Source organism: Hoplias malabaricus, chromosome 13 (genome assembly GCF_029633855.1).
Source record: "Hoplias malabaricus isolate fHopMal1 chromosome 13, fHopMal1.hap1, whole genome shotgun sequence".
Classification (NCBI taxonomy): Eukaryota; Metazoa; Chordata; class Actinopteri; order Characiformes; family Erythrinidae; genus Hoplias; species Hoplias malabaricus.
This window is the reverse complement of record NC_089812.1, coordinates 30,576,471-30,637,660: the sequence shown is the minus strand read 5'-3', so window position 1 is coordinate 30,637,660 and position 61,190 is coordinate 30,576,471. Positions and strand designations below refer to the sequence as shown.

General features: G+C 37.3%; 2 protein-coding genes across 3 annotated transcripts in view; both read right to left on the bottom strand.

Annotated features, from left to right (window-relative positions):
- Positions 1 to 5,677: 5,677 nt before the first annotated feature.
- On the bottom strand, positions 5,678 to 47,750 carry LOC136665167 (insulin-like growth factor 2 mRNA-binding protein 1). The gene is made up of 15 exons (XM_066642755.1): positions 47,108 to 47,750; positions 45,832 to 45,892; positions 16,500 to 16,548; positions 14,233 to 14,284; positions 13,583 to 13,646; positions 12,765 to 13,055; positions 12,320 to 12,454; positions 11,513 to 11,635; positions 11,267 to 11,402; positions 11,019 to 11,141; positions 10,530 to 10,646; positions 9,131 to 9,205; positions 8,645 to 8,776; positions 8,184 to 8,297; positions 5,678 to 7,582 (listed from the first exon to the last, which is right to left on the bottom strand). The coding sequence occupies exons 1-15, from the start codon at positions 47,280 to 47,282 to the stop codon at positions 7,436 to 7,438; spliced, it is 1,794 nt and encodes a 597-aa protein (XP_066498852.1). The 5' UTR covers positions 47,283 to 47,750; the 3' UTR covers positions 5,678 to 7,435.
- A 10,572-nt stretch (positions 47,751 to 58,322) lies between these two features.
- Positions 58,323 to 61,190, bottom strand: part of LOC136665278 (ubiquitin-conjugating enzyme E2 Z) — a 19,693-nt gene continuing 16,825 nt past the window's right edge. The window contains exons 7-8 of one of the 2 annotated variants that reach the window (XR_010795220.1): positions 61,162 to 61,190; positions 58,323 to 61,042 (exon numbers count right to left, since the gene is read on the bottom strand). The exon at positions 61,162 to 61,190 is cut by the window's right edge and continues 278 nt beyond it. The gene's annotated coding sequence lies outside the window, so the exon portion shown is untranslated. The other variant, XM_066642836.1, reaches the window with a different exon arrangement.

The window sequence follows — 61,190 nt, the reverse complement described above, 5'->3', positions numbered from 1 at the left end:
AATTTTCATACATTTCACAAAGAATATATTGTACACTGCAAAAAAAATTATTGTAAATTTTACAGTAAAATACTGGCAGCAGAGTTCCCAGGCATTTACTGTATTTTTACAGGAACACTACTGTATTACAAATTTACAGCATATTACTGTAATTGAATAATACAATAATTTACTGTAAATACTGTGATTTTACAGTAAAATAGTGTAGCAGACCCGCTGTAAATTTATAGCAATTTTTTTTACAGTGTATGTTTGAAATATTTTAATGGTATGTGAAGCATATTTTGTGATGTATGTTTGGATTATGGAAATCTTTGTATTCTCAACTGCAGTGTAACAATACATTACTATTAAAAAAATAATAATAAATTGAAACACAGTCCTCAATAAAGAAACAACTAAGACACATGTAGTAACCGGTTTTCTCATCTTTTAATAACACATTCATATCTATGCTCTGTATTGTTTACAAGGAGTTCAAAACAAATGTGGATGAGAACTAAAGAAAAATCGGGCAGGCAGAAGGTGAAAGTCCAGATAGTGTCCATGGCACCTACAATAATAGGGGGTTGGGGGCTCGGGGGGGATGGGGGCTAGATGTGATCATTTACTCTCCTCTTGTCCTCCTCCTAAACTGTGCCCTAGTCAGCTAAATAGGTCCTTACTTGCCTGTTGCATCAATACAGATAAAAAAAAAAATTAAAAAAAAAGAAATTTCATTATCATGCTGCTCTGCAATGCATCATTGAGTACTATGTTGCAGTTCACAGAGAGAGAGAGAGAGAGAGAGAGAGAGAGAATTCTAATGCATCCAAACACAAGAGATACAATCCTATGTCATTTTAAAAAGCAATCAGAAAAATAAATCAAATAAAATGATGAAGAATTGCAAGGTTAAGAACGTAAGTCAATCTAATGAGGAATGAAAAAAAAAAATCTAATAATGAAACTGATATTTTCCTTTATTTTTCCCCTCCCCCTTTTCCATTTATTTCCATTTTTCAGAATCCTTTCTTAACAATGTCTAAACAATGGAGAAATCAAAAATCATCTTTGGAAGTAAAAGTATTCTTCTTTATTTAATATACTATCCACTACAGTATATGGAAATGCTGCTACCCAGTTGCTTAAGTCATTTATTAATTACTTATTTTTAATTTTATAATTTTCAAAAACTTTTAAACTTTTTTTGTGATGTTTTTTTTTTTTTCATTTTACTTTTTGTCCTATTTATTTATTTGTTCTCTAAGAGGTAGATCAACAAAAGAGAAAGAAAATTACATGGTTAAAGGTAACGTGCCCCTTGATTGAACTAACAAAAGGGGGGTTGTGGGGTGGGTAGAGAGCTGAGTGTGAGGGACTCGAGGTTGTAGCTTTGCTTCATTGTTGATCTAGGACTCCCTAGGTCAAACTCTATTCAATCCCAATGCCACTCCTTACACAAGAAACAATAAATGGTCTGAGATCAGTGCCAAAGGGTAGAATATTCTAGATCTAGCCATGCTCACAGTTACTGTTGCTGCAGCTGAACAAGCTTCACAGAATGCTGAAAGATATCCAATGGAACCAAACAAACAAAACAAAACAAAAAAGAAAATTAAATTTGTATCATATTTGATAGGTCACACTGTTAGGACTGACTGGCTCTTTGTTGCTGTGTAATCATACTAATGTTAATGTGGTAGCAAAAGCATTATATCCAATATGTAGTGCTTGTCCAACCTGACAACAGTTGCCAGAAATTTTGTGGGCAAAACATAGCTTAATTGTGTGGCTGTACACAGGGTCCATTTTGTGAAGCAGGAGGTCAAGGCTGCAAAGTGAGGAGGTAGCACGGTGTGTTTGAGGGGAAGGAGGATATCAAGCATGGTGAAATAGGCACACAGTATGCATCATCTATTGATGGATCAGCAGAATCCATTAGTCTCAGCAAACCTTTTCTTCCATAACAGGTATTCACAAGTCAATAGAACTGTTAAACCCTGCCCTAGTTCAGATAACCACTCTTTTGTTCAATTAGGACAGAAGAGCTTTCAACATCTGGTCCTAGATCAGCAATCTGGGGCTCTGGGAATAGGACAAAACTATGTGAATGAGTGAAACGGCCATCTTGCATTTAATAAACAAACTGAGGCGGGTGGGTCCGGTTCTGCTCCTGAAGAGACAGAGCCCAGGACAGTTAAGTCACTGCCTCCTACGTAGTCCAAGTAAAAATCTGGGTTCCACGAAAATGTACAATTTCATAATTCCATCAAATTAATCTGCACTAACACACTGCAATCGTGATAAGTCATTCAAAATACAGAAACACACTGGGCCTGAACAAAACGTATTCATGTCTGTTAGATCGTATGACTGCCTTGATGCATTAAAAGAGTAACAGAACACACAACGAAACATGTAATAATTGGTAAAAAGGCTCATTTGCATATCAGGATTGTGAAGGCTAGTCTTGCACTGAATTTTTAACAAACATTGTGCAGCCCTAGCTAGCAAATATAAGACAAATAAGGGTTAATAAGGGAGTCTGAGCAGGGATGTCACTAAACTGTGCTGGACTCTGACCCTCCCAGGCCAGAAATGGGCATCCAAGAACTAAGCATTTCTCATGTTGTCCAACTCTTTACGCCACCTCCTTTTATCCACTAACCAAAGCCACCTAATCTCAAACAACCCATGTAAACTCCATCTGTCCTTCAGTCCAAACTCAGCTTGGCCCATTCACCAAAGCCCCCACCTCTAAGCTGAGGAGGTCAATTTTAAAACCAAAACGAAAGAAAACAATAGTAATAAATTAAAGAAATTAAAGTGAAAAAGCAACATGCACTTTTGCTCTTGTCTGGTTGATAATAACAATCTTATGGCTAAGTCTTGAGGTAGCGTTTCCTAGTTATGTGAGGTTTAATTCGTCATTAGCACCCAAATATTTCTCTTTGAGCAAAGGCCAGAAACTAGCACTATGAGATACAACTGTGGTGTGCATCTATTGATGGCTACACCTAAATTAGTCTGAGGTTGGATCTGTTGTCTAAGTGTAAATCTGTGCACTGCAAAGGGTAGGCTTATTGTTTTTATCATCCTTAGGTGGTTTCCCAAGTATTTTAACAGTCCTTGTGACTAAAGACAGCCAGTAAATGTGACTCGTCACACAATTGCATAAGTAAAGAACATGCAGTCACGCTTTTTTTGAAGCTAAACTGTTTGTTTAGAATTTGAGTCCTTGTCACAGACAGCTTAGAGTGGGAGGATTTTTGTCTTGCAACACAGAGCGAGTGCTGAAGAGACCTTTCAGGGTTCAATCTTAACACTACACCAATACAGTCAGTGAACAATTTGTATTGGGTCTTATCATAAAACATAAAAAAAAATAATAAAAAATAAAAGAAATTCTGTTTGGCACAGTTGTTACTTGCATCGTGAGTAACTGGTTAGTAATTCAAATGATCTAGTAGCAGTGTAAGAGATCTCTGTGCTTTTCTAAAAGGAACCTGATCGAGAAAGAGAAAAAAAAAATAACTATGATCGAATCAAAAAGATATTGAGGGGGGAAAAACTGAAAATAAGCATCAAACGTCCGAACAGAACTGAGAAAACAGACACAAACAAGGCCAGCGTAAGAGAGGGTGAATATGTCTACTCCAAATCTTGGAAAAAAAAAATAAAAAAATAAAAAAAATAAGTACTCGCAAATAATGCAAACAAAGTCAACAGACTAAAAAAAAAAAGATATATAAATAAAAATAAATGTTTTGATGAAGGGAGTGAACTGTGTACAGGGATGAACAGAGAAATGGAGGAAGAAACCCAGAGAAAAGTGAGAGTGAGGTGATGAGTATCATTTAGTATACAATTAACAGCACTACACGAGCACTGAGTATAGTGACCTGGTACAAAGATCCAGCCAAAAAAAACAAAAAATAATTTAAAACATTTCAAACAAAAAAAGAGAAAATAAAGCAAATCATCTGAGTGTTAGCTTTGAAAGGATAGGTTTCTTAAAATATATTTGGCCCATCCCCTCTCATCTCTTTTACACTATTCCTTCCTTCATATTTTAACATTTATTTTTTATTTTTATTTTTTACAGTTTTCTTATTTCCTGGAGATTTTCAGTTGTTTCATTTTTTGTTTCTAAACATTTTTTTCTAAAACTGATGAAACAGTATGTAACCAGATGTCATGTCCAAATAAAGCTTGCTGTTAAACAAAAGAGAATTAAAGAAATAACAAAACAAAACAAATAAAAGAAAAAAACCACACACAAAATGGCTGCAGTCTGAAGAAAAAATTGCAAGTGTCTCGGTGTTTGACAGAAATCGCACATCAGTGACGGGTTTGATACTAGAAGGCTGCCGTCTACTGAGAAAAAGGGAAGCATAAAAAACAAAGACTCTGTGGATGAAGCCAAGCACACACACAGAGCGTTAGCTAACTGATAACCTGCTAAATCCTCTGCAGGTTTTTGTGTACTTATCCTTGTTGTAAAGGATTTCTGGCAGTATCCATCCATCATCCGCTTTTAAACTGCTGTGTATTACACATCCTTATCCAATTGTTTTTGTTTTTATTCGAAAAAATACAAAAATCTGTTCAGTTGCTTCATCTTATATACAGCTGAAATCTGGTTTGTGTGATGAACAATTTTTTTTGCTCCCGTTTTCCAAAGTTTATCATATATTATTGTTCAGTTAAAAAAGAAAAAAAAAGAAAATCATTTTAACTGAGCCCATACGATAGGATGTCTATTTTTCTGCCTTTTCTTAAAACACCCAAACCACTCTCCCCCCAACAAAAGACTATACAGGTTTTTTTCTTTTTTTAGGGAACAAAAAAAAAGCACCTCAGTGCGCACACACACGACAATGGAGAAGGACTAGATTCAAACCTAAACAAAGAGGTGCCAGATATTTCACATTCAATGTATATGAAGCTCAAAGTAGGTATTGAGGTGAAGCTAACGCTGCTGGGCTACAGCAGTCTAGGCCTAGTCAAGTAAACAATCAGCCAATAAAATTCTCATGGCATTGCACATGGTGCATAACACAGCCTTGGCAAAAGAAGACCCAAGCTAGGCCTTCGGCACATATCGTTCATGGAAACCAACGACATTGGGCCAGGTAGAGGCACAAAATACGTCCTTTAGTGCCACAGTCAGCTTTCTACAGTTAAAATGAACAAACGAAAGCTTGTATGACAAACAAATGTAATTGTCTCATTCAGAGTTATTAGTCGTATTGTCTAAAGGACCATTGTGTAGCAATGACCGTGATGCACCACTAAGCAATGGCATGATGTGTCTCAATTCCCATTGGCCAGTGATTTCAAGTTCAGCCCAGTATAGATCCAAAGGCAGCTGGGAAAAAAAGTCTGTCAGTAAAACCACCAAAACAGTCGTGCCTTTTGCCTGTGGACCATTTTGAGCTACAGTGAAGGGGGGGGGGGGGAAATAAAAAAATAAAATACACACTCACGCACACTACTAAGAAAAATATTGAAGGGGGACATTGACAATAACTAAAAAATATTTCTTCCTTAAAAAAATAAAACATTCAGAACTATCAGCTTTTCATATAAAACACCAGCAAGCAAAAAAGAAAAAAAAAAAAAAAGAAAAAAGGAAAATAATCAAAAGAAGCTGTTAGGAATACTGAGGTAACAATACCCTGAGGTAGGTTTCTTTATTTTTTTTTTTCTTAATTTCATCTTATCTAATCTGTTCTAGGATCAGGGAGGACAGCCAGAGTCCTGGCGACCTCATCGGCATACGACGGACAGAGCAGGAAGGAGAGAGCGCAGAAGCCGTTTTTGGCCTAGCTTGATGTTGACCTTTGATCTAAATGGCAGGTTAGAGCACTGTACCCTGAGGGAAATCTATCATTCACATGATTCTAAACCATGACCCATCAAGACCTAGGATGGGCTTCTATATAAAAATCACAAAATTATGTTCCACACATCATGACAATCATTATGTGCCTCATAGTAGAAACTCAGAAAACAATTCAGTTTTAACGTCTTAGTCAGGCTTATATCTATAGGATGAAATCTCAGGAATCACCAAATTAATTTCAGATTTCCCCCTCATATGGTGTCTTATATTTCATCAGTCCCCCGAAGAAAAAAATGCATCTCTACATAGTAAATTTATAGAAAGGGGAAATAACTGTAAATTTCAATGTAAATGACAGTAAACCAAAAATTGAGATACATGATATTCTTTGGACAATTTGCTTCTTGAGGTGTAATATGAGATCAATCTAACATTAAGGATCATGCAGATTTAGATATTTGATCATTAAATGTCACATGCATGTCCCCCCCACCCTCCTAGGACATGATCTGCCAATGGTTTAAATCATCACAGGCTCCCTTTATGTATCATACTACCCTGCCTTTACATTCTTTCCTCTGAGGGGCCAGGTTAACTCACATATCATATATATATAATATATATAAAATATGCCATTTGGGCGTGGGCCGCGCACCAACGAGCATCGTGGGCGTGGTTTAGGGCTGGTGGTGGGGTTTGCGTCTCGGAGCTGAGCCGCTGCAATAGAACTGCAGGGTCCGCCTCGGCCCGCCCACTTACTGTATCCTTACTGCACACACTGCCGGCCAATCAGCACTCAGCCTAAGAGTGACGCCCAGGTTAAAAGCTCAGCTACACTCAATTGTCATCAGCAGCATGGACGCGTCATGGCCGAGCAGTCGGCAGTATTTAAATACATATTTATGAAGATTATATTTACAACCACATTTTTTCTTCTTTTTGCTTTTTTCCTCACCCCAACAGTTTACTGCAAGGGACTTAAAGAGCAGTGTTAACAGCTATGACCCCTCCCTTTGTTTCCGACAGGCTAAGTTTGAGTCTCCTGACTCGTTTTGGGTTCTCCGCTCTCCCTCTCCTATGTCCGCTTCACTGCATTTCATTAATAATACCTCTGAATAAACATTTCTATACATATATCTCTATCTTTAAAAAAAACACCCTTAAAATACTAAAGTGACTGGTGATGGCTGAGGACCCCCCTTAAAGTGTGTTATCATTCTCAGGAGTGCTAAACTTCTTAGAACTTTCTTTCAGGACCCAGTTAAGCAGTCGTTTAAGAAGTTACTTCGTAAGCTCTCACTAGAGGTCACATTTTTGCATTCCCCCCACCATCCTCAGTCACTCGACCTGGTCTGGCATCTGGTCTCTGTTTTTAGTTCTCTCTCTATTTTTTTTCCTTTTTATTATTTTAAATCACTCGTTTTTCTAGTTTCATCTCTAAACATTTTGTCCTCTCTCAGGCATTTTTTTTCCTTTTTATTCCCTCTCAGTTTGACGCTCATTCCTCCCTGTCTACCGCTGGGTCTGTGTCGCTCTGTCTCAGTCAGTCCGCTGTCTCCTCCATCTGTCTGTCCGTCCATCCGTCTAGTAAGGATGTGGGCCCCTTTACTTCCTCCTGGGCTCCTGGGGCATTCCCTGGTGGGGCCCCAGCTCTGACAGGTTCTGTGGATGTGGTCCAGGTGGGCCCCCCATCCCTCCTTTCTGCTGCTGTTTAACCTGTGTCAGAATGTCCCTGATTTTTCTCTGTGCCAACTAAAAGAAAGAAAAATGTGTTAATTTCTGTAAACTTGCACATAGAAATACAGCTTTTCATTTTAAACGCTAGAGAACTGTAACTGTTCCCAAAAGAAGCTGCAAACATTTAAGTTACCCAAAGTAATCCTAAGAAAAATGTTTTTTCATCTAATAAATATCTCAGATAAAGAAATGCTGAATTTGTACTAATTGTAATAAATAAGTCGAATCTGGGGACACCATGGTCTAAATATTAGAGAAAAAAGAGCTAGGGTAAATAGGTAGTTTTACCCCTTCAACTTCAACTGGAAAAATGGGGTCTGGGGGCATAAAGCACCTTCTCTGCCCCCTACTTTCATAGCTGATGTGACACCCCCTTTCCATTACTTTACTTTCTTTAAATACCCTTTTCTGTTATATTACTTGGTGAGTATCTAATGACTTAATAAGAAAGAGGTAAAATTCAGAGTGACATTGTATTTTAAATCAAACCATTATCAGATTCCAAAAGAAGAAAATAAAAAAGCAAAAAAGAAAACCCAACTATTCGTTTGTTTGTTAGGTGGTCTGCGTATTATTTTAAAACAAAAGATGACATCTATTAAATCTTCAAACACACCTGACTTGCGTAAAAGTGGCCGATGATTTTGACTATAACCTGGTCCTGTTCATCAGGGGTCTGCTCTCTGGGAACCACTACTTCAGCTGCAGTCAGGTTCTGTAGCTCATTCACCTAATGTGGAACCAGTTCATAATTGTAATCATCATATAATCTCAAATCAGACACATAACGAAACAATTCAGCACCTTGCTTTGGACAACAACAAAAAAAATTAAGTGATTTCATTTCTGCAAACATGAACCACATAGCCATCAGAATAATTTTGCTACTGGAGATACACAGAATGAAACGCCACTCATTCCAAATTGCATTGGAGTTTCATTCATGCTTTAATTCTGCTCATATGATTTGACACTGTCAGGTGGGTTTTCTGCTAGAACAATCTTTAGAGAACATTTCTTAGAAACTAAATGGAAGTTTGTGTTAATATATTGTTAAATATATTATAAATTGCTCACCGTTTTTCCACCCTTTCCGATAACTCTTCCAGCAGCTGCTGCTGCCACTTTGATGTGCGTCTCCAGCTTTACCTCCTCCTTAGGCCCAAAGAAATTCTCCTCCTTCAGCTTGCCATATATTCTGCCCTGAGCCTAAAGCAGAGCAGAAAGATGCTTTCACAACCTGCATATAACTCTTTGTAATCTACTGTGAAAATAAGCATATAAATGTGATACTCATAAAGCAGACAACAGATTACTGTGAAATTAAACACTGCTAAACAAGACAAACCAAAACAAACAAACAAAAATATGCCATTAAAACTGAATAGAACTGAAAGGTAAAACAGTAGGCTGATTTTCACTTTAATACTGGCATTATACAGACATAGGACATTGGAAAAGAACATTGCATACATTAATTCCTACAAATGTTACCATCATTTATTACTGCAGATATTTTAGAAGCAGTCCTAAAGAATGCCTATCCAGGAGTCATAATCATACCTTAAACTGGGCCTCAGGTGGACCAGTAACAATGACCATACGCATTTTTGAGTCAGGTGTTTCTGCAGGGGCAATCTGAAAAGGTGATTAACCAATGATTAGCATTAGTATTTTTTAAAAACACATACTGGTGTATTTTAAAATTATATTCATACTAGAAAATAATTCCATTCGATAAGAGTATTATAATTTTATAAATCTTTGTTGATAATCACAAAACATGTGTAAGATGTAACCATAAATAATATTTATATCACCCAAGATTTGGATTATTTCAATCTCCAGTTGTAATTGTAATACTGTCATGAAAGCACTTTTTACAATTTCCAATCCTTTTCATACGCTGATGGATAATTCTCACTTATTTTTACTTTGGTGGTGTACATATTTGAAGGCTAAGCACCAGCTCTATGAAAGTGTCAAACAAATAAATACAGTGGAATCCGAGTTCCTAACTTGTGTTTATTGATAGTCAGAAAACATGTTATTTCTTACTAATTCAAGGAATAAGGTTTAAAAGACCGTTGGCCGTAGATGGTGGACAACAACTCTGGAAGTTGCACTTAATTTAATGCAAAATGACGAAAAGGTGTGTTGTTTTTGGCTGCAATCATTCAATGTACAGTGGGACAGCTGTGCACAAAAGGCCCAAAGATCCCAAAATATCCAGAAAATGGACTAAATTTGTCAACTTTAAACGGACACTTTGTAAAGGACCATCCGCTCACTCCGTTATCTGTAGCTCATTTCACTGGCGCTTTTCCAACAATATGGGCATGTAAGGACACCAACGAAAGGTGTTCAAGAGCCTCTGTAACATGGAGGTAAACAGGGTAAGGACACTCACTTCGCCTGTTTTAGTTGGTGTTAGTTAACGTTAGCTTGACTTGCTAAACTCGGTGGCTCAGATTATACTCGGCTACGTAGCTGCATTACGGATGTTTATAGTGTCGGATGAATTCGAGTTCGACTTCGATCACATTTACAAGAATAACGGTACCTCTACATTTGAGTTTAGCTTATTGCTAGGCTATTGTCATGAATATGTTGGTTATTTAGCTAGATACTGTCATAACAGTCAGTCATAACGGTGTTTTACCGCGGCGTTGTTCAGCTGTTGTCCACCAGTGACGTCACGGTTGCATTCAAGAATTTCCGTAGCGAGCTCGGGTTTTTCCGTCAATTTAATAAAATTGTCAGTTTTAAAGCAAATTAAGCTGCTATTTTCATTTTAATTCATACTTATATATGTCAGTAACTAAAATAATGTGAAATATTCATGGAGGTCCATTAAGTGGTGCTTAGCCTTTAAGCCCCTTACATTTAACACTACTGTATTAATTTATTCATTTTATTTTGTTTGTTTGTGTGTGTGTTTATATGTCAGCAGTCCCTCAACCTTAATGGATGCCCCAGCGAAGCGGCTCAGCTGTTTAATATGCTGCCCCTTCTTCCCGATAATGGCTCCCACTGCTTGTGCTGGGATGTACACATGGACGGTCTCCTGCTCAGGGGCCTGCAAAAGTACATGCTCATTTAGTTAAAGAATTTAACCAACGAAATGCACTTTCTTGCAACTCATAAAACAAGTTGAGACTTGATGTTAAAAATGCTGATTCTAAACTCAGTACCACTTTTGTTTTTAGTTGTTGTTGTGGCTTAAATAAGTTAATTTAATTTCATTCACTGAAACATGAAAAACAAAAATGTAAAAAAGGTAATCTCACCGTGTAGATGGAAAACAAATCAAATAACCATGAAATGTAACTGGTTATAACATCTTAAATTACCTTTCAATGTAAATCAGCCTAAACTGACAATGAATATAACTCTTTACCACAGCTACTACCTCACTACCATGTATCTTACACCAAGCAATGTATCTTACCCCAAAGGATCCATATGGAGCACCAACCCCTGCATTTCCAGGAGGAGGAGGGGGCAAGGAGGAGGATGGAGGGAAAAGTCCTAGAGCTCCAAGGTTCAGTCCAGGGATGAGATGAGTCTGTTGCTGGAAAGGAACAGAAACTTTAAGCACAGGATATACACTATCCTGAGTCAACTAGCAGCTGTTGACCCAATAAAATACAGCTCAGTCTCAGCTTCTATATCTCACCCCCTCTTCCACACACTTACGTTCATGGCAGCAATGTCATTATCATAGGCTTCTCGCACTTTCTTCATGATCTCCTGCTCCGCCAGACAGCAGGCCTCAATGGCACCTTTCACTGTGATGGTCCTCTCAGGGTTATAGAGTGTCAAGTCCTGCAGTCTGCACAGAGCAATGAAATCGCAGCTTAAGACTCAATGCTTTAAAGTCTTTTGAAATATAATAGTTTAGTTATTAACAGGTAAATGTTGTGATTTGAATATCTTGCTCACGGTGAGATGGTGATCTTGGTGTCTGTATCTTGTTCGACTTTCTTCAGGTTCCGTCCCTCTTTGCCAATCAGGCGGCCTACAAAGTTGTTGTGGGCCAGGATCTTCAGAGGCACCTCATCAGCACTGACGGAAGTGAAAGTAATCAGTAACAGTGATCCGAATAGAGTGCACCTCTGTCTCCTAACAGCCATTTATTTATAACCACTTTCATATTGTAAAATTAAAACAAGCAAGCTTTAATGTCAATGCATTGACCTTCTTTATAGGATCCTTGAATTTAAATATTAACCTCTTAATGATTCAAGAGCAATTCCAGTCCTCGATAAATGGAAAAGAAAGCCTATTATTAGGCAATTAAATTATTTTTCCTCAGACAGTAAACACTAGACGTCTATTGATTTCAAGGTTACATTTCTGCTGAATTAATTCTCCCCTCTTAATTAGTTGTTCAGTTCTTCTTAATCATTCTTCAAAATCATTGTGACACTTCACTGAGGTGTAATAGGGAGAATAGAGCCTCTGTGGTTGCTAGTCTGGGCTACCACTCACTATGTAACCTTTAGAGGAGGGTACACCACAGCCATCCCTCCCCTCCCCCTCCCTCTTGATTTCAGTACAGCGCTGTAAAGAAATGAATTACAACGAACTGAAGAAAAAAAAAAAAAAAAAAAATTCTTACCTAGTGTTCCTTTAATGAATCACTTATGTAGTCGTAGCTACTTTGGAAGCTCTAATGCTAATGTTATTAGCCTGCTTGTTAGGTGGTAGTTAAGAAGCATTAACTACTGGTACATTGGAGTTACTCACGTCTTGGTGTCTTTGGCCTCTTGATGCATGATTTCCAAAATCATACGGCAGGCTGATGAGCAGCCCTCTGGAGTTGAGTGGATGCTGATGGGCTTTTCAGCTGCTCCAGCATTCTCCTTACGGTGCACATCAATCCTGAGGGAGAAATGGAATCAGCCAAACAAGATGAATTGAATCTAACTGATTTAAAGAAAAGAAAAAGGGAAAAAAAGTTTACAAATTTTATTTATGGAATTATATATATATATATATATATATTGTTCTTTTTTCACCAGTTACATTAGCTTTATTTGATTCTTTACATTAGCATTGTAATTCCATTGCAAACTTAGCACATCAAACATTCCTTGGATGATGAATCGGTGCTTTAATGCATTTCAAAATACTTTCCCCATGACAAACTTTACCATCACAAATGTAATCATCATCATCATCAGGCACTCACTTGCTCTGGGTCTGCTTGGTGATATTGCGGATAGTAGCACCCTCTTTGCCAATAATGGCGCCCACGTACTGGGTGGGCACAAGCAGGCGAAGGGGGATATCAGCGTGCTGGTGTTTGGAGGGGATTCCTGCACCAGGGGAACCCTGTCGAGCATTGACACGGGGACCATATCCAGGACGACGGCCATTTTCTGGACCTCGCTGGGGGTCTGAATCTGAGTTCTCATCAGGTATGTAGGATACACGCAGAGCATTGTTCTCAAACTGGTACCCATTCAGTTTCTGGATCGCTCTGAAAGATTCAAAAGACACCTTTAGAACACTATGTAACGGTTTCTTCACATACGGTTAAGGGGCTAGTTTTATAAAGCACTGAACCATCAACCTTACGGATTATGTCCACACCAACAACAGATCCATTATATGGATCACTGCATGATTCATTAGGCAGAAACTGGAGCATGAGTTTCATCCATATTGAGCATGACTGTTGTCTGATTTAAAAGGTGACAGCTCAAGTTTAGGATTAATGAACCATCAAATAGAGAGGCGTATCTTATATTGCAGTATGGTTAATACACCACTAGGTGTCAGAGTTGTGCTACAAAACACAAAAACTCTGACGATGTGCTGAAGGTGTATGAAGACAGCACAGGTGAACTAGGGAGTGGGGAGTGTCTCTAGGTCCCACTTCAAACCTTCATTATCGATAAACTTGCTATTACTATTATTTCGGAATGGGACTTTGGAATCATACACAAACAAGATCCACAACAGCAATAATGGTGGGGGTTAGTTTAGATAATATATATTCCTTACTGTCTGGCCTGCTCCCGAGTAGCATAAGTGACATTGACTACAGCAGTCTCACTTTCCGTGTTAACTAGAACAACAGAGAATATGAATATGAATATGAGAGAGAGAGAGAGAGAGAGAGAGAGAGAGAGAGAGAGAGAGTGGTGGGGGGACAGGGGGGCAGAGAGACAGAGTGAACATATGAATTTGACAAATGTTAAAACTTCATGACACTAATAAATCAAAACCTTGCATTTTTTTTTTAAACACAGTTAACACATTAACTTTAGTGTTAAATCTAAGAAACTAGTTCTGTCACTCATCATGATAAAGTTGGCAGCTCCCATTTTCACATGGTGTAAAAATGGAATAATAAGAGGAGAGTCATGCTTTAAATATTGCCCAGACCCTTTATTAACTGCTGGAACAATACCTGAAATTCCAAAAAATCATAACTTTACACGAGAAAAAAAACATCCCCAAATTGTAATGACTGTTTTTCCAAATACTTCTTGACCATTTCTACTGGTCCACAGATCACAACGTTTTAGCACAATTTAAAAGGCCACTGGAGTTGTCACATACTGACAACTGGAGTTTTAATATATTCGCAGTGTGCAACACTATTAGGGACACAATTATGAAGATGATGTACAGGTATTTTTTGTATTTACCTTGCTCACAGTTCTCAACAGTTCCATACTGGGCAAGCAGACCATCAAGCACCTGCAGAGGATAAAGGGAAGGCAGAATGAGACAAGAATGTACAATTTATTCATTCATTCATTCATTATCTGTAACCGCTTATCCAGTTCAGGTTCGTGGTGGGTCCAGAGCCTACCTGGAATCATTGGGCGCAAGGCGGGAATACACCCTGGAGGAGCACCAGTCCTTCACAGGGCCACACACACACACACACATTCACACCTACAGACACTTTTGAGTCCCCAATCCACCTAACAACGTGTGTTTTTGGACTGTGGGAGGAAACCCACGCGGACACAGGGAGAACACACCAACTCCTCACAGACAGTCATCTGGAGCGGGAATTGAACCCACAATCTCCAGGCCCCTGGAGCTGTGTGACTGCGACACTACCTGCTGCGCCACCGTGCCGCCCCTGTACAATTTATTTAACCACAAATTTTGCCACAAGCGATGTTTAGATAGCAGTCATTTCTACTTTCTAATTAGGTCCTCACTAAACTCAGTGTGAAATCTGCTTAATGCACCAGCACTAGTTTTGAGCAAATTTTAACAATGCTTAAACACATAACTCTTCTGTCCATTAGTGGGTGTTCAAGTGACTTTGAGCAAGAAATCAAACTGTGATCAAACACCAACAAATTCAGAACCCTAGCACAAAACAAAAAGAATTTTACTGTCACTTCAAATGTGACTCTAATTGGTAGGAAGTGTTTCTTTTTTCAAGTGTGTTTATCTGCAGATTATAGTGAACGAATTCCTGCAAATCTAAATATTGATAGTTATCTCAACGACGTGCTGAAAAGCAGGCTGCTGCCCTCCTGTGGACGATGGAGAATGTAGAGGCTGGCAAGCAGCGTGGCCCAATGGAGGCTGGCCAAGCCAAGGGAGACCCGCCCTGCCCAAGCTGCAGCCTGTCACCACAGCAGCCATTAAAGACAATGTGCTCTGTGCCACGCCCCACACTTAAACACCTATTACACGTACTGCCTGTCAGAGACTCTCAGATGCTTAGATTTCTGACATCTTTTCACTAGAAATGAGCTTTCTTTCCTTGTCAAATTTAGTAAGATCCTGCCAAGGGGCATTTCACAAAAGTGCTGGGAATATGTATTTTATCTCATTGTTCTGATATCGATTCTCCTCAGCACTCAAACTTTTCAACTGTTTAAACGCCCTTGCTCCAAAGATTTGTGCTGTTTATAAAAGTTTAGGAAAAAACGCCTGCCAGTTCGTTACTTTGGTAAAACACTGATGAACTTTGATATGTTCATCGAAGCAATTAATTACAGATCCTGAGACTTCAAGTGTCTCCTCAGCTACTCATTTAATTCATAACAGCACAGATTTTCCTTCAAATATGTACTATGTACAATCAATAGCGCTGATACTGTAGACTTCATGAACAAAACAATGCAAATTTAAGAGCAAGATTACAATAAAAACTTTAAATGTTGATAAACAACTTTAGAAACGGTATAAACTCAAACAGCACCTCAACCACTAAAAATGTTGAAAGACACTCGTTCTACAAGAAAGGAACGAGATGTTGACTATTTGTTGGATATGTGACATAAAAATGTGTTCTCCCAATGTCACTTTTATTTTATTTATATATTTTTTTGTTTTTTAACCAAAGTACATTTATTCATTGCGCTCCTTGGCTTTCTTTAAATGTCTCAAAAGTTAAGATGGCAGCCAAACAAATAATACATTTTATTGTAAAGTTATTTCCTGACATTTCTGTTATGTATTTGCTGCATGTCTTAAATTATTTTATAATTTATTCAATCAAAGATAATTAATAGAGATGACATCACAATACAGAGATAACGAACCATGGGGTCTGTCACTAACTTCAGTGTTTCTGGTTAATTCAGTTACGCTGGTATGTTATTACAGACTGTAAAAATTCAATTATTTGTAATTTAACCTGTAAAAAAAAGAAAAAAAAAAGCCTTCCCAAACTGATGGGCAGCTTAGTTTAATGCACTGACTACATCCCGAACAGCAGCTATGTTTGCTCAGCTAGGACCTGTTGAAGGACTCGAGTGACTCTTCTGGCACCAGATTTCGTTTTATAAGAAATATTAAAATACATTTTATGTTTCCAAAGGCTTCAGTTTAAAATCTTAATTTAGGTCAATTCTGAGTGGTAGTGCTAGGAATCTTTTGTATCTAAAATATTTCCATTTTAGGGATGGAGAAGAAATTTTTAGAGACTTAAATAACTCACCTCCCACTGTAAATGGGGTGGAATGTTTCTAATCTGAAGTTTTCTGGTCCTGTAAGGAATACATGAGAGAGAGAGAGAGAGAGAGAGAGAGAGATTAGTATATCATCAAAACTCATCTAAGGGGAGAAAACAAATAAAAATAAATCAACAGGTGACAAAATGCTCTTTCTTAGTCACCAGCAAAACATTTTCAATAACAAGTTCAATAGCATCTTGTCTGAAATACAGACAACCCTTATTCAAAATAACTAAGTGATAGGTCATTATTTTGCTTTGATAGAATTGGTTTAATTCAGGTTTATTCGTCTAGTTTATTCAGAAAGAACCAGTTTCAAATAACTGTGGTTTTGAACACAAATGTAATTTGTAACTAATGAATCTTATATAACAAATATTCAAATGGAATTGATAAATAGTACGATCCTCTTTAATTAAATCTCACCATTTAACAGCACTGAACTTAACCCATACCATTAGTTTATTTGAACATAACTGTCAATAAAATGTTATCGATTTTCTTTTTAAAACCACTTTACAAAAACTTTCCCAAACAAACCTTGAGTAAGATAGAGGGAACAACTAATGCTGATAAAGTACCAATAAATAAATAAACAAATAATATAAATAAAAGGTTCTAAACTGTTTGATTTGTCTGTGCACATACAATTTTTCCCACAAACAGCTTAACAAATACTTGTTAGTTTAGTCGAATAAAACCGATAAAGAAAAATCTAAAATATACACTATAAGCTAAAAGGCACACATGACCACCGACCAAGTGGCTAATATAGTGAAATATGTTGAAGAAGTGGAGGAACACTGGCAGGGTGTGTGCGAATGCTGCCAACTTGCAGAGCCTGCTGCCTGTGGCTAGCATGAGCAGGGTGGGAGAGCGCAGTGAGTGGAGATTGAATGGGTATATTGAAACCGGACACTGACGACTGTAGTACACTGCCAGCTGCCCTGGAACCCACCCAGCACATGGGCTAACAGGGGGAGGGGGAGACAGAGAGGGAGTAATAAAAGAGGAAGAGACTGAGACAGATGCAAGAGGGGGGGGGGGATGAAGCAAAAGAGACAGAGAGATGGAGAGTGAATTACCTTTCCAAACCTGTGGAAAACAATAAGCTGATGGAAGCAAAAAGTAACGGCATGCGCCAAGTGTCCACAGCACCATGATGTCCCAACACAATGCCCATGAGGTAGCAAAGGGCAGTGGGACAATAACAAGATGGGATAAAGGCTTGTTACATTTGTGGTCTTTTATTTAAACCTTGAGCACTGTAAGCCAAGTATGCAATCTTTGCCTTTGCTTATTGGAGCCTCTAGAGGGAGTCTTTGATCTGAGGGAATAGAGAAGGCATGCAGAAGAAATGAGGAAGTTAGTTCACGCCAGGGGTCATGAGGGAGGAGCTCCACCTCTACACTACAAACTCTGTAGCGTCTGGGAAAGGGTTAAGAGAAGAATCTTTAACGACCTTTGAACCCTGGAGGTCACACCCACTGGTTGAAGAATGAGGAGTAAGGCGCTCCCACCCTCCGCCCCTTGCTCTCCCAGGCACCATGGAAATGGTGGGTAAAGGAGCCAATCAGGTCACAAAAGCTGTACCCAAGGCAGTTTCCATCAAAGAGATTAGCAGTGCAAGCAGAGCCAAAATTACCCAATTTGGGCCGCTACACCCTGAAATTGTGACCCAATTGAAGGTTCCGATGTGCAAAACCAATCAAGACATTTAGGAGTTGAGCACCACTCTGATCTAGGATCAGCCCTTCAAAGGTGGTTTCAAACAAGATGTCCGAGTTGGTGTCGGCCATTTTGTTAGCTCCCATGTATCTATCTCACAAGCCGTGATGTAGTCAATCGGTTCACTAATGAAGGGACTGCACTTTTTGTCTCCCACAGACAAGTTTCTAGATTCTGGTGGTAGAAACAAGATATACGTTAGATGACCTCAACACAAGTATGAAGTTAACCATCATTCACTTTGCATGTCTCCGCTTTAGCGCTGATCAATGGCTCCAGGCTACCTTCTCCCAACCCCCACTTTTGACGCCCCAACACACACACAAAGGCCCCTCCATCCCCTCAACTGCCAACAAACATCCCCCTCCTGCCACACACGAGCCCTTGTGAACCCTTCACATCATGGGCCATCAGACGCAAAACATTTCGGTTGCTTTAATGCCTTAGTAGTGTTGTGACAAAGAAAATAAAATTTAAAAAAAATGGATGTAGCTTGAGACATGGAAGAGGACACTTTTTTGTGTGTCTCCCTATTGTTTAGGGGATAGGGGGCCACCCTTAATTAAAATTTCAAAGCTAGATCTGCATACTGCTGCTATTGAGGAGCCCATTATTACTGTGGGCCTAACATGCAACCATTGCACATGCATTACACCATGAGCTTTAATGGAACCTGTTGTTCACAGCAGTATCTTATGGATCAAAAACTACTGAAAAACATACAAGTTATGTGAGGTTAAGAGATGAGTAGCTCACTGTATTCAGGTACTATCAAAGTAAGGAGTTACATTACGGGATCTTATTTAATAATCAGAATAGCGTTGTAGAATCAGAGCCTGATACAGTAAGGTTACACCAAATCAAATATACCTTAAACAATGCTCTTCAGACAACAAATGAAGAAAGCATACATTAGTTTGAGTTGTATGATTGTTTGTTTTTTCACTTAACGTGGCCAAATTTTCTTATTTTTTTCCACTAGTATCGTTTTCTTTGCTTGCTTCCTGTTGTGTTTTTGCTACAGGTGAATTTTACATTGCTACTAACATATCTCATGGGCTGCAAATACTAAAAGGCTTGTGCTGATATTTAGATACAATTTCTTCTTTTGAAGGAAGTAACATTCAGTGGTTTGCCAGCTCCATAAACAAAAATGTTCCATTCCACCTTAAATTATTGATTGGAAATTGTAACCGTAAAAATACGAGAAAAATGGAGGCAACGTCAATCTTGTAAGCACTTTAGGGGACAAATTCATTAAAAAATCTACCATTAACAGTGGATGTTGATTAGAATCAAATTGTTCAAGACTGCAATGTTCATTTGGCTTTATGCTCTTCCATGTAGAACTACAGCTATTCATAAGTGCCATGAAAAATCATCAGGAATTACGGATGGTTAATGTGTTTCCTCTTGCAGAAGAAAAAGCAATTAGGATAGTAGATGAATGTAAACGAGTAAAAACACATTTGTTGCCTCTCAAATGTACTTAAGATTAGTATTATTTGAAAAAATAACTATTCTTGCGAGTACATTATGTCAAAAAGTACTAAAGTAAATGTAACTAAATAAATGTAGTATGTTATTTTCCAAATCTGGTGAAATGGAGAGTTAGGAGAATGGGTATAAAAACAATGACCAACGTGGTAGACATTTTAGCACAGCAAAAGGTCTGAGGTGTAGTCGTGTTAATTACAACAAAATAACACACGCACACACACTAAAAGCAGACCACGGATGACTGACATAAAGAAGAACAAATATAATATAAAGACTCGTCCGAAATCCCTGGAGTAAGAGAGTGAAGCTCATTCTATGGGGGCTGGGGTCATTTTATGGCATTGTCCTATAGCTGGGGGCAGGGTCAAGCAGCGCATTTCAAAATAATGCCCTATTCCTGAAGGGACTAATCAGTTCTTAAATATTTCTTAGTAAAACCCAACAGAGATACTCTGCTAAAAAGAGACACACCAACTACAGAGCAACCTAGATATTCAAAATTTGTTCAACACAAATTGGTATATATTTTTTATATATAACATTTAACACTTGACAAAAAGAAGTATTTAGTCTACAAATGTGTACTTTACGTTTAGGGAATTGTATTATCTTAAATTCCCCAAAACACATCTCCAAAATTTTATGCACAAGTATTATTTTTCACAATAGATTACTGAAAAATTTGTAAAAATGTATAATTGATATTGATGATACTTAAAAACCCAGTTACCATATGAATGTTTGACTAAAACTAAAAGTTTGCTCAGTTTAACTGTATTTAGTGCAGTGAAGAATGTGAAATATCCATGACATTCTTCTGTTGTTTTATAGTCATTTTTACTTTTATTTTGGCCTGGTCCAACTGGTCAAATCTGACATAAACACCATGTAATATCCATCACCCATAAGCATTACAATAACTGCAAATATTTTTGACCACCAAACCTATATGCCACGTGTAGGCAACGCACAAGCTCATACTGGAAGAAATGCTTGTGTGTGCACATCTTATGATCATGCCACAAGTTCTGACAGCCTTTTCTTTCACCTTAAGAGCAAAAAAAAAAAAAGCGGGAAAAAAAACCTTTGTCATTGCAAAGAACATTTGATTCCTCCACATGCATTGCAGGCGTGCACATTTTTTCCATGTTACAAGTCACATCCCGTTCATCTGTGCATGCATGAACACACCCACTCTCAACATATATAAAATGTGGCTCGCCTATACACTTTCACATACATACACAATGAATACACACACACACACACACACAAAGCAGGTGCATCTCCAAGCAGCCGTTACAGCGGCCGGCTCCCCTGGAGGCCCCTCTGTTGCTGAACATGCAAGCGAGCTCCCGCATGGCCTGGTGCATGATGGGCCGGTCTCAGCTGCTCTGGAGGACTCAGCAGTCTCCCCCCCACCCCCCCCTTCAGAGCCACAGACAATGAGACACATTCCATCGTTCATAATTATAAACACACTTTCAAATGCTACCACTGTGCAAAGCACAAACACACCCACACAGTTCAACACATGGGCAATTTCTGTATTACAATGATTCATTTCATATTGAGCTTTTATTTATCTATATAACAAAAAGGCATTACAGTTTTAGTATATATATATATATATATATATATATATATATATATATATATATATATATATATATAAAACCATTGCAGTATTACGAGGATTGCGCAATGACATACATATAGGTATTTGTTTCTAAAAAATGTTTAGGTGTGGCTGAGCTATTCTAATAAAATAAAATTCTATTCTCTATTCTGCAATGTGGTTTCTAGTACAAAATTATAGTAGATCTTCTAAATGTCCAAGTTATAGCTTCAGCAGTACAACTAATAATGGCCTCAGTCGCCACATCGGTGCATTACCAAATCTAACCAAATTTAAGACGAGTGATGATACACAAACTCTTCTATTCTGTTATAAAAGTACAATGTTAAAATCAAAGTTATAAATTAAATTTTGTACTCTTACAGCCCTTAATCACTAATCAAAAACTAACATGCCAGTCACAATGCACTAATATATTGTGATACACTAGCGTCATTTAGGAAACTATATTTTCTAATTTTACATCTACATCATCCTTATAACCACCACGAGAACAAAAAACTATAACCACAGAACCACTGCAGTACAAACAACGTAGCCAAATATAAGAAATACACCTACAGCACATCTGAATTTGCCAAACCGACAAGTCTCAAAGTCAGCACGTCAACCCTGACGCTCCTTCACAAACAAACACTGAGCATTTGAACTCCCGGCCCGTATACAAAGAATGTGTGCAAATGCTTCACACTTCAAAACAACACAAACACACGCCTACACAACTGACACTACAGGGCCATGGCCACATTGTTCTTAACAATGACTAAAATTTTCATGCCAGAATTGGCTAGGATTTTAGTGTTTTGGTAAAAAAAAAAAAAAAAAAAAAAAAACCCTGCAAACAGAAGACAACATTTTTCCCTTGAAGCACTCAAAAGGATTCCTAAATGTATTTCCAAAAATGGAAACTGCACAGCTGTTGGAGCTCAAACTGGTGTAATGTATGGTGTTATGCTTTACAAGTGTAAGGTGCAACCATACAGCCAAATGTAGTTCAGTTTAATAGACAGCAGCAAACTTTTTTTTTTAACAAGTATTTCACGTTAGCGCAAAACATGAGGATGAGCTTGTGAGGCTCATTTTCACACCACTCTCATTCAACTTCACACGTCCTTCAGATTTTCTCTACTTTTTTTTTTTAAAGAAAGAATATTTTCCCGGATAAATTGGGAAAAGTATTAAGCACTAAATCCTCGGACACCAAAGCAAATAGCAGGAGGCAAAAGGTCTGTGCACACTTCCAGGTCAAGGAATTCATCAACAACAGTTCAGAACTGAAATTTGGCCTAGAGTCTTCATCATTTAAATTTATTAATATATAATATTATTTATATATTACATTTACTCACTTCTTTTCAACACATCTAACAGAAAAATGGGCTAAGCCATGCCATATTTCTTTTAACAACTTATGTATTACCTAGACTGGAATATTAACTGACTTATTTGTAAAGTGATGTAACATGTTTTGCAAGCCTGTAGTGACAATTTATATACTTATTATGGGTATAGATTGTCATTTGTAGACATAATTAGAACAGTTTTTGGAACCAGTGAGATATACTCATATGACTAAAATAGAGTTGATTGAAAGAAAGAAAAAAAAAAAAAAAACCCACAACAGCAATTCAAACATTTTAGATCTCATTGTAGACTTCAGGGTAGGCCTTTAGGGCTGGGATGATATGAACAATACTTATGAAGCATAAAGTACTCATTATGCATAATTAAAAAAAGATAAACATTAACGGGATTAATATAATTTAAATTTAGGGTACTACATTCATGAATGTCTTAAAGACGTAGCTTTCATATCCATTTCAATGCCTTACAAAACGTAGGGCCCCTTCTTACAACATACACACTAACATAGGCTACATGTGACAAATTCCAGCTTATTATATAGATGAAGCCTGTGGCGGGGGTAAAAGGTCAAACAAAAAAAAAACTTGGTGCACAGGATGTATCCTAGTCAGGAAACACAGAGTATAATCAACCTTCATCTTGCCACTTCCTGTCGGCAGTTTCTGATTCAGCCAATCAGCAGCAAAGTTGAAAGGGCAATTGCAGGAGGCAGTAACTAAAAAAGGTGAAGAGAATAGGGAGCTGGGACCAAAAGAAAATGGGTTCCATCTCTTACCTTACACACACAAATATTACCCTCTTTGAATGTAACCTATGTAAACTAAGAACGCAAGTCCTGCTCCATATCCAGTTCATAACGGCTGGTCAATAAGAAAAAGTCACAATAACAATATTAAGCATGAATCTCTCCTGAGAGAATAGTGACAATTGTTTAGCCCTACTGACAGACCAGTAAAAACAGCTCAGTCAGAGGGCCCCTTTATGCCGATTTCTAACCAGCCATGTCTACCAGTTAGAAAGCATTTATCAACAATGTACACCCATAACAGATGTCAGTTCTCCTAGTCTTGTAACGCCTTCAGGTGTTTAACTCTCAGTTATTTCCTAAACAAAATGCAGACAACATTAACCTAACTAAGCTAACACTGTTAGCTAACCACTGTTATTAACACTAAGTGCCTAATACTAGGCCCTTATATCACAAAAACAGATTTCTCATTCCAAAAATGTGTGTGTAAGAATTAATTAAATAAAAGTTAAAATGAGCAGAAAATTATACATTTTAATTTAATCAGTTTGTTAATTAGTAAATGTGCTTGTCAAGCAATGGGACCTCCATGAGACAACTGTGATCTAAATTTTACTTTAATAAATTAATTATAAATTTTTTCATACCACAACGAGTAGGTCAGTAAAAATGTTTACTAAAAACTAAAATTAATGTAAAGTGAATTGAGATTGAAAAATACGTTTTATAACCAGGCCAAAATGTGGGGGGGGGAACACTGATTTCATAACTGTTTCAAAGCCTAAGGAAAAGGTAACATAAATGAAAAATTAATCGCTTTAAAAAGATTAATTAACACACTATGAGAGATGTTTTTGGACGGATCACCAGGTCAGAGGATCAGAACCATTAACTGATTTTGCCATTCTCGCTGACATACCTTAAGACAAACATATACCTAGCTGAGTGTAACAGGCAAGCAAGCTTCTCCAGTTCATACTGGAAATGGCGGGCGAAGGGGGCAGGGTGGGGAGGAAGGGGGTGGTCCTTCACAGCCTTGTATCCTTTTCCCAGTCTCTTCTTAACAGGAGTCCATGAAGAGAAATTCTAAGCTGATTATGGTCTAGGCGGAGAAGGCCAGAATATTCAGAGGTTCTTCGAGTGAATGAAAACATTCCCCTGAAGAGCCTAGTTAAGCAACTGGACCACACACACCATAATGACGGTGGACGGAGTTTGTCAAACGTCGCTTTAAGAGCACTAACGTGGGATGTGCTGATTTGTTTTTGCACCCCAGCGAAGTTATATAGACAGAGATTAGCACACTGTTACCTTTATGTCAAAACTAATAAACATTTTTAACTCATGGACTAATAGACATGGTAAAAAATGGCATGATGAAATTTGGTTACAAAATGGATAGTACCTTAGCTAAGATTTCTTAGTCTGTAATGCTTAAAATATATAGTTCTTTATTAATCACGTATAACAGTGCCGAATGGCAACTCTCTGCATTTGCAGTACCTGAGAAGGCAACCATCCCCCACTCTTTTTTCTTCTCTTTACCCCACCCCACTAAGAGGTCAAAGGCTACTCCAGAAGCTCGGTATTCAAGGCATGCTGATGCAACATTAACTCTAACGCCTGAAGGAGGATAGAAGGTGTGGCACGTCACAGTAGGTAACTTGCATTGATGCAATTATGCTTAACGAGGAAAAATAAATATTCGGCCGTGTAGACACTAGTATAAAATCTGCACTAGCTACTTGTTGCCAAATATTCATGACAGATAATATCAAAGCCATAGCTTAAACTGTGGTCTAATATATGTCTGCTGAGGTTTTGAAGGGACAGTTAATTGCCCCCTAAAGATAAAAGGTTATTCCATACAATGCAAGGAAGAGGAAACCATCTGATAGTAGTTCACTCTTGTTTGTGCAGGCATGTCAGAGATTAAAGAAAATAAGCAAATTCATGCTAGATATCTGTTCAAGAACCACAGCAGAAAACTTAAAGACTCACAGCTTTCTTTTTGTTTTTGGCTGTGATAGATGTAGCTGTTGAAATTTGGGAAAGCTGTAAATAATTTCAAGCTGTCTCAGGGTACAACATGGCAGCTACTCCAAGCTTAGCTAGAGAGACTGATACTGCTTAACATCATCGGGTGAGCTACAAAGCTATTGGGAAATTAGGGCTAGATCTAAAATCATGACAGCAGCCAAAACTAATTAAGTTATATGAAGGTACATAAGAGATGCTAGCTGCAACAGCTTTTGCCAATACATGTACAAACATGCAAAAAGAGAAAGGAGGGGATACTCATCATTATGCTTTCCTGCAGGACAGAAAGATATGCAAAGGGGGAAAAAAAAAAAAAAAAAAAGACACATACCCTAGAGCACAAAGATCATGAATCCTCCAAATCCTTCAAGTCGTATGGGAAAGAATGGGAAGTTGGTGTGGTGCTAAATTGATCCAGGACAAAATTTAGACCATCAGTGATGAAAAGCTGCTACTCAGATATGGGGTACATTTTTAATGGAAACTATACAGGCACTAGCAAGCATAAAAATCTGAGTAAATATTTCATGGTCAGTGGAAAAGTGCAAAAGTTACTGGATGTTGTGACTAGCAGAGGAACGATATCACTTGACTGTATTAACACTGAACTAATATCAAAGAAATTTGCATTACTGAACAGAAATTACAGCTAGCAGAGTCTGGGTCTAGCAGAGAAGTAACTGCTGTTAAAAGTGTCAAATTCAATTGCTGTATATATATGTGTAGTACATGACTTTATCAACTACACAAGTGGGTCAGTGTCCCCCTGAAAGAATTATTCATTCAAAAATACCTTTGAAAGGATGAGCCTCTCCACTACACTCTCTACAACAGCTGGTCTAGGATATGACCAGGTCCAATGACTCATATCCCATGCTGAATCCAGACTGGGCATTAGGGTACAATCTCAATTTCAAATCTTTCATGTAGTGAAAAGATGCAGCAAAATGATAATGTCCTCAATTCAATCAAAGAAATACCCATTCATTCATTATCTGTAACCGCTTATCCAGTTCAGGGTTGGGGTGGGTGAGGAGCCTTACTGAAATTACTGGGTGGAAGGTAGGAACACACCCTGGAGAGGACGCCGGTCCTTCACAGGGCGACACACTCACAAATGGACAACTATAACCTATGGACAACTTGCCAATCCACATACAAACGTGCTTTTTGACTATGGAAGAAAACCGGTGCACCCGGAGGAAACCCACACGGACAAGGGGAGAACACGCCAAACTCCTGACAGAATGGACTGGTATGGGACTTGAATCCACAACCTCCAGGTCCCTGGAGCTGTGCGACTGCGATACTACCTGCTACGTCACTGTGCAACGCAATGCGAGATAGAAACTAACTCTTTACAAAATTCATATACACATTTTAATTAAATATGCTGAAACATACCAAGAATATATTAATGAATGTTGGAAAATTCAATTAAACAGGATAAAAAATGTAATGCAATTACATTAAAGAGCAAGCATTTGTACACACACACACACACATCCCAATACAGATGTGCATTTGTGCATCCTGTATGGTTTTGGCTTCTAGGGGCCACATGCTTTTGACTGCCACCAAATCACAATATGCATGGAGAAACATGCTCAGCTGAGGAATGCTTCTGTACTGGCAACCAGTGGGGGTGGGAAAAAAGAGACTAAGGTCCTTTACTGCATTATCATGTGAAAAAACTCCTCCCTCTTTCTCTTTTGTCTTCAGAGCTGAGGAATTTGGCATGGTATGGTAGAGAGGGAGAGAGAGAGAGAGAGAGAGAGAGAGAGAGAGAGAGAGAGAGAGAGAGAGAGAGGGAGAGGGAGATGTCCAATACATCTACTAATAGTTTAGTCCTGAGTGTTGATTCCAGCCCTCCAACCTTGCATCTCGACCTATGACCCTGGATGGGGAAACGTTCTGGTGGGCTGAAAGAGCCACAGAGCAAACCAGAATAGAGGGGGTTGGGGTTATGGGCAAACAATTGAACTTTTAAAAGGGGACACAATTTATACTGGGTTACAGCTGCCATGTTCTAAGAGGAGTTCTAAGCTTTTTAGACGTAAAATTGGCCAATGGTTAGTTTCATGCTGAATCCAGTATTAAGCAGGAGACCTAAAAATGTGATATTTAACTATACTCAAACAAGAAACAGGATCTTAACAGGGCAAAACTGGGTAAAAAACAGAAATAAGATAAACATCTTCATAACTACTATCTGTAAACTCACCTACGGTGGTGCCCACACACACATTTTAGTTTAGGAAAATACCCTGTAGATGAAAAAGCCCGATATGTCACACCGCTCTTTGTTGATTTATTTGTAGATGTATCTATTGCATTAGAAACCTAATGTTGCTCGTAGGAAGCTTAATATCTATATGTATTTACATGAGCCTTCACAGTGGTTGTGGTATCACATTTATCTCACTGTAGGGGAATCCCTGTAACTAATGCAGGGAAAAAAACACAAAAGGGGCCCAAATTATCAGTCCGGAATTCTGTCAGATTAATAACACTGCACTGCAAAATGTTACATAATATGACACATGATTGTTTTCGGGGAAAATGTCCGTTTATTGGGTTAAACGACAGCGCGAAGAGGGCTTTTTTGGTACTAAGTAAAACAATGCGCTGTACGTTGATGGTTTTGGGTCAGTTGGCCGCTCTGAGGTGTTTGGTGAACGAAGAGAGGAAGGGGCCGTGTTTGTGGAGAAGCCGCGGGCGTGTTCCGGTTCCTAGTCTCGGTGTTCTGGTGGATTGGGAAGCGATGGCCATTAGAAAACAACAACTTCTGGAATCCTTTTACTGATGTAAAAGGGGGACGTGCCCTCTGTTTGGGTCAAAGTTCATGCTGCGCTCCGCCGTGAGAGGCACACTGTGAGAAGATGGAAGCTGCGATAGCCTCCATTTTGTGAGCGGAGAGAGAGAGAGTGACTAACAGGAGTCAACAGAGCAGTTCTTCAAAATGGGGTTCAGTTTACTTGCTGGAGCCTAACGAAGAGCCACACATTCATACGTTCTACTTTTAAAAACAAGTCTAGAACAGAAAGCGGACTGGACTCTGTAGATACAGCTCCAAAAATGGCGAAAAGACGGCTCCTGTGTCACTCAAACATCAGCCTATATTCGCCTTATTTCAATGTTGGCTTTGTTCTGAAGTCGGCCGCATGTAACGTTAAATAAATGTAGTTAACTCTAAGCCAACAAACATGTAATAAATCTGAATAAAACAATACCATCTGCTCCCCTCGCCCCGCTGCGCCATTTCGACAGAAAACGTGGCGCGAGAAGTAACATGGCCCTTTACTCTCGCACGCGCTTCCCATTCCCTACATGCAGCACAACTGCCCAAATTCGGGCCAACGCATATATATCAACAAGAAACGAATCCTGTAACACAGAACCGGTTTAAACACGGTCTTTCATCTTACAACGTTTTCCGCCATACCAGTCATTTATCTACGTGACTTCCTTTAAAAAAAATAATAAAAACCACACGCAAACGTTCAGGTGCGGGCAAATTAAATAAATATATAAATATTAGATTCGTAGCATACTATATACACACACACGTATACTCACGCACATTTAAATCTTCATTAATACAAGAAAAATTGCACAGGGTCACACATTGTTAATTATTATTATTATTTTTTTAGTTTTGCAACGATAATTCCTAATCATCAGGATTTCAACGTTGTTTGAGAGAATTTGAATTACATCTGTGCACCCTTCGCAGGATACGACACGCCACACCCATCTACAGACGTCCTCTATAACATTCTTGCCTTTGTTTCATTAAATGTGTAAAATGCATCTTCCCCACTTCTCTCCCTCACAGGAGTTTCGCTTGGCCTAAAAAGCTTTTTATTACTGTTCCAAAAACCCACTGAAACGCCTTAATGTTAAAGTGGTGTGCGTCACAATGGTGACGTTTATTAGCCTCACACGAGTGTGGAATATTGTAGCTCCCGACTGCACGTTTAAAAACGATCAAATACAATATACGCGTCTTTCCACGCATTCGCCCCATAGTTGCGCTTTGTGGTTCACGTGAAACATATTGCGCTTCCACTGCAGAGTGGCAGCCTTCCTCTCAGATGGAAGTGATAGAAATTGATTGTATGTTATTCTCCACTCTACATTTAGGATATGTACATGTATCTCTACACATATACAGCTGGATTTACTGGTTCAGAGCAAGACTCCTGTGTAGGGTAAGTCTCAGCCACGTGAGCAAGCATGGGCAGCCATCTTTTGCCAACGCCCAATTATCACAATGAATCACGGTCACATGTGCGAGCGTGGAATGTTATAGTATAGGCACAAACAGCATGAAGACTTTAGATTACATTCATTTGGGTGTTCACGTGCTATATCGAGCCGTTAGACTTGTATTTCACTATTTCGGTTCTCAGATCCTGGTATAGAGGCATATTAAAAAGGTTCTTTAAGAGGTTCTTTCTCATAAGAGGTGCTAGAACAATGAATACTAAGACCTTCTGAACGCCTAGGTCATTGTCTAGGTGCATGATGGTTCTCTATGATTCAAAACGTGGCATATATGGTTCTTTAAAGATCAATTAGCAAAAGGTATTCACTATTGTTATGAGTGCTAGAAGACCCTCGTTTTATGCAGAACCTTTTTTTTGGGCTAAGTGTGGGTGAAACAGCTGTCCAATGGTTCAAAACAAATATTATCCTTGTTATGAGCCTATAAACTGCAATACATCTCCAGTGCCCCTTCTTGTTGATTAAAAAATATCGGCAGAATCCAACAAAGGAGTATTATGCTTTCTTCAAATAAACAAAGCGTGAACGGAGGAAAACGTTCTCTCTCTCTCTCTCTCCCTCCCTCCCTCCCCTCTCTCTCTCTCTCTCTCCCTCCCTCCCTCCCCTCTCTCTCTCTCTCTCTCTCTCTCTCCCCAACCTGCCTTCATTCATAAAGTCTCCGCGCTGCTCGCGAGTACTACAACAGCGTGAAAGAGGCGGCGCGCGTGCACCCGGCGCCGCCCACCCGCGGGAAGCGGAGGGGCTTCGATACAAAAAGCAGCTGAGACACGCGCGGCACAGCACAACGGAGCCGACACACAGTCTAAGAATAATAATAATAATAAATAAACCAAATTAAACGATTGCGGTGAATCCTCCAGGAGTGGAATCAACTTCAAGCCCCGACTCTCACGTGCTCTGCTTTTCAAGCGACTCTCACTGACAACACGAGCTGCGCAGTGCGTTTTCAGAAGCACTACTGAAATGAATGAAACCTTTTCTGCGTTACACCCTATCGACTGTAATGCCTTGTTCGAACAGGGTAAAAATAAACGGCCCTTGATTAACATAACATTAGCGCGTACACGGGTGGAAACTAGCAGAGAACGTTATGTTGCAGCTAGCAGCTAATCCACTGCTCCAGCCTACCATAAACGTAAAGATAAATAGACCCAAAGTGCACCTGAGCGTGGCTTAAAGCAGACCTGACAGTCACAACGAAAAGTGGCCAAAGCAGCACACTGTTCCATACAGAGTTTAATACAGAAATGTGACCAGACAAAGAGTTATGTGAATGGGTCTAAAGAACATGATGTAAAAAGTAATTTAAACGACTTTAAAAATAAAAATTGACTTATACAAGCACTAAACACCTTCAACTATTTTTTACAATCAGATAACTTTATGGATCCTCAGATCTGTTTGTACAGATGGTGGTTTTGGAAATAAAAAGGAGAGGTGGAAGACAAAAAAATGTATAATTCTGGATCACAGAAGAGACTCTAATTTATTCTAAGGGAATGTCCTAAATATAGCTTTAAAAAAAAAAAAGAAACACACACAGAAAAGCTTGCATACCAAGCAAATTAAACCCACAGGATGAATAATTTAGCCATTCATAACACTGAGGGAAATGCCACACTGAGCAATGCTAATCACAGAAATACAACCAAGTAATTCATCTTGAATTCACCTTTCAATTGTCCACATCAGAAGCAAACAATTTAAGGTTCTTTCTTTTAAATATTTATTTCAACTTTTTATCATTTCTAACAGAGGGATTCCACAGAAAGGGATATAAAATGGTTTTAAAAGGAAGGACAAAATCTTTTGAGTATTTGCACTGTTAAAATATCAACATCCTGTTTTGTACAAATTAAAAGACTCTCAAACTTTTCAACAAACAATAAGTGGTAATAATAGACTTACAAAAACTTGTATGATGTTAGATTATCTACTTCACTGAAGAAAGATGTGGAATTAACCCTTTGAAAATAAGGATGTTTAGCAAGTAACTGCAATAAGGATAACCTTTTACGTAGATCTCGAATATTACGAATTTTTATGTTTTAGGAAGAAGGGTGGGTAGATTTTTTAAAATTTTATTTTAATAACTGGGACCGTTCAATTATGCATTTCACAGGTGAAATAGTAATAAACAAAAAACAATTAAACAAAATATTTATTTTGTTTAGAGTTTTTCTGTCTAATGTAGGTCATATCCTCCGAATAAAATTAGTAATTGAATTAAGCAGTTTTTCTCTCCAATACATTAATTCAGATAAAAATCATGGACAGCTACCCCTTTAATAAATGTTAATGGGGAAAATCATTTACACATAACGTTCAAATTTAACTGTTACAAACACAATTCCTCTGCATTTGCCGATAGTACATCTCTGAAATTTCATGTCAAGTACAATTCTTCCACAGAGAATCTTAAGGGAAGCAAAACTGAGCCACAATTTCTTCCTTGACAAAAACACAAGGGGGGTTTCTTCCTACCATGAGTGACGTAAGCCCCTGACTTTCTTTTGAATCAGTGAACCCCACAGACCTATAGAATGGCCAGAAAGTGGGCTCTTCATTACTATGTGCAGCTGACTGCTGGGGATAGCCACCCACCCTCCTCTCTTCTGCTCAGAACTCTTTCTACCCCTCTCTTTCTCTCAGTAGATCCACTTTCTATTTTTTTTCCCCATGTTAAAGCTCATTGGCCCGTCTGGTGATGTATCTACTTTGAATGTTTTGGTCCAGTTTTTTTTTTTTTTTTTTTTTTGCTGTTGGTGGTAACAATTTCCCTCATTATTATCATTAGGCAAAGTTTTTTGTGCTTTGAACTTAACAAAGATTCAAGAACCTTGGTCCTGATGAGAACAATTAAGTACAATATTAAAACGGGAAAAAACAACAACATTCTCTTTGTTCTTTGATTGAAGTAAAGTGATTTCTGACCACATCTAAAGAATCGTTTATTTTATTTTTGGTTACACTACTCTGCACAAAATGGAGGAGAAAATAAAGTGATATTATCCAATAACATTTTGGTTTTCCTTAGTATTAAGCTGAGTGTTTTCATTATGAGTTTTACTCAAAAACATTTCAGAGTTTGAAAAGGAAAAAAAGTGATTGCATTTCCAATTTGCGCTGATTTCTTCGTGATTAAAGAGTAAATATGAAAAGTAGAGTTGAAAACAAAAGTACAGTTTCTTTGTGGATTTTATAAGTTTGTGTGATAATGCTGTTTTTAACAATAAACCTCACCTAGAGGAGTGTGCTGTCATTATTTAACGGTCAACAAGCAACCCATAGTTCATTGGCAAATACAAATTCTCTTTATTAATCTATTTTTTAATTAACAGAAATGGAAGGCAAAAAAGGTACAAATCCAGCATCAACACTGCTAAACACCAACTGTGCTAAACAAACAGTATTTCTATTCTAAGCCAAAAAAAGTTATAGCTTCTCTACAGCAACAAAATACCCAACAATAGAACAAATGCTGTCAGATGATCCTTCTTAAACCAGTCTGCAGAGCGGAATTATTCCAGAATAAGGGCATTAAATTCATGTGCATGGACCCTGCTGATCGGGGCCTATAACTTCGCCTCACGCCGTGCCTATGTGAGAGGAACTTATGACTCCATATAGGTTTGGAATAGGAGGAGGGAGTGTTTTGGCAGGGGCTGAGGTTTGCCAGCCCCTCCCCCTCCCTGTGCCTTTAGCATGAGCGAGCATGTGTCGAGAAGGAGGACATAGCATGATCACACCAGCACATGCCTGTTTGGAAACCATGTGACCTACAGGCTCCATTTTAACTGATAGGGGCTGAGCAGGAGGGAGCTGCATGGGTGTAAGGGGAAGGCAAAGGAAGGAGAAGAATAGCAGAAGGAAGAGAACTATCTTGACTGCTTTCTGTCGGTTTTACACGGTCCTATATGGTCATATAAGAAGATCCTCTGGTTGTATATGGTCGTATGCAAACGTAAGAAGGAACTGTGGTCAAATGACAAGTCTTGCTGATTAACTTATATGAAACTTATAACTTATATGAAAATAACATAACCTCTATAAGGCATGAGCTATTTTTCAGCATAGTCTTTAAGCTATAAATTTAATTAAATATTTATTTCCTTTTAAATTAGCTCATGTTAAAGATATTAGGAAAAAATATTAAACCAATATCAAATATAATGTGTATTAAAGGTTTGCCATGTTTTTCTCCCAAATATGTTACATTCACCACAGAAACTGTATCCATTAAAATATTCAGAAGTGTGCTTGCTCTTTGTAGAAGTGTAGTACATATTTGCACTTAGAAAACCAACAAAACAAGTCATTTAAACAGGAGTGCCCATAAATTGCATACAGTTACACACACATTTGTATTTAACCCCGGTGTGAGGAACAATCTGACATCACTAAAAATATGGACTGTAGTGGAGCATGAAAATAAAGCTCACAAATTTCAATCAAACCTGTGAAAATAATATATATATTTATTTTTTTAATTATTTAACATTTATTAATATTTATACTGACACTGTTTGATAAACTCCACACACCACATTCCATTATAGGGACATTCTGAAGACATTTAAAGCGGCATTTCATGCCAAAGCCATCATTTAACGTATTCATATCAGCACAGTACAGAAGAGTTTAAACTTGGTCAATAACTGCAGTAAAACCTTACTAATTAATACTGACTGGAAAGCTATTTCAAAATAAGAGTGTCCATATATCAATGCTGTGCAAAGTCTTGATAATTGGAGTAAATTATATTTAAAACAGCTAGGTCTAAACAGAGTACTAAATCTAGAGACACACAAATGTAAATGAAGGCCATTTCCACATTAGTCCAGTGGATATCTAGCACATATACACAGCTTAATTACATAAACATCTTGTAAAGCTGCATTAAGTTCAAGTGATTGAAAGAATAACTTTGAGAATAAATAAATAAAAAATAAAAAAGTATAGATCAGCCAGGTTTTCTATCAAAGCATTGCAAGTAAACAATTTAGTAAAGACCACTTTTAAAACTTTGTAGCATAACATTCTCAATCATTTAATAAATCATTGCCATTAAACTGTCTTTTTTTAGGACAGTTTAGGACTATTTTTTAGGACTATTTAGAATCTTAATATCTGAAACAATCTCTTGCAAAGAGAGGTAAACATGGTAGGCAAATAATATTTGAACTATGCACTGCGTAGTTGTGTAATGTTTGAATCTTTATAGCTGCTGTGAAATGTTGAATATATTTGCTACATAATTAAACGGAGTCAAGAACAGTCAAGAATTTCACAAACGTCATTTCCTGACAAGTTGGGGCCCATTCTAAAATGCAATAAAATGTGAAATCTTTAATTTGTAAATTCACTTGAAACTTTAACAGACAATAGGACATAAAAGAAAAATTAGTGTTTTCAATGTGAGATATAAAGGGAGTATCTACGACTGCTGTTGTCTCCGGTTTATTTAGGTTTAGAAACAGCAAAATTAAGTCAATATTATCCACCTGTCGAACAGGTATAGAGCAATATCCTCATCTCGGTTTGTGTTTGAGGTTTCTCAGTAGTCTAAAAAACTCCAAATGCCTTTTCACTGCCATGAGCAGAGAGAAAGATTAGCACATGGGGCTTCATAAACAAATTTGAGCAAACAAACAGGTGATGAATCATCCTCAGAATTTTATAAAAAGTGTTATATGATTGGACACAAACACATTTAGAAATTTATGCCTACAACACACTCAAAGAAAGCTGTGACCAAGCCATTTTTACCACGTGGTCACAATTCCTTATAACTGCATTTTATAATCATTCAGAAATATTTATTTTTGCAGTTTTGCTTTGGATTTTTTACCCATTGTTGATTTTTAAAAAATTGCTCAGCATCAATTTCCATGTGTTTTTAATTCCAATTATACCACTTTGTGGTTACTGTTATCAGATTCTCCTTTCCATAACGCACCATACATTTTCAATAGGAGACAGACCAGCCGGTCTACGTCTATGAAGCCACACTTTTATAACTCATGCCGAATGAGGCCTGGCATTGTGCTGAAACAGACATGGAGTTTGAGGGAAAAAGTATTTATCTTGACAACAGCATACGTTTCTCCAAAATAACAATATAAGCCTCTGTATCAATGGTGCCCTCATATCTGTAGAACAACCAAGCCATGGGCACTGATGCACCTCATGCCATCAAAGATACTGGCATTTGCTCTTTTTGTTGGTAACAGTTTCTACGTATGTTGAAAAAAAAAAATCTTTCAGACTGTTTTTCCTTAAAAACAAGTTGAACATGGGTTTGAACATTAACTCGTTTCCACTGTCTTTCAGTCTATCTCCAATGACTTTGGACCCAGAGAACTCCCAAAGAGTCATTGTTTTTGCACAAAATTAATATACAGCTTCCATTTTTGTATGGTACAGTTTCAGATTGCATTTCTTAATGCAGCAGCAAACTGCAAAGTGACAATGATTGTCCAAAGTACTCCTGAGCCCATGTGGCTATGTCCATCACAGTGGCATGACGGTTCCTCAAATGATACCACTTGATGGCTCCATGGCCACACGTATTCAGCAGCTGTTTCTACCCTTGGCCTTTATGCACCAAAGATTTTCCCTGACTTTCTCAATCTTTTCAAGTATATATTAGATTGTAGATGGTGAGAGACTCAAATCATTTGTGGACTTGCATTTAATAAGATTATAATCGAAATGTTGATGAGCCTCAACCTACCTTTTTTTTTTCTACAAACGTGTTTTGTACAAATCTGCATAGCTTTTTCAACAATTGAGAAAACAAGTCAGAACTAATCTATCTAATTCTTTAACCCAAGTTAACATTACACTTTAGAAAAAACAAAATAAACATTTATTTTATTCACCTATCCAGTTTATTCAGATATATTTTTGATTGGATGAGATCAGAAAAACAAAGCCTTAATTCTAAACTGAAATATTTTCAGTGCTATAACCTGCCCTTTCATGAACATTTTATTCCTGAGTGTAAAAGTGACATGCCACGTCTACACCTTGCATTAGGAGCAATATTCTGTATTTCAGTTCAAAATTGGATCACTCTACAATGCATATGTACCTGTCAATTCAATATCTTGTCTCAGGCTAAATATTTAATTGGCAGTTGTTTCAAACAGATGACACCGTATTCATTAAATTATGTTCACAGTATAACAAGGCATGATTGTCTTTGGGTTGTGAGCACAGCTACCTCTCTGATTTTGGCTATTAAAAAAAAAAAGTGTGGGTGTGTGGGGGAGGGTTAATAAACCTCTTAAAATTCTATTATATTAGTCTTTGTATTTATAGGTAATCGTTGGTTCTAAGTGACTTTTCACAAGTCAAATTTGTCTAAAAATTCAGTAACAGGATCCAACTGGAAAAACAAACTAGTTTAATGTCAACTTGCATTTGGTGGCTCTTCCAGCTGCTAAATCTGAATGCAAATTATACCTGCACAGAAGCCTAGCTTCTTTCTCAGTTTTACTTAATGCAGTTGTGGTCCAAGATGGCTAAAGCTGCCAAACAACACAAAATAAGCCATACACATTCCCATATCAGAATATTTATGGCATACTCATTAATGACTACAAAAAAAATATATATATATATTAGTTTACTATTAATATGATATTGCTTGTATGAAATACCAGGCATGATCTTAAACTGTATGCATTATACGTAATGCAGTTGTAAAATCAGTGATTGTGTTATGCAGTTCCAGCTTAAACAGATGCATTTAAACTTTTAAATAAAAGTGCAAAGGAATGAGGTAAAGAGTTACAGACTTGACAAAAGCAATGTGTGTCCCAAGAAAGAAGAAATGTGACAGAAAAGTCATGTCAACAGTCTCGATTCCAGGCGTCATGTGCAGCAAAAAACAGCTGAGGCTTGTTCAAATCAATCTGTTTTTGAAAGTCTTCAAGAACATAATAGCATCATAAGCACAAGCAAACTTTTGCTACACTGGCTTTAAATGAGAAATACAACTTTTCAATCAGAACATGCCACAAACTTAAACTGTGATGTATAGTTATTATTTTTAAGAATTTGGTGTTCTTTGGCTGAAATTGCCTAGCTTTTACACTCAAAATAATCAGCTGCCGCCCATACGTTTGCAGAGCATCAGAAAGCTCTTGAAACACTTGGCAACCAAGTTCAACTTTCATTTATTTGACATGTAATTTGAATTCATTAAATCAGTTATGCAAACCAGCATCATTTCATTCTTTCACATGCCACTTGATTCTGTATTTGCTTTTCTTTTTTATAACAATTTCTCTTTTTACAATCATTCTAATATATGGTCAGTTAAAAATGATTGGCTTTATATATATGATATATAAAAAGAAAACGCTGAGATACATGGGAATGAAAGAAAGACAAACTGGTAAATGAGAGCTCTCTGCTAATACGGATGAGTTTCCAGAAGAAAAAGGTGCCAATGCGTTAGTGTAGCAAAGAACCACTAACAACTAGATAGCAATGGCTTCATATTGTCTGTACAAAATATACTCAACCTTAGATGCAATATTAGAAACTAGTTCATCTGGTAATTAAGTGACAAATAGACCATCTGGATAAATACAAGAGAGAATAGCTCTAATTCTTTGAATCCAAAGTCATTCACACAAGCATCATGTCAAAGTATTACTGCAGAATTCATCATAATTCTACAGAATTATTGTCATTCAATCTTTATTACAGCTTTCAAAATTGATTTCACGGACAAAGCTTTAATCAGCAGGGTTGGACGTTAAATGTACAATCAGAATTCTTGATGACAATGAATGTAAAAACCTTTTAGACTAGTTTAAACAGCAAACGCCATGAAAACCCAGAGAGTTAGTTATCCTAGACTATGCAAAAATAACTTCAGCACTCTAAGTGGCCATGTTACTACCTATAAATTTAGAGATTAGGAAGATTTTAAATACGTTTAAAACCCACTGCACTCCAAGTTAAAAACAAAATATTTGTACATTTCTTCTCAGCCAAGAAAGATAATTCATGTATGATTTTTAAATTATTTAAAATCATACACTTCCATTATATACTTTTGAGGTATTTCATTTACACACACTTTCCTATTGAATGAGTGGCTCACCCTAAGCCTGATTGGTTTGCCATGTTGCCTCTCTCAGGCAGAAGGGTGTCTTTCCAAACAGTTCCGTTTACTTTTTACATATAAAATGCACTGGACTATTCAGATCATTTAACAAATCAGAATTGTTTTTTAGGGAGAAAAAAAAAACACGGTTTTGCCATCTCAGAACTGCAATCTTTGGCTACTTCCTTTCACCGTCATCCTTTCTTTCGTTTAAGCACACTGAACCTCCCTCTGGCTCCCAGTTTAAAAAATACAGGGCAAAAATGTAAAGAATTTTAGGTTCAAGGGGCACCTCCTTCCCTACCCCCTCCTTCACAAGTGTTTATGGTGGCCATACCTTCAGAGAAGCTAGTTCACCAGAAACACAAAGAGAACCACAGGGGGTTGGGGGAAGATGGTGAGGCCCATACATCAGAGGGGTAAACCACCATGAATTTTACCCCCCCCTTTCATGGAATCACCCCCACCAGTCAACTCCTTCCTCTGCAGCTAAACATACGTATTTACACCTGAATTACAGTAAATAATCTGTGTAACAAAAGCAGCAGCAACCACAAATCCACACCATTAAATTTCCATGTGCTCTAAAAAAATAATAATAATAATAATAATAATTATATATATATATATACATAACTTTTTCAAAGTTCTATAAGGTCCTCTGACTTAATAATATTTAAAATAGGGGGATTCCCATTTTTAATTTTCAGACAAAAGGTAAAACATTCAACAAATTAATTCAGATTTATCTTAAATCCTATGAAGAAAGACTCTTAGGTAAAATATCCTTAATTTCAAGGCAGTGGGGGTACATTAGATTACTGAGTGTTTATAGTGGTCAGAGAGCTTACGGAACCCTCTTTTTTGTGCCAGGTTTCTGTCCATGCACATTACTTCCTGCTCCACTGTAGGGAAAGACTATGCCATGAACCATGTGACCAGCTATAAGCCAATAATACGTCACCAACAAGCACAATTTAAAAGCCTGTTTCCTGGCAATTTTACCTTTGAGTTTATTGTATATTTCATAAAGACTACAAACAATTCACTAAGACGTTTATTTGTAATTTATTTAATTAATTTATTTAACGTTTTAGGGACAAATACAAAGCTACATTACCCACCCCCCTACCATCTGTCTGACGTTTCTTTCCATGCTCTTCTTCATGATAAACCCCTCTGGACATGTCAGAGCCATAGTGCGCTTCACCAAGTTGATGCTTACTCCAGTAGGTTTAGTAGTGATGCTGCATTTTTTTTTTTTTTATTATTTTGCCTGCGATAGCCACCCTGGACTTGCAACAAGCTCAGGCCTCATCCTTATCACATCTACTCTTCTACTTTATTGCTTTTTGGGTTGAATAGGATATGAAGCACAGCACTTAAGCACAGATGTTCACATTTTCAGTGTTTGTGTGTTGTTTTGGAATTTAAGTATTACGTACTTATAGCGTAATCCACAGATGTAGTAAAGCTGACAGTCTTATTATCCTTCTCATCACTGGATACTTGATGTGTGCATTGGAACCAGCGAGCTATTGTTCTGGAGCTCACGAGCAAACAAACACTGCAATATTTGAGCCACGCAATTTACTTCATTTATATATGGTTTATTTTAATTGGAGTTCCAGGAAGGGATCATACAATTTACAATCTCTCTTTTTTCAAGCAATGAATTAAGGTCCACTTTTGGTTCCTTTAAAATCTTCCTTTAAATGGGTGTTTTTTTTAAAATAGCCATAAAAATACATTGAAAAAATAAAGAGCCCATAGATACGATAAAATCACATTTACCTAGAACTCTATCAGAATTGGTTTAGGAATATAAATTATTATTGCTCATAATAATAATCATTTATTAAAGTGTATGTTATTGGTTACTGGCTGCACACAGTTGTGGATAGTTACAACCAGCTTAAAACACACATGCACACACACACACAACAGGACAGATGGTTGAGAATGGGAGAGAGGGAAAGAAGGCACATTGGTAAGGGGTTAAAAAAGGGAGGAGTGTTCTTAAAGAGACAGCAGCAGATTTATTTCAACCCTGCCGTCCTGTCAGTGGCCACACAAATGTGGACAAGACATGGTTCCCTCATCCTACTCCAGTCCATTTCCTTATCCACACCGAAAGCTACACAGCTCATTTTAAGACAATCCACAATGGCAGAAAAGGGAAGCCCTTGAGGAAGTGTCACTGTACAACGCCCCTGCAATCCCTGTGTCTCCTCCCTCTTTTCTTCTCTCCGCTATTCTCCCTCTCCTGATCAGGCAAGCCCACTGAGAGTCGCACTGGTCATATGACCCAGCTGAACGAACGCCTACATGTACATTCTGCTAGCCTGGCAGAAAAGTCGCATATATCTGGAGTACAATCAAATGCAGGAGATGCATGTCTATTGTGTGTGGGAGAGTGTGTGTGCATGCTTGTGTCACAGCCAGCTCGGCTAAGAAAAATAGACTGAGACAGAACAGAAGAAATTATTAAAATATAAAAGAAATAGTCTGTTAGTGTGTGTGTGTGTATGTGTGTGTGTGAGAGAGAGAGAGAGAGAGAAACAGAGATAGAGACAGAGAGGTGGCCTTTGATGCAACATTGTCAACGGCTTCTCAGAATCTGCACACAGGTGTTCCTGGCTCCTGATTGGTCGCACCCCCTTCAAGCTGGAACCCCTCCCTCTGCCTTCTGTAGTACTACGATTACAAGTGGAGATGGTGGAGGAAAAGGGTGAGGGAGAGAGAGAGAGAGCGAGAGCCAGAGCCAGAGCGAAAGAGAGGAGGAGGAGGAGGAGGAGAGCGAGCTGTGTGCAGGCAACTGTTGTAGCTTAAGACTCATTGCATACATTCCCTGCACATTTCTCACTCCAAATAATTCACAGCCAATGTCTCACCTTGTTTGACCACATGCATCTGCTTACTAAGAAACAGTAATAGCTCAGTTTTGTCATGGATTTTTTTAATGGACTTAAATTAAATGACAGTTGCACTCTTCAAAAAAGCTCCACTGGAAGAGAATTGTTCTCCCATTTACAAAAACACTTTTCCCTCCCCTAAATACAGATGACAGAGACATCACCCAAACTCCATCCCTAAAAAGCACCTACTACACATGCTGTCCATTGTAAATGACAATCTATTACTTTGCAACAAATGCCTAAAGACAAGTCACTCATAATGGAAGGCTGGGAACAAAATGGCCACAATTACAGAATAGCTTTACAAAACAAACAATTACTGTAATGAATGCAATCAGTGGCAGGGGAGCATGGCTCCCCTTTTGCTTAATGTTCAGTAAAAACAAACCCTACCACCACCACACAAGCAACCACCATTACACCTTCATTTTACTGACCTGCACATTCTACATCACAGTATAACAATGTCTGAAGTACACGAAACAGCATACTTTCAAAAGGTGGGTCACATTCATATAAATATGGTCAACTTAATATTTTATGTTTTGGTTATATCCTTGTCCAGGGATGCAGCAAAGTGTGTGAAACACTCTTAGAGCATTTGAATGGTGAATTTAACAGGTACAGCAGGTGATAGTAACACATTGCAAATGTAGGTCATACTTTTGTTCACTGCTCATAACATGGTTAGCCAAATCATTTCATGATACTACAAATAGAATTAATCTCTGCAGATCACTGATCACTTAAGTTGTGGGGGGAAAAAGCCCTGATGAGATCAACACGTACATTATTTTTGTTTCTGCTTATATTTTATAATGTTTTAAACTCGTAAATATTTACCTGTACGTTTAAATTTGTTGAAATGTACTAACTGCAAATTCAGAAAATTCTGACACTAGTTAGAGCATTTTTTTCAAGGAGTTTTTTCAACAAACATAGAAAAAGAATTGACCGATTGTTAATTGAAATGCAAAAAACAAACAAACTGTGTATAGGAAGTTTTTCCTGTATACATCAGGAGTTTTTTTTCCTGTTTATATTTATCACAGACAATATATACTCAGATGTGTAGGTTACACATATGTAAACATAAGTTTATTCATTTATCATTATATTAAAATTACACTGTATTCTAAGTATTTCGAGAAACACAGTAAAGGACACAGTACTAAGGATATGGTAGTGCTAACAGGACAGTGGTGTTGGCAATGGTAGGGGGTTTAGTATCTATTGTTAGACTTTTTAACACCTTATTCTCAATATGTGATATGGAAATTCCTTTTGTCTTTATTTTCTCAAGATTAAAAACTTCCAAAGGCAGCTCAAAAAAGACACCATAAATAGCCCGTTCATACAAATGAAACATTTCCTCTCCAGACGTGTGTAGCAGGCCTGCTATTTATTCATACACTACGTGCACATTCTATTATGCGTTAACATGCTCACTATTTCGTCAAACACACAGTTAAAGATCGTTTTTTCTCAAGAGTACCAGGCAAAACATCTTGTTACACACAGACAAGCGCAGCGAATGCGGATTTTCTCTTTTTCAACAATGGCTACACTTAAAAAGAAACCATTTCTCATTCCACTTATGAACACTTACATAAGAACCCACGTTACTATACAGAAGGAGTGTGCACAATAGGAAAGCACTGTGCCTATGGCCTCCACCCCTTCACACACTGAACTATGTTAACTTTACACAGATTTTTTTTTTTCTTGAGGCATTTGTCCAGACTACTTAAAAAGCGAGCGAGAAAAGTTCGTTTTTGCAGGTAGGTTTTGTTTTAGGATTACGTCCACACTTGGGTGAAAATCCATGACCAAAACCTACGTGGATTTAAATTTTACCATTACTAATAAATCTTAAATAGTTTAAATATAGAAGTTATGTAAATGTAGGTGAATTCGAACTATACGCCACTCCCCAAGCGTCTAGAAAATTCGAAGAAGCGTGATAAATTAAGCTTGATTCACACAGTCTGTGAATTACGCTACAACAAATACCACAACTCTTATTGTGTATTTTCACAAGCCTTACAAGTCGAATTTCAAATGAAAGTAATGAAACGACCGTTATTGTCAGTGGTGAACGACGTTATATTTCAAAATAAGGGCCTCATTTAAAGGAATATGAATAAACACCCTTGTCTCGGTACGTTTTTACCTGTATTGGATACACTATATCATACTACGGCAATTACTCTCGCTATAATGACTAATCCTTCTACTCATATTGCTGTTTTTAGTGCTTCTGTTAAGTATAATTTAAATCTGATCCACTGATATTTTAATTTTCAGGACCCAACATGTACATCACTACTTGCAAACTGAGCCTTCGCCAGTGGGCTGCGTTGTACGCCATTTTCTCAATTGCTGACGTTGGATTACTCCTTACAGTGATGGCGACCACGTGTCATTTCAATATGTAACATAACGTTTGTTCTCAATGAAAATATTCACATTTTTACATCTAGGGTACAATGAGAAAAACCACGTACGCCCTACTAGACACACACTGCTCAAAGTAAGCACTGTCCCTTTAATGACTGTAAAAGGGAAAACGTTTACAAATTTGTGGAAACGTAAAAACGTTTCCTCGGTCGTGGATTATAAACAATGAATGCACACCGTTTCTCCCGAGAACAGAGGCAAACTTGCAACCATTTGATTCCAAATGTCACGGTCTGAAAATATAATTAATTAATTAAATAAGAGTTTAGGGCCCAAGCACAGTAACGTGACCAAACGGGTAGTAGACGTTAGAACAGGCTTATTCGCTCAATTGCAGTCATGGGGCTTGCTTTTATGACCTCACATTTGTCCCCCGCCATCAGAACATGCACTTTTAAGAGTTTAACTTTGTGAAATTCTGGATTTTGCACAGATAGACGAGCCCTCGATTAAATATCATTACGAAACTGTCTACGTCTTTGTGTTCGTGTGTTAAGTGAATCGATCTTTTCTTCAATGGCTATGCAAATTTTCTAACGTGTCGAGAATGTGGTGAGAAAAGGTGGGTAGGGTGGAGAGGGTTTTTTCCCCCCCTTAAGACGAGCTATTGGAATATTAAATCGCTTTCTCACCCGAATTCAGGCAAAAACAAAGACCAAAGCAGTACAGAATTAAAACAAGTATCACATTTCAGCAAACACTGAAGGTAAGGATTCAAAATCGCCACAAATCAATTCATACTGTTACTGTTAAACCCTTTACCAGCAAAACCAAAGGCGCGTGTGTAAAAACCAGCACATACTGAACAACAGCGTTTTATATATTTAGCTATTTCAAGATTTCAACGACAGTTAAGCATGAATTTAAACGTTAAAACAACACGTAACACGAATTTTAGGGGGGGAAACGTGGTGCTCTCCATACTGAAGAAAAGGTGGCGTGGAAGAAACACCTTGTTCAATGTAAATTTACGTCATTATTTTAATAGCTGCCCTTTAAAAACAAATGACTTTTCGTAACAGATAACTGGTTCATAGATCTTTCATACACAACAGCTTACTGTTTATGGCTCATTCAACAAAAGAGCCATCGAGGCCTAGGCCTTTACTTTAGGCCAGGCCTTGCCTTCGTGTATGAAACAAGTCATTGAAGTAATGACACTGTATCCACCATTGGACTATTCCATGTTTAGCAAAAAAAATAATTAACTATCAGAATACACCACACGTAGCAGAAACATACTGTAAAATCACGTGATGCATGCTATAAATCGCAGGCCTTTTGTTTATGGACATTCACGATCAGACAACGTAGTCTTTAAAACAACTAATTAAAACGAAAAACAGCGAGTTTTGAAGCAAAGGGCAGAAATTCGCAAGCTAAAATCCAGCAGTGCCACAATGTCGACACTCAGCGAGGTGCTAGAAGAATGGGGCAAAGCATATCTTTAACAGGGCTATGTACAAACAGTTGGCAAAGTATTTAGGAGAAAGCTAAATACCTTTGTTTCTTAGGGACAGAGTGTTCGACCTCAATTCGTTTGCCGTGAAGTTCCACTTTACCTAAAAAGAAAGGAAAAAAAATGTTTTTGTTTTTTTTTCTCCAAAATGAGGCCATTGATTCCATTCATTGGCCCCAGTTTGAACAGTGTAGGATTTCCAGCTAACACTAATATGCAAGCTAACTTAAACATGAGATTTTAAATACTACTGTATGGGCAATGTCTTAATTTAGTATGAATGGATTATATATATTTTTTAAATATTGTAATAAATAATTTGATACACGCGTGGCTCTGACGTGCTCAAGAAATGTATACAGTGAAAGTATTTTTAGACCCTTGTGCAAGTACCTACATTTAAACCTGCAACATTCTTGTAGCACTTTTCAAGGTTCACTGGGAAGATAGGCTACATAAGGTTATCTCGTAATTTGCATCGTGAAAGTAATTCGTGTACTTTACGTGCTGTTACAAGTGCCTGCATAAGATTTTTTGCAATCAGACGAAAAAGATAAAATAACCTTCTAGCTACTAAATCTGTTTCAAGTGAAACACAACAGCATGGCGACCTTCGTGCTATATAGAACACACATCACATGCAACATATGTGGGCAATCGTAGAAGGATATTTTTAGACAGAAAGCAAAATATATTTACGTAAGTATACGTGGTGCACGTACAAAGGCTAAATACTTGTTTCGGATGTGTTTATGTACAATATAAACTGCATGAAACGTGTTTTCCCTTACTATGATGGCCTATTAGCTAAAAGGGGGAGGGGTGAGATTTGATTCTATAGCTGCACTCGGTAGGTTATTCTGAATGAAGACAGGTCTCAGTGCTTCTTGCTCATAGAACATGGAGCCAAATTGGTCTGTGTTTTTTATATATACATGGATCCATGTAGCACACAAGCATCATATCGAGACAACCCTGTCAGAAAACAAGAACAAGGGAAATTCGTTGCTGATTTAAGGTTACATTAAAGTCTTGGCAAGCCTGTTTAAAAAGCTCTGCAAAAGTTAACTATTACGCACGTCATCAGTCGAAGAATTTTACCTTCCACGGTTGGAAACTGCAGAGAGTATAAATGTACTGTTACACGTTATTCCCCACAGAATCCACGTGTTTTTAAAAAGTGGAATTTGTATTCCTAACCCAAGGACTAAGGGCGTGTGAAAGAGCTTTTTTTTCCTTTCCCTGTTAAATGTATTTAAGAGTATAAGAGTGTAATAAGGCACCAACGGTAATGAGCCCATTGCAGTAAGTTACTTACCAGAAAATGTTTCAATTGCTTTCATTGCCCATTGGTCATCCGGGCAATCAACAAACGCGTAGCCAGTTTTCATTAGAAACTGCCCAGAATACGGAATCTTGTAGTCTTCAAAGGTTTTAACCAAGTCCTCTGCGGTCACGTTTTCATTCAGATTTCCAATGTATAGCTTGTTCATCGTGAAGAATTGTAGTGCTCCCAAAAAATCAAAAATGAAAACAAAAACTTTTAGACAAAGCGCACTAAATTAAAGAAAACCTGATTGAGACGCTGCCAGAAATACAAGCACGCGTGATTCTCAACGAGTTGTGACTGAAAACGGAACAAAATTCAAACGTAAAGCAGGAATCCCGAAAAAAAGGGGAAAGTTCGACTAACAGTAATGTTGCAGCCTGATGAAGTCCGGCGGAGGAGTGGAGAATCCGTGACTGTAGCGGTCCTGGCGAATTTCCTGCAGAATGTGTAAAACCGTATCAGTCTAAATTCTTTGATGGTGGTTGTGGTAGGAATAGTGGTAGAAGTATGGCGGGATCGGGAGAAATTCTTTCCTCTCTGCCCCTCAGCCTAAAGCTGTACCCTGCACTGTCATACAGATCCTACTGCCTGGCGATGGCACCGCCTCTAAACGGACTCGAATTTACTTAAAAAAAAATTGTTTGCAAAGAGGAAACCACGTGGTCTCGGAGTAGCTACAGAAGGGGCCGGTCCTCCTCGTTGTGCTTGTAGCACAGCAGCAGATGGGTGTGCTAGGGAAGCGAACCTTCTGTGTGCAATGCGCTTTGACTACCGTGCAGTACAGCTCTGCGCACCGGCGGCTAAGCTACATGTGCTTTCACACGCCTGCGTGTTTTACCACTGAAATACAGTTATGCTGCTGCATCTGTTGCCCACAGTCGGCCTGTTTACACTAGTGGGGAGTTTTCCGATTCCAGTGAGGTGAAATTCCTATGTTGAGTAAAAAAATATAAATAAATAAATCAACAACAACAACAAAACAACCACGTTCTACAAATAAATCCCATGCAAAGGTATTACTCGTAAAATCACAGTCTTCCTCAGTCGTTGCACGTTCCTTGGACCTGTGTATCGAGTTATGTAGAAGATTGGGATGGCGTGCAGGTGAATGTGGCCCAAACTGTCCAAATACCACAAAAAACAACAATAGGCGCTATATGTGTTTATTTTTCACATGGAAAACATAGTGTTGAGACAAAGAATAACGCTGGTAAGCTGCTTCTTAAGGTTTTCAACGCGGTTCACGCGCTGACACTCAACAGCGACATTGTTTCAGCTGCCCTGCTTTCGTTACATTAGCAGTTAATTATGATACAAAGCCTCTCCTAAAGGGGCTGGCGTCTCCTAAAACAAGCTGAGGTTCCTCGCGTGTCATATTTGCGAATTTAAGACGTGAGCTCTCGCAGTGGCAGACGCAGTCAGAGACACGCATAGGCTTTACAATGAGTCAAAATGGAGGACAGTGGAAGTGAAGGGCCTGGTGGAGCATGCCGCCTACCAGCAGGAAGTGGGCGAATCAACTGTTGCACAAGCCCTTCAACATACACACTACGTTTGAATGTATTCCCTTTCCCCGTGGTATTTCTGTAGGCTACGTTGTGTGAAATATTACTCCCCAAAGTGACAATTCAATTCCACAGCAAAGCTAAGAGTCAGTAAACAGCAGTGGAGCGGGTCGGTAGTAGTGAAGTGTAGATTGTACACGTGGCGGCAGCACCGACCTCTCTCTCGCTCTGTTTTTTTTTTTTCCTTTTTCCTTTTTTTTCTAGAAAATGGCTTCTCATAGGCTACACTGAGCGGACGGGGCTCTCCGTTCATTCTCATCATGGAAGCACGGGGTCCTCAGTATTTTCATAGTTCAACGCTGTTTTTGCTTCACTGAAATGGACTTTGCTTCTTAGGCTTATATCAAACGTGGAGTACTCTGTTAAAATGAACTAGGCGCCTTTAAGGCTTCTAAGTTGCCATTGCCTCTGAAACCTATGAAATACTTTCATCTGAGCGAGACAAAAAAATAACATTTCTCCCCCCTATATGGCGAAGGGCAACACTCATGGCTACGTTTTTCACAGACAGTCTATGGGTTTTCTGTAGCGTGTAGGAGGCCCCGCATTGTGACGTGTACGTAATTTCAGAGACCAGTTTGTGTTTACCCGTTTATAGTAGTGGCGACCAGTTTTTGTTTAAATGTTTACAGTGATTCGTGCTTTACTGCAGAGCCTTGTGTATACAGTTATTACATTCACACGTCAGCAAATAAAGCCTCGTTATATACTGGTTTTACAAGGTTATAGTGAAAAAGATAAATTACATAACTGTAAAAAGGCCACAGCCTGCACTATGAGCAAAACATGATCCATATAGTGCAATAAAACGTACAATATCTCCTTCGGGGCCATACACAGCCATTTAAAAATAAGATTTAAACAAAATCACACCATGATTTCCATAAGAGGTCATTATTTGCCCATGTAAATAACAATTTAATCAAACAATTTTTGTTCACGAGACTTCCTTAAGTGTTCCTAAAAAACACAATTTTAATCATGGGCATTTGGGTGTAGTTGTTTGTATCAAAAAGTATCAAAAGAAAATAACCATCCCCCCAGGAAGAAATAAATGTAGGCGTGTCTGATTGATCTAATGAGATTGTTCACACTTTTTAAACTCCTTAAATATGACTTCAGCTGGGGATTGATCAATAGATCTTCACATCTTCTGCATCATGTATTTATGTCTCTTTAACATTGTGTAATAATTTCAAGTTAATGTAAAGATTAAGCTCCCTGGCCTTTAAAGGGATTAGGAGTTTTATGGCCCTGATGGTATGTAGGTCTAAATGGAGCTTTTGGATTCAGACAGTGTGTGACTGGATGTACTGGAGAAGTTAGAACAGTGGTCATGAGGGCAAAAGGTCAAACCCTCATTCACGCCACCTAAATCTAGATGAATGTTCCAAAGTTATTGTACTTAATTTCGTTGTGGCTGACAATAGCACAGTATCAAAATTGCAGTGCTATTTTCATGCATTGACTAGAAGCATCCATTTATCACATATGCAAATGACCTTAACACCCCATTGTCACATAGGCATCTATTTAAAATTTTGTAATTCAGTGATGCATTATGAATATACGTTGTAAATGGTGCCCAATACTGATAACCTGCAAATTGTTCAGTAAAATCTGTACCATTCAAAAAACCAGGAACAAATAACTGTGTAAAAGTGCCTTCTTCTGAAGCAAGAAATTGGCTCCCATGAATAAGATTGAAGCACTTATTGGAAGGATCTGTTGAAGGCATTGGCATGTCAATACAGCCCCCAGAGAGCTAAAGCAGATCCCTTACTAGCTTTAGTATTGTGACCTGACCACACACAGGGAGGGGTGTTGGGGGGAGGGGTTGGGGATGGTGGTAGTGGACGGGGAAGGGGGTGGGGTCATGGTTTTATTGGGTAAGAGGGGCTACTGACTTCCAGCTTTGTGTTGCATAGAAAGTGTGGATCTTAACAGATAACAGATAAACCCTTAGCCTGTTGTGTTGTTTTATTCTTTAAGTGAACTTTAAACCAAGCATATGCAAGAATCCCCAAAGAGGGAGGGGGAAATTCCATTCTGTTACCTGTGCATATGAATGTGCATGGGTGCTGTGCTTTTGTTGTCTTTGTGGGAACAAGATGTCCCAAAATGTAAAGTAGGACATTCTGGCAAAACTTACCCTTCCTCATTTTTTTGTACTAAAAGTTTCAGCTGTTAACAGAAAAACGAAAACCATTTTAAGGAAGAAAATAAGTGTTGTTTTGGGTAGTGTTTGTGGATTAAACCATAAACAGATATTGTTTTCTAATCTTAAATGGCAGGTTTATGAGTTGGTAACAACAACACCCACGAAGAAAGAATACAATTTGCATGTTAGTTGTTGCATTTTTGAAAGGTTTGGTTAGTTAAACCAAAATTGAATGATTCCAATATGACATGAAGTAGTTCAAAGTGCACAGTTCAGTGAGCACAAAATGAGATAAGTCTACGGCCTGACCATTAATGAACTTTGTCATGTTTTGTAAAGTATATGTGTGTAAAAACTAAATCTACAGTTTTTATGCTTGAGGGACTATTCATCTATTTAATCTAGAATTGTGTAGTTGATGTAGACTCCACCTTTTTATCAGTTTCAAGGACTGGAATACCATTAGCATTTTCAACTGGTTCGTTTCAGACAGCCTTCACCAATGAAGCTATAAAGAGATTACAATATAACTGACAAAGACAGTGTTAATTTAATTGAAACAAAACACCTTAAAATCAGTTATACAGAGTAAACAAGACATTGGAAAATATACATAAAACCTTTAGCATTTTATTGAAATCAAAACATTTCTTGATCTATAATGCAGTTGTTCTTAACCAAGAATTAATCAATTTATAGATGGCACAATTGCCAAATAGCCATTAAATAATTTATAGAGTAAGTTTTGATCAGTGGCAAATAGCTAAATCAGACTTTCATAGAGAAATCTGAATATTTTCAACAGAAATAATGTAAAAAATGTTACATTTATAACAGTTTTTTATGTCAAAACTTAAAATGATGACTTTAGCTCTACCCCTTCAAGTATTTTTGTAAATTATTGATTTTCACAACCATAATAGACAGTTAATGTATTTTATATAAATTCACTCGTTGTTTACTGCTTCTTTGTCCCATTTAGTGAAATAATTTAGAGCCAAATATTTTGATCTAATTACTGTTTTCTTACACAGTGGTCTAGAAAACTCAATTCAGTTCCTTTAAAAGTTGTGTGTAAACAACCAAGCATCTTCCTCATTTAGAGTACAAGTTGTACAAGTGAAAAGTATATTACAAACGCTTGTGTATTTAAACACAAATTTAAATTTATTCAATCACAGTATTTATCCAACTTTTGAAAAGAGATGGATTGTCAACTTTGCCCCCTAATCTAAACACACTTATTAGACACAAAACTGTTCATCTACAATAAGAGTAGCTAAGGATCTGAGATATACGTTCATATTTAGTGCATTAATGATTAGGAAAATGTTTAAAAACTTACATGTAGTTACAGCAAACACCCTTCTATGTTTGAAAAACTTATTTATTTAAAGAACAAAACTTATAGTTTAAATGGCTTTTATCATATGACTGGAAGGCTCACAATTTATTAAAAACACACACAAAATAAACAAATAAACTTTCAAAATGTAACAATTACATTTTTAAAATAAATTTAAACAGAATTCAAAACATTTGAATGTCTTTTTTTACAAAAAAATATTAAAACTATTCATTAAAAGATTTTGTAGGAAAAAAGTGAAAAAATGTCTGAAATAAAATGAAAACAAACAAAATGTAATTTAAAATATTAGGTGTAGTTCTGTACATGAGTGTTATAGAAGTTTATAGATCATTTGTAGATACATATGTATAACAGCATTTCAAACACATATGTAAAAGCTCTGACAACAAAATTTAGTTTTACTTGAAAACCTTTTTAATGTTAAACCTTTTTTTATATTCATTAAACAGTGCCATTGCTTTTTAAAATGCTGCCACTTGGTCACACAAAAATCAGTGTGCATTCCTAACATAACATTAGATAAGATTTAAACACATCTATTTAATAAACACAAAGAAGTATAATAGTCAATTTAACAGAAGGCACACTTTTAGAAAAAAGGAGCTATGTAGTGTGTGGAGATTTAAACTTTCTTCAGGCTATATTTGAGATAGAGAGAGAGATTAAACTTGTACATACTGAGGCTACACTGTTCCAAAGCATTTCCTGTGGTACAGTCAACATTTAGCTCTTAACGAGTCGAACAAAAAAAGTTTTCCGATGATCAGCTCCAACTCAAAACAGCATTTTCTGCTATTTACTGGATACAAAATGGAGAAAGCTTGGGGGGAAGGGGGCTCCAATCAGGAGGCCAACTCGACTTCTACGTTGCTGACGTCAGTAACACACCCCCTCGCGAAGCTCCGCTCCATTTCCTTTAAATGGAAAACAGCCAGCTAGATTTTGAGGTAGGAATTAAAGAATTGTCCTTTATATGTAACTTTTCTCTGTCAGCACTGACTCTGAGTTAGCTTTTCTCGCCACAGTAACGACCTCAAGAAGATGAGGTCTTCGTTGGAGATGGGCAAGAAAACGAGTGACGAGACGGAATGTCCAGTGATGAATGTGAACTCAGGAATGTTTTTTTTCTTTTTTTTCTTTTTTTTCTTCTTTCTTTTTTTGCTGGTTTACATCGTTGAACTTCCTTTAACCGCTGAACTCATTGCGTTTTCCCGCTACACTTGTACGCAAGCTTATAAGTCTGACATGGAAACCGCTGCTACCCAAACAAGATGCAGTTTGTTGTCTAAATGCTTTTAAACTGCGCGTGGTTTGTGGTTTCAACTGCAGTTTTCACCGCTGCAATGACTTGCACGAGGCTGCTCCCACCAAGTGGGCATTTGGAGATAATGCAGGTTTCAGAAAACGAACTCAGCTCAGTTCCAATAACTCTGTACTTTAAAATGGTCTTTTTTGGGCGCTTGTGTCTTTTCTAACGTTTATTTTCAGCGTTCCATCAGCAGTACTTTGTTCAAAACCAAACGTCAGAAAACGTAATGATAGTTTAGGTGTTAGCGTGGCAAAATTAACCTATTATATTTTTGCTTAATTCTCTTTGATTATTTGAGACGCGTCCTTTTTGGACTCATAGCTTCGGATTTCGTTTGCGTTCAGCGCTACGTTTTTAATGAACGCTTGTCCAAAGTTGTCAGGAAACAGCACGAGTTTATTTAGTTCAACGTTTGTAGAGGCTTTGATGAAAGAATTTACTACACTGTAATTCTTCTAATCTGTATTCAGGCTAATACTGATCTGCTCTAAACTGTGACAGTTATGATAATCATATTCAAAGATAATTTGGTGAGGGTTGCAGCCGAAAACACAAACTTTGCGTTAACATTCTTTCTGCGGCAACAGTGAGAAATCTACACATACAGTACTGATGTGAAGGTTTCATGCTGCACGCTTCAATAAATAATTATAATAATAATTAAAAAAATCATTGGACTAACTCCATCTGCACATTGTAATAAATTGTATAAGTGAGAAACCACTCGACGCCTTTTTTGTTGATAAGAAAAGTCTGCATAATTTTCTTGCGTTTTACGTGTGAAATATACAGAGGCTACATTGACCGATTGTATAATTAAACTTGTAACATCATAAGAAGATGCCGTGAGTTAAATTAAACAGCCAAACGATAATAAAAACCAGCGCAAGTACAATGAAGTAAGCGCTACCGTTTAGAAAAATCACCCTGTGCCCTGAAACTTAGAGTAGAATTCGTTAAAATAACTTAGAAAGAGTGAATACATACAGAAGACTCGTTAACAGAAAAATGCTGATAAGCGTAGAAACTGTAAACAATTATTTGGTTTATTAAAGTATGTTACGCAAACACGGAGGCACGTGTTCGTTAAATATGTACGAGGCACGTTTATTTATTATTAATATTTTCTTATTGTGCCTTGAAACAATATGGAGTAAAACATACAATGCGTGCACTTTGTTCTATAGCGGATCTAATGCGGGGGCCATCCCTTCAGAATGCTGTCCAGATACATATAAAGAACTCGGACGTCATGTTGTAAAGTTTAATTTCTAATGCTTTTAGGACGCATTTAATGTAAACGTGCCGATTTGAACCCTGTCAGTCACACGTCTGAACGAAATCACGAGGTGTTTGGTTTCTGTTTCCTCTGTTGTCTTTCATTACCGCTGATTTTCTGGTGGGTTTGGTCCGCTGGCTGTTATTCTAAACGAACAGTTCCCATTCCCGCCGTAAAGCCGACGATTGTCACGTCATAAACGTAAGTTTCCCAGCGTAAGCTCCTCCTATAAGCGCGAGACTGATACGGAGATTACGTCACCACGCTTGGTATTCTGAAGTCAATTATTTCAAAGAACATTCAGTTCGACTGGCTGTCTCTGTAATGGACAAAAATACATCACTGCGATTCATAATGTTATAACATGTTTGATGGCATTATGATTACTGTAAAATAATTGATCAGATCTCAGAGATAGTAATCATATTATTTGGAGACAGTTGGTTCAAAGCATGAATAAGTTTGTTATAAAATGTTTTTATGTGAGCAGAATAGTTTAAACTCCACTGAAGTAAGAGTTCCACAACTTACGACTTGAGTAAAAGTGAAAGTGTATTTCCACCTACACAGAAAACTTAAGATTAAGTGCTAATAATACTTTTCCTTTTATTAAATGTTAAAATCAGAATGTGACCAACATTTAAAAAATACAGATTTTGCCACTATTGTAATGGAATTGTCAACAACATTTCAATGACAAAATGAAACTGAACACAGTTGAGCTAAAAAAAAATGTATTAGCTTTTGAACATACTCTGAAAAGTACAAGTCTCTAGTGTGTGAATGTATAATTAATATATAGTTTGGGTAATGCTTGTCTTTTTATTATTTACAAGTTCCTTAAGTTTGAAAAATATAAAAATTCTAAATAGGGATTCTAATACAGAGGCTACAACTGGTACCAGTAACAATATGACTCTAAGGAGAACACATTATCTAACCTCAGACAAATTAAATGAAATAGTCTTTTGTCATGGAGCAAAGTTTCTCCTACTTATGTTTTATCGAACTGAGATCCACACTTTTCGTGAAGAAAATCTTTAACACATTTTGTAGCAAGACGAGTTATCATCTTGAAAACAGACTTAATCACGACTTATTTTTTGGTGGCATAAGGAAAGTGTCCAAAACCTCCCCTGCTCTTCTAGCAATGTTTAAACACCACATCATAGAGTGAGGAACTGTGATTGTTCTCTTCAGCCACTCACTGATCTTTACATCTTTTGTGAGAACGGAACCAAACAAACATGTCTAGCATCATTCCCTTGCCCAATGCAGATTCATCATTCACCACAATCATCCACACTCTATGATGGCTTCTGTTTCTGCAAACATAATTTATATCACTGTTTAAGTGTTAATGCTGTTTTCTATTTGTCTTTTATATCTGTAAATCCCATTGCATTTAGCTGATTATTTTTGTTTTACAGCTGATTAATTTTTTCACCCGTTTTAATTAGTTGGTTTTATTTTCTGCTTTTGATGTATTTCTTTGTCTGTTCATTTGTTTTCTATTCGTAACCATCCTATTTTATTTACACATAGATCAGGTTTTAGACACAACAGAACTGGGAATAGTGAGTGTTTCACAGCACACAGTTTTGGGTTTGTTTTATAATAATTTCCATAGTTTCAACTGACTTCGATCTTGTTTGGCCAGGGTTTCTTTCAATAGCCAAATGCAATAGCTTGATAAGGTCAGATAATCTGTATTTGTTTGAGATTGATTCCATAGTTTTCTATATACCTATTCTTAAAAAAAGAGGTGTGTGCAAATATGTTTCAAAGCATGTTTTTGTGTAGCAAATAATTGAAATTCAAAATTCAACCATACTCCCACTCTGTTGTTCCCTTTTGTTAACAGTTGACAATTGTCCTTTTTATTAATAATAATAATAAAAAATAGTATTCATACACTACTATCATTAGCATCAAAATAATCAGCTTTATATTGTCTGTACCAAAACCCAAATGCCCTTTTGGATACAATATTGTCCCTAAAAACAGAACAAATTGATGCACATGCTTTTTCTTTGATGGAATTCATAATGAATACAGTGATGAATAAATTCCTGCCATTCGTAAAAAAACAATTTAAATTTTAAGTTATTTTTTGGTTGAATAAAATGACAATTGTCATTTGTAATACTACAAGTATACCATATAATGATGAGAGTGAGAATATTTTGAATTTTTAACTACAATTATACTTTTCATAAAACATTTTAAAACATATTCATCTACTAGTTATTATATGTGATTTTATATAATTTGTTTAGGTTTATTTCAAAATGCCAGAATTTTCATCTATTAAAAAAAAAAACCTTCTGTATCAGATTTAGTATTTTATTTTAACGGTATCAGAAGACAAGAAAAAAAGCTACCAAAAGTCTTCAGTCAATTTACAAAGACATATTATCAACATATTCCATTACATTGGGGTTTGTTCCCCTTATTTTCTTTATATTATTATCGCAAATAGAACCTGGCCACTGCTTTTCAAGGATGAACTCACTGAAATAAAAATACGTAAAGAAAAACAAATGTCATTAAGTATGTGTCCCCCTTTACCTATAATAACCCTAATTTGCAATTTTTTTTTACAGAATTGGACTCCTTTGTAAACAGCATTATACACCTCTGAGAAGCCTTCCACGGAGTTTTATTCTAATTTTAATACATCAGTAAGACCAGCTAATTTGACCGACCGACTGATTTGGAAAAATAGTGCCGTTAGAACTGAAGTATGGATGAGTTTATGAGATTTGCTTGGCCACCATTTATAGACATATACATTTAGTTTACAAAAGTTTTGATCCTAATAAAGAAACACGACACATGTTGTTTGTTTCTGGATATACATTTTCTACTGCCATCTAGTGACTTCTAGATCTCCCAGAAATGGTTTCATTTCAGAAGGGATAATGCATGTTTTAATAAAGACTTTCTTCAAAGTCACCTGCAGGACTAGTCACTTCTAGCCAATAATGAATAGCAGATATGTATTTGTTTGGTTTGTGTGTGTTTGTCTGATTTGGTCTGATATTGTTCTGCTGATCAGGTGCTGCATTAATCACAAGGGCACATTTGAAAAATGTTTTAACCTCTGTTGTTGTTTGAAATCCAAGCTGAAGAGCTTAATCTAATTCAAACAGAACATGCAAGCTGAAAATGAACTGCATTAACACCACACACAGCAATGATTCAATTAGTACATCTTCAGAAATGTACTCTCAACCTGTTAACGAACTTATTTTTATTAAAGTTACTATCTGAAAATGAATTTATCCCATGAAAAAAATGGTTGCTATTTATTGGTTATGTATTTGAGATAAGTACCATGAACTTAAATAAGTATCTTTTTTATTTGTAATAAACTTGTAATTGAATGTCAAACCATTGTCTGATTGAATGTTTGTTTATTAAATGTAATATTCTTGTACAAAATTCGCTAAGAAAAATATTTAATAGTCTGTTTATTGTTAAAGGTGGAATAATTGTGTTAATATTATTCAAACAATATAATCATCATCAGTCTTTGGGTCATTTGAATGTTTCCTGACACCACAATTAGTCAAAGATCTGAAACTTGTTTGAGAATAATGTGTTTATTGCTGGACTAATCAGCAGTGAGAGTGAAGATTCTCAACTGTTCATCAGGTTTAATCTGTGGCTGAAAAACGTAACCACAGTTTAACGTAGAGAACGAATAATCTATTATTTGAATACATAGAACCAACATAAACGTTATTTATAAAAAAAAATACATCTCAAAACTTTTCATACTGGGCTTCTTGATGGCAACCCCTGAGATCATTTAAAGCAAATAATAAACAGCAAATTGTAATAAAATATTTGTGTCTAGCCAAACACAATGAAGATCTTCCTATCAAGACTTGTGACATGGTTACATTGTATAGTTCTAGATGCTTCCAACTAATGAGTATAGATAGTAAATATACGGTAATAAAATAAATCAGTATTTGGGAGACAATTCACTACATAAACTCCTGAATAGGTTCAGACGCCTCATATTTTGTTGCGTTTCTAAAAGATATGTTAACATTTACACAGAGAATAAATAAAAATTCGGTATTTCCATGCCTATATTTGTGCAGTTTTAGTAGATCACATGATATGACTTGATGTCAACCCGCCTCCTCCCCAACAGATTACATTCAGGAAAAAACAAACCATTGTAAGTTAAAATATGCAGAAGTGCTTTCTCAGTTGAAGACGTGTATTTATTTTAATTTAGTTTAATAACTCAACAAAACATGGCATTGGACCCCGAAGAAAACAAAAATGTTTGCATTAAATCTTAAATATTTCTTTGCATTAATTCCCCATTGACTGGTTTGTATCAAACTTTCAGGCCCAAAATAAGTTTCTAAGAGTGTTTAATTAAACATATTTAATAAGAAAATCCATAAACAAACCCTGCTGTCAGATAAGGGAAGAGAAAGATCATTGTAGTTACAATTTATATTATATCTGCAACTGATTCATGCACTGGACTATTTACACAATTTGTTCTTTTTTTTTTTTGCAAACAAGGGAAGAACATTAGTACATCATGACACAGAAGGTCAAACAGACACTGTCTCAGAGACACATGGCTTGTTTACATATATATTCTTTTACACTGAGCAGAAAAGGACCTCCAATTAGAAGAGAAACATCTGAATGCCATTTTTTACGTAAGAACAAGAGCGTTAAAAATCAGAGCACATGCAAAACCACAAGGATTCCAATGTTGTAATGTTCTTCATATCTGAGATTCAACCTAATCATTGAACAGACATTGCATCAATTTAGTGCTTTGAGCGTAGAGGCCAATTTCTCTGGTATTTATTATTAGCATTCTTTAGCATCACCTGCTGGATAATTGGAAGTTGCAATAACAAACCATATATAAATCTTGTATTCAATTTTGACTATTTCTCTTGCTTGTGAGAGAAGCGTCTTGTTGACAAAATATCTGATTTATGGGCCATCTCACATGAAAGAGGAGGAATTTAATGGGTTAATTAAGTTTCATCCATATTTGGTAGAGAAAGAAACTACTAAATAATCCAGATTATACTTAACTAAGATTTACTGCCTTCTACTTCAGAAACATCACTCTTACAAAAAGGTTCTTAAGTAGTTTATGGCTTGGACAAATGGTTCTAAGAAAACCTTTTATTGGTGTAAAAGTTCTTCACATGTCCCTCATCTCACGTACACAAGTAATTCTTTAAAAAGGGACCCCCCCCAGAGAAAGGTTCAGGCAAGAATCTAAAGTGTATCTACTCCAGCATTTCTTAAAACAGCTTTCTATATTTAAAGAGTGTACACAGTCTTTTCAGCAATTTAATTATAAATATTTGTGACACGTCCCGAAGTAGTCAGTGTTAGTTAATTGGAGTTCTGTAGGAGATGATGATGTACAGTGTAAGACAAGAGACTCCGCTGCCTCTTTAATTAAAGAGGAGGGACTAAACAGATGGACTAATGTGTCCCAAAAAGACGTCAGTTGAAAAATACATGTTCTCCTCATATCCATGGCAAAAAGAAAGGAGAGCCCTTATGTTCTTATTCAACCAGAATTTTTAATCAGGCTGAAACAACACGGACAAGGTCCTTCGACTGTACAAACAATAACACTCATAGGACAGTTGTTCCCATAAGTGGAAATGAATTGATCAGTTTACTGGCCGTCGATATCAGATCACACCAGACCCATTCAAAAGCATTTAATGCACATTTAACATTAAAATAAAACCTTTCTATGCACAATATTTATGTATATACATTTGTTTTGTAGTTGCATCAGTTTTTCTTTTTCTTAGATCATGTAAAGCAATTCATTATGAATTTATGTTGAAATTATGACTCCGTTCATAATATTCAAAATATTTTTTTAATGACTCAATTAACGTGGAGATATAAATGCTGAGATTACTATCAAGACATAAGTGAAACAGAAAAGACTAACAAACCATTTGCAAGAGTGGCACAGGTGCACTAAGGTGTAAAAATGACCTGGTCTGGGGTGAGGGTCAGTAACACTTAACCTACCTCTGCATTGTGTGGCTGATCATCAGAAGAAAGTGAAATGAGGGGAGCAGAGAATGTGCTCCGAAAGGCAGAATGTGTGCTGACCTGCTGAGGAGCTTGCATGTACATCAACATACATACACACATACAGCAATCTCCTAGTCCCTTTCCCACTACAGACTGGACCTCTCTCTCTCTCTGAGAAGAAAACAAAAAGGAAATGAAAGGCAGCCACTGGCCAGCAGAAGGAGAGAGAGAGAGACAGAGAGAGAGAAACAAAATTTGAACCAATCTAAAGGAACAGGGGAGAAACTAACCCCTGTGCTTCTCAACTAGATTCTTGAAA

Bases quoted from the DNA above. Each gene is read 5' to 3' on its own strand.
- LOC136665167 (XM_066642755.1), bottom strand. From the start codon at position 47,282: ATGAACAAGCTATACATTGGAAATCTGAATGAAAACGTGACCGCAGAG. The intron at 14,285-16,499 runs GTGAGTTATTTA...TATCCTCTGCAG, and splicing joins CACCCCATTTACAGTGGGAG to GTGCTTGATGGTCTGCTTGC. The intron at 8,298-8,644 runs GTGAGCAATTTA...GTTCCACATTAG, and splicing joins TCGGAAAGGGTGGAAAAACG to GTGAATGAGCTACAGAACCT.